The following is a 72089-nucleotide window of genomic DNA, read 5'->3' as shown; positions in this document are numbered from 1 at the left end:
CTGTCCTTCTCATAATGTGATTCCACAGAATCTTGAGTACAAGATACTTGTGACAGTATAACACGCATGAAGGATGTGTTAAAGTGGTCACCATGGAGAAGATCAAAACCACATGTGGCAAAGGTGAAAGCAGTGGTGAAAATGGCAGACCTCACAGATGCTGCTGGCATTCTACATTTCATGGGATTTTTCAATTATTTCACTCAATTCCTGCCCCATCTGACTGAAACCAGGAAAACTATCGAAAGACATAGGGACGACAACCAAGGGCAGCAAACCAACAAATCAGAGCTCATTGCAGCAGAACCAGTCCTATGTTGCTCCAAAGTGCTGAGAAAACTCAGCAGGTCCATAGCAGGCAAAAGGCAGCTACAGCTTCTTCCCTCCTCCATAACAGTTAAAGTGTGTGTTGTTGCGACTGTGCCTTTAACAAATCACTTCTTGTCTCAGAATGGAACTGTCTCAATCTGCATTCAGAAACTCTTCAGGTTCTAAGTTAATGCATATCTTTTTAAAATTTAGATTTGGAGATATAGCACGATAACAGGCCCTTCTGGCCTACGAGCCCATACTGCTCAATTAATCTCAAAAACCCATACATTTTTAGTAGATGGAGGGAAACTCACATGGGGAGATTGTATAAACTCCTTACAGTCAGTGCAGGATTCGAACCTGGGTCACAGTCCCTAAGTTTCTGGTTATAAACCATAGCAGGTTTCAAAGTTATTTTTGTCTGATTTTACATTTTATTGTGAGGGACCCATGTGGAATTACTTTTTAGAACAACAATGATTTTTTTTAGAGTTTCAAAACTGGATGAAATTCAACTTCGAGTTCTTTTGATTCGCCACTCATTATTTCCTTTTCAAACACTTGAACCTTCAGTCCTGCAGTCGGATGGTATTTTACAGAACTGGAAGATTTTATGGAAAGGGAATTATAGCTGTCACACAACACTCAGACACATGCAAACCCTCTGATACTCTTCCATATGCTGAATGTTGCAGGGAAAATTCATTGCCACGATCGCAGAATGGATTGTTCGGTTACATGCAGGTAAATAGTTGCTAAATATGAAACCTTAGACTGGAAAGGAACAGATCACTGAGACAGAGAACTCATCAGCGGAAATTTCTTTTCACTCTTGCCACCATTCACTCACGCAGTTAGCTCTGAATGTTACAATGACTCAGTTTGAATTAGTAGAATTTGTTCTCACTGAAACCTCGTCTGCCCGTTCATTACAGACAAGTAGTGTGCTGCCAGCTAAGACATCATGGAGACAGTTGCCCCATGTTATCTGACAGCTGAACAAAGCAAGCAGATACATGATGTGATGTTGTTTGACCAATGTAAAGAACTCTCACCATGGTTCACTCCAGGGTACAGTTTATTGGAGCAAATTTGAAGTCTCCCAGACATTGGACTTCTCATAATAGGGCTCGTGAAGGCAGAAGATGTTATTATTTTGTTGTTTACTGTTAATATTACTGCCCAAAATTTATCAAAATCGACATAAATCTTCAGTGATCGTGGTTAAAGAAAGATGATTTTGAATGAATTTGATTGGGATCCATTCAAGTTTTGAAACAATTAAGCCATTTTATTTTAATGGTTTCACATACTCATTTGAACCATGCCATAAGTTTATTTTGTTTATGACAATGACTGGCCATCTGTCTGCATTGGTCCATCTGTATATTGCACTTATATGACAATAAGCTCTCATTGCCTGCTTGGAAATTGTGGCCAAAGCAGAAGGTTTCATTTTAATTTTTCAACAACACTGGGACTAGTCACGCTGCTCTTTGGTGGCCCTGTCAATCTCAAACCCAGGGAACCGTGTAACATTCAACAGTGACAGGTGGCATTTACGTAACACCTTTTGTCCAGGAATCCATCCTAAGGTGTGTCATTTAATCAGATAAGACATACCATTGTTAGGAATCAGGGACTAGGATGGACAAATAAATTTGGTCAGAGGTTGCAATAAGGTCAAAAAAAGGAAGAGAAGTGAAACTTGAGGAAGATATTTCAGACCTTGATTTAGTTATTGGCACAACTGCTGAAACATTTAATATTTGAGATGAAAGAATTAGGGAAGCACTAAAGATAAGGGTAAAGGTAAAGGTTCCATTATAGTCACATAAGACTTCATTTAGAATGTAACATAAATGAACTTTGTCTACTGTAAGGAAGAGAGAGAATCAACATGACCTGGAGAGAGAGCACAGAAAGAAAAATCCATTCAGTTTCACACTAACCCAACCCTAATCCTCCCCAAAATCTCATTGACTTACTCATCACCACCAACCAACCCACTGCCCCCTCCCAAAAAAAAAGGCTTTTCTATTCACTTACACACTTGGGACAATTAACCCTACCAAACTGAATATTTTGGGAGAATTCGAAAGAAACTGGAGCCCCTGATTGAAACCCATGTTGTCACAGGGAAGAGTTGGAGAAATAAAGGGGCCTTGGGTTCAGAATCAAGACCCATTGAGCATAAAATGTAGGCTGCCGTTCAAGTGAAGGGAGAACCGTCAGATACACCGTCTTTCAGGTGAGACATTAAGCTCAGGCCTCACTTGTTCTCTCACTACTAAGAAGTGAACTGAGCCAACTCTTGGTATCCTGATCAATATATTGTCCTACCTTGGCATTACCAAAGTAGTACAGAGTATTGCGTGATCATTTTATTGCTGTTTGTGAGATGTTGCTGTGCAAAGCGTCAGCGGTTAAGTTGCAACGGTGGCTGCACTTCAAAAGTATATTGCTGGCTTTAAAGTCTGTTGATACATTCTGAGATTATGAAATGCATTCTTTCTTTCCAGAAACACAACGACGTTGGTAGTCATTATTATGTCTGGATGCAGAGAATGAACAGATATGGGTACAAGAGAAAGCTCATATTTTTTCTACGTGCTCCAGACTGCAGCAAAATAGACCTACAATCCTCAAAGCTGCAAGTTATAAGCTCATGTGGGCTATTGATTTGCAGCTGAAGCCTGCAAAGTGGAATCCTTGAGTACCTCCAACATTCTGGCTAACTGTGCTGGTGAATATTGTTCCTTCATCCACTCACACTCTCTCAAAACCTAGCACCTCAAAGGAAATAAGCATCTCCCAGGATCATATCAAGCTTTCTCATGATAACAATGTCAGCCATGCCCTTCTGGACTCACACATTTGATCTCTATATCAGTAATTTCTCCTCAATGTTGCTCACAGCAAATTACTAAAAAATTTCAAGTAAACACTTGAAAGATGGTCATATTTTACATGGAGAGTGGTGGGTGCCTGGAATGCATTGCCAGGGTGGTGGTGCAGGCTGGTACAATAGAGACATTTAAAAGACTCTTAGACAGGATGCAATAAAAATAGAGGGTTATGGGTGTGAGATAGGGAGGGTTTCATTTGTTGAGTAAGTTTGTATAGGTCGGCACAACATTGTGGGCCAAAGGGCCTGTACTGTGCTGTAATGGTCTATCTTCTGTTTCTGAAATGAATACATAAAACTGATGTGAAATCATGATGGATAATTTGAATGATAGAAAATAGAAACTTTCCGTAGTACATTGTGGTAATCAAGAACAAACAATTGGAAATGTGACAGTCAAACCAACAAACATGAAGCCAGATCACAGTTCTAAAGTTGTCATGTGTCTTAGTCATCTATCTTAAACAACAATCCGTATGTTCCACTCATAAGCCTTGACCATACTTATAAACCCATCGGAGTCCACCAGGCAGGTATCTTGATCTGTCCCTGATGGTATCGCAATAGAGAATCTTATCACCTACCCATATTTGCATAATTTGTGCTGTCAAAAGATCTCCAGTGCTTGCGAGTGAAGATCAGATTGAACAAGACTGGGGCTAGGACACAATCCTGCTTCACCCCATTAGAAATGGCAAATGCAGCTGATACTCCACCATTGCAGAGGACCCATCCTCTCATGGAGCAACTGCATAAATTTTACAGATTTCTTTGGGCATCTGTTTCATCTCAGGATGACCCAGAGATCCTCTTTGTTCACAGTGTCAAATGTCTTTGTCAGGTCAATGAAGATGCTGTGCTTGATGCACTTCTCCTGAACTTGTCTCACGGCAAATATCATGTCCACTGCACTCCGTTCTGGCTGAAAGGCACACTCTGCCTCCAGAAGGCTGCTTTCCGAGACAGTGTTGAGTCTGCTCAGAAAGAACTTTAACATAAAAGAAGAAAAAAAAATACAATCCTTAAATACATGACTATCTGCCATCCACTGGTCCCTGGATCACACCATTCATGACATCAATGAAGTCTTAGACCATCTAAGATAGAGTTAAGAAAGAATTTCTTCCCTCAGAATGCTGCAAGTTCTGCATGCTGAATCATTAAATATGTTCACTGTTGAGGCATAAAAATTATCGGGATAGAAATCAGGGATTACTTCAGTAAAATGGAGCAGAGATTAAAGATCCTATCAGTCGTGGCCTTGATAAATGATGGAACAGGCTCAAGGACCTAACCCTGCTTCTATTTCCTGAGCTCATATTCTTTCTTCAGTTCAACCTTTGGCTTCATCTTTAATTTCATTCTTTTCCAAACATTTCTGCCCATTTTCAAAATGATAATTAGTACAGCCTAAACTGCAGCAGTCAAGATTTTCATCTGTTGTATAATAGAGCTTTCATCAAGGGGAAATCAAATAAAAAAAGACTTAAAGCCTTAAAGATGGATAAATTAGATGTGACCAAATGCCCCATTATTTCAGTGGCCAGAGAGGTGCAAATAGGGAATTCCAGATAGCTGAATTAATTTGCTGTTAATGATACAGGGAAGCGATGGCAATATATCAAGGGGAGAATCAAGAGGACCTGAAAGTTTGAACAGCAAAAGGGTGTTGCATGGACAGGGAGCAGCAAGGGCTGACATTCCTTGAAATTTATCTCAGAGTTTAGATTCTTAGGGAGAGAGGGGAAGGATGTTGGTCAATGAAATTAAGAGTGATGAAATGCGGAACTTAATTATGCAAGGTGACAGGGGGCTTACTCTTTGAAGGCCTTAAGTTTGTGGCTTTAAATTAAAAGTTTGCCGATTAGGCAGAGAATAAGCTTCAAAGGTAGCTGATCTTTCAAGAAATCTTGCAACTTCATTCAACCTTAAACCTAAATAAACAGACTGGCGGACAATGTGGACGGAGCATGAGTAAGGAGCACCACGGAAAATGAAGATGGAACAGGAGTACGTGAAATAAATGCCCTGGAAAATCGTACAATGATGCAAAGAAACAGAAAATGGTGGGAATATTCAGCATGTCAAATAGTATCCAGTAGAAAGAAATAGCATTGTCCTTTCATTTCAATATCTTTCATCAGTATGTTTAATGTTTCATGACAAGATTACAAGGAAGGTGGCTGTTCATATCATTTTTCCCAGAGGATTGCAGAGCATTATAGTTGTGTATGGAGATGGCTAGCTTCAATGGACTATCAAATACCCCAAAGGCCTAGGCACATAAATTAGACAAGGCAACATTCCATGGTTAAGGTCGGGTGACTTGGTGTCTACGATTTCCCATGGTCAACATCAGAAGCAGTGAAGCAGGTATGCTTCAGTTAGGAATCCCCACTCATCACTGTACTGCATGCCAAAGTCAACCTCCTCTGCATCAACAGCTCAGCCACAACAGGTTCCCACTTGATCACATAGTTACCTCATCATATCCATTCCTCAGTACTCTTTGAAGATATTGTAAAGGTTAAAACTTTGTGTTTTTAATTTGTATTTACTTTTACGAGTATCCCTATCAGTAAGATTGTTGTTTGTAGTGTTACTAATGTGCGAACCCTAACCCTATGATGGCTTATGTCATAATATCCGGGCGTAAGGGAAGCTTGCTTTCATTCTTAGGTCAATGATAACAGTTGAGATACTTTTTGAATTCATCTTATTTTTTCCTTATTTCATTTTAATCATCTTAACTTTGGTTTTAACTGTTTAAAGAAGAATATTGTTATCATTATTCAGTATGCTTCATTTACTCAAGTTATGAAAATCTTGATGCGAAGTTATGAAAAATGTTTTATCAACCAATTGAAGCTACTTACAGCGGCAAATATGAAGTTTGATTTATTGGATTATTAAGATGGTAATTCAGATTATCGACACTTACATTTCTGTGAGGGATGACGTATTGAAATGGGGAAATACAAGAGATTGGAAAGTGTCGTCTATAGTCGTCATCTACAATTGATAAAATGGTTGCATTCATTTTCTCATGTCATCACTTCAAACACAAACCATTACATGAGGATATGTTCAGACTTGAAAACAATGGTCAGAAAACCATACCTGATGGCTTTCACATCTGATTCGCAACAGGAAGAAGCTAAGAAGAGCACAAATTCCTTGAAATTATTTAGGATCCACTTGGTGTGTGTGTGTGTGTGTGTGTGTGTGTGTGTGTGTGTGTGTGTGTGTGTGTGTGTGTGTGTGTGTGTGTGTGTGTGTGTGTGTGTGTGTGTGTGTGTGTGTGTGAGAGAGAGAGCAGGCGCATATGTGTGTGTGCTATTATAACGATGAATTACTATTTACGTGTGAGGTTGAAAGAACTGTATGTTTGCTCATCCAATATAACTGAACGACGAGCTCAGCTGTATCTGTTTTCACTTTCATGGAGTATCTCTCGCACATAATTCTCATCCTCTCATGGCAGTGTCAAGTCTCAAGAGATGATTCCACAAAGGCAAAGAGCCATCAATCACAAGCAGAACTGATGTTTTTATGCTGTGCCAGATCTACACATTAGTGCTGCATAACCACAAGTTTCACAGCTGGCTTCATATGCTCAATGGGAGTGAAGGTTAAAACTAGCATTCTTGCATCTACAGTACACTTTTCAATTAAATCATTCAACTTTGAGGTCTTTCATGGTAATCTCCAGGGAGAGTATCTGTGTAAAAATATGTAAAAACTGTGACTATACTGTGGTACCAGGCCTCTCACTCTCTCTCTCACACACACATTTACATGCTCCATGTGAAGGAGAGACAGAGAGTAACATGAAGAGGAGAAGGAAAAGGGTGGGGACAGAAGAAGCAGGAGAAGGATCGGAGAGGCAGCTGGGGAATGGAAACCCAGCGAGGGTTTCAATTTCAGTCAGGGGAGGGAGTGGAAAGTTGGAAAGCTTAGATTTAGGTGTGGGATGAGAAATACGGTTAGGTTATTGAGGTGGGGAAGATTCAGTGAAGGCCTGACTATTTTCACAACTGCTAGAGGATCCGAAGAATTCTATGCAATTTTGAATGAAAGGGATAAAGAGGGATCATGCATGATATGAGATTGTATATCAACCATGAAATCTTATTTTGGATTGTTAATGAACCACTAAGGTAAATAAACTCCACAAACAATGGTTATGTTTATAACCCTCATGGTTACTGTCTTGGTGTAATATGGTCCTTACAATATCACACTGGTTGCAATGCACAGTTCTTATAAGTTCCATTTTGTAAATAAATCAAATAACGGAATAGCTTGCACTAAAACGTCACCAGTACCAAGTAAAAGAATGATGCTGGAGAAACTCAGCGGGTCAAACAGTGTCTTTTATATAGCAAAGATACAGAACCGACATTTCGGGCTTGAGCCTTTCATCAAGGTAAGGAAAAATGTCAGCAGACGTCCAAACAAAATAGTAGGAGGGGAGGGGTGGTCGCAAAAGCTGGAGGGGATAGGTGGAGAAGGGAGGGAGGGGGCAAAACGTCTGATTTCCTTCCATCACCAGTACCAAATTGATTTCCAAAGAGCAAACTGCAAAGTTGGCTGTAAAGTGAGGTGCATCAGCTTTGATATGGCTTTCATCTAAAAGAATAGATTAATTGCAACTTGTACAATTCCCAAACGATTTCCACTTTGCTGAAAAATATTCAGAGAACCACGTCAGCCTTCAAAACCAGATTCCTTAAATTGTGTGGACAACAGCAATACACCAGTGTTACAATGGTTAAAAAAAAATTGGGTGGGGAGATCATGAAGAGAGACCTCCATGGCTCCCTGTCAAGAACATTGAAGTTCAAGTGAACAAGATTTGCACCAGGAAAGAGACTCTATATACAATAGACCAATGTTGGAAAATTATGATATCATTTGAGATGTCAGGTTTCCGAAGATTTATTGTCAGAGTGCATACATGACACCACATCCAACCATGAGATTCTTTTTCCTATAGGTGAGGCAGAATTATCACTTATTGGCAGTGCAAAAAAACCCCACATACACATGCAAACAAATAAAGAAATGTAAACAAACTGCAATACAGAGAGTATTTTAAAAAATCAATACACTGCAAGAATCCTTTAATAAGTCACTGATAGAGTTTGTTGTTGAGGAGTCTGAGGGTGGAGGGGTAGCAACTATTCCTGAACCTGGTAGTGTGGATCTTGTGGCACCTATATCACTTTCCTGATGATAGGAGTGAGTACAGCATGTATACACACACACACACACACACACACACACACACAACACACACTTAAACAATGCTCCATCTTTTAACTTCCTTCCTGTTAAACAGTTGCCCAGAACACCCACCCATCAATCAAGTCTATTAATGCGCAATAAACATTTAAAATTCTCCAGAAGCTGAAAGTCTGAAATAAAATTTAAAAATCACATTAAATTGAAGGTCAGGAAATATCTGTAGAAAGTGAGAGAAACATTTTAGGTTGATCAAAATGGAGTAAAAAGAAATCAAAACCTTACAAAGAACAGGGAAGAATGAAGATACTAAAAAGCTTGGACACAGGTGGTGGCGGCATTGGCTTAGAGAGGGTAGTGAATGCATGTAAATCGGTTCAGTGGAAGTGTGAATAAAAGGAGATAAATTGAAACAGAAGAGTTTAAAGGGAAATAAAGTGATAGTTAAATGCTAAAGCAGAACAGAAATAAAAACAGTATGTCCTCAAAACATATACCAGATCAGGCAAAGCCTGGGAGGATAAAATAGTTGATTTTTCATCTGAATTGCTTTGTAATCTTTCTTTTTAAAATACTTTTATTGCATTTAACAAAAACCCTTTCACTCAATGATAACATAAATCAAATCATATCATATACATATCATATCAATTTTAAGTTAGAAGCTTAACCATAATTATTACATAACTTATTTTGTTCGGGACATCAAATTGTATAATTGTAATAATTAGACAATTAAATTATAACTTGTACTATGTCCAAAAAATAATATTGAATACAAACATTATACAAATAATTCACGTAAAATCCCCTTATATAAGATATTTTATACTTCTCTAATGTGATCATGTTGTTTTGTGATCTGATCCGTGATCTGTAGTTAACCTTCCCCCCCCACCTCCCCCGGCCTTTACTTGTTTGTCTTAATAATTACAAGGAAAAAAAAATCTATCCCCTCCCTCTAAACAAGGCTACCTGTATATATTGTAAATATGAATCGAATAATGGCCCCCAGACACCAGACAGGGAATCCGCATAGCATCTGCACCACTTAAATCCTCAGATTTCGATAATAATCCTTGAATTGGCCCCCACATCTTATCAAATTCAGACTTTGCATCTTTAATATTGTATCAAACTTTTTTCCAAACGTAAAGACACAATATCATTTAACGATTGAATGTGACTGGGTAAAACATTACCTTTCCTCCTTGTCAAAATTGCTTATCTACCTATCAACAAAGCCAAGGCTAGGATTCTCTTCTGGGTTGACACCACACACATCCCTGAGATTCTTTTCTCTTCTAGAGAAAAAAAAACAAATAAAATAATCAAAGGGTTTAGTTCTAAGTTAGCCTTAAGAATCATTGATAAAGTTTGGAAAATATCTCTCCAAAAATGTTCTAAGTTCGGACACTCCCAAAATATATGGATCAACGAAGCCTTGCAAATTTTACACTTATCACATAATGGATCCCTATCAGGATAAAAAGCGGATAATTTAACTTTAGACTTATGTATTCTGTGCACCACCTTAAATTACAACAGACAACGTCGTGTACAATATGAAGACTCATTGATCAAATGAAGAGTTGTATCCCAATCCTAGCCCGAGAATACTCAATTCAAAACATGTTCCAAATTGTTCTTAATCCTTGCCATTGAGGTGATTCTTAAACCCATTAAATTGTTATAAATATTTTATATTAATCCTCCATGGGAAAATAGCAAGTAAAAAAATTCATCAGGAATATTTGTTTCAGAGATTTGAGGAAAATCAGAAAGTTTGGACTTAACAGAATGCCTAATTGATAAATATCTAAAAATTAGAAAGATTCAGCCTGGTAAATGCTAGTAAACTGAAAGTGTTAAATTTAATGCATAATAAAATCCTGATTTTCCACATATCTTTTGTTGAGGTAGAACTTGCCAGGAATAGGAAGGAAGTTGTCAAGACTGGAAGGGGTTCTTCTCAAGTGCTGTTCCTCACCAGCCTGGAGATAAGTGTCCTAATCTTTGCAAGAACACAAGAGCGTCCAACAAAATTCTGGCTGATCTATGCTGCTCTCAACTCCTCTCATCAAGTTCATTATCAACAAAACGTTTCTCTGAACCACAGTGCACGCACACACAGTACACAGAACATCTTTGGCTTGGCTTCGCGGACGAAGATTTATGGAGGGGGTAAAAAGTCCACGTCAGCTGCAGGCTCGTTTGTGGCTGACCAGTCCGATGCGGGACAGGCAGACACGATTGCAGCGGTTGCAAGGGAAAATTGGTTGGTTGGGGTTGGGTGTTGGGTTTTTCCTCCTTTGCCTTTTGTCAGTGAGGTGGGCTCTGCGGTCTTCTTCAAAGGAGGCTGCTGCCCGCCAAACTGTGAGGCGCCAAGATGCACGGTTTGAGGCGTTATCAGCCCACTGGCGGTGGTCAATGTGGCAGGCACCAAGAGATTTCTTTAGGCAGTCCTTGTACCTTTTCTTTGGTGCACCTCTGTCACGGTGGCCAGTGGAGAGCTCGCCATATAATACGATCTTGGGAAGGCGATGGTCCTCCATTCTGGAGACGTGACCCATCCAGCGCAGCTGGATCTTCAGCAGCGTGGACTCGATGCTGTCGACCTCTGCCATCTCGAGTACCTCGACGTTAGGGGTGTGAGCGCTCCAATGGATGTTGAGGATGGAGCGGAGACAACGCTGGTGGAAGCGTTCTAGGAGCCGTAGGTGGTGCCGGTAGAGGACCCATGATTCGGAGCCGAACAGGAGTGTGGGTATGACAACGGCTCTGTATACATAATAATTACATATATGCCAATACTTATATTTAAAATAAATACATATAAATATTTTGGGATTCTGGTGAAACCACATGTGTATGTAAATACCTTGACCCTGCTCTCACTGGCTGGTTCATGACACCTCCCCTTTATCCCCCATAAAGGGTGTCATGCCACAACCTTGCCCCCAGTTCGAGTCCAGGTCAGTGTGAGCCAGCAACTGACGGGATGATGTCCACCTCTAGCTAATAAAAGCCTTCAGTTCCAGTAACTTCAGTCTTTGAGTTAATCGATCGTGCATCAGGGATGATTTACTCAGTTACAGGATATTGTTCATCAATCTGACAGCTTGTGGGAAGAAGCTATTTCCCAGCCTGGCAGTCTTGATTTTGATGCTCCTGTATCTCCATCTTGATGGTAGTGGGTCAAAAATACTGAGGGCTGGATTCTCTGTAATTATTTGAGCCCTATTTAAGTAGCACTCCTGGTAAATGTCATCAATATTTACGGCCTCACCCGCTGAAAAAGAATCTCAGGGATGTGTGTGGTGTCAATCATGTACTCTGACAACAAATCGGAAATCTGATCAATAAGGGAAAGGGAGACTCCAGTGATCTCAATTCTCAATCAGCCATCCTTCATTCCTCAATATTTCAAATATGTAGCCAACTCCACCTTAAATACTGTATATGTATGATGTGGACTTTACCACTCGCTGAGGCAAAGAATTCCAGAGGTTCTCTGACCTCAGTGAATAACTTTCTACTCACCTCATTTGGAAAAAAAGAACAAACCTCAATTATATTGTTATCTCCCCTTCAGGGCTCCAGCAGGTGAAATGTCTCAACACCTGCCCTGTCAAGCCCTTTGTGGATCTTATGTTGAAATAAAGTCAACCTTCATTCTTCTAAACTCTAAAGAATACTGCCCCAAATTGTCTAGGAGACAACCCTCCAATCTAAAGAGTTAGCCTGATCCAAGGATCGACAATGAGATAGACAACAGACTCGCCAAGGCAAATAGCGCCTTTGGAAGACTACACAAAAGAGTCTGGAAAAACAACCAACTGAAAAACCTCACAAAGATAAGCGTATACAGAGCCGTTGTCATACCCACACTCCTGTTCGGCTCCGAATCATGGGTCCTCTACCGGCACCACCTACGGCTCCTAGAACGCTTCCACCAGCGTTGTCTCCGCTCCATCCTCAACATCCATTGGAGCGCTTACACCCCTAACGTCGAAGTACTCGAGATGGCAGAGGTCGACAGCATCGAGTCCACGCTGCTGAAGATCCAGCTGCGCTGGGTGGGTCACGTCTCCAGAATGGAGGACCATTGCCTTCCCAAGATCGTGTTATATGGCGAGCTCTCCACTGGCCACCGTGACAGAGGTGCACCAAAGAAAAGGTACAAGGACTGCCTAAAGAAATCTCTTGGTGCCTGCCACATTGACCACCGCCAGTGGGCTGATAACGCCTCAAACCGTGCATCTTGGCGCCTCACAGTTTGGCGGGCAGCAACCTCCTTTGAAGAAGACCGCAGAGCCCACCTCACTGACAAAAGGCAAAGGAGGAAAAACCCAACACCCAACCCCAACCAACCAATTTTCCCTTGCAACTGCTGCAATCGTGTCTGCCTGTCCCGCATCGGACTTGTCAGCCACAAACGAGCCTGCAGCTGACGTGGACTTTTTACCCCCTCCATAAATCTTCGTCCGCGAAGCCAAGCCAAAGAAGAAAGAAAGATCTCCAATCTGCAGATTAGATTAGAGCGCTAAACTATTTTTCTTCCTGGGCGGACGAGCTGAAGAAGTCTCTCCAACCAACTCTGATAACAGGGGCTTTCTTGTTGGTTTGAGCCCTGTCAGAGCACCCTGAGAGATGTGTTGGCTGTTCTACTGAGTGTTAGAGCTCCTTTTTGAATTGTCCCATTGTGAATCAAGGGGCCCTTTAAAAGAATAAAAATGTAGATCACAACTGTTGGTTCTGTTTGGTGTAGCATCAAAACAATAGTATTTTTCTAGAGTTAGGAGCTATAATTTATGTAAGGAACACTGCTAAAAAACCGTCATTGGGAAAACCTTGAATATAGAAGCATGGAATGTATATGGTGACCTTTCACTCAGAAATTAGTAGGATGGTGTAGAGCAGAGGAAAAGAGTTCAGGAAAGTTGAGCTTAATGTGGGGCTCAAACCACTGACCCTGAGATTAAGAGAGCCATGAAAAAATTGTGCTAACCATTTCTAGGCAAAGTATTTCCTATCCTAAACAAAGTTTATAGCTGGCATGTTCGACATTCATTCATTTCAGTCTAATATCTGAATAGAACATCCAATCAGATGGGAATAATGTGCTAAAGACTTTATCAATTAATCAAACTAAAGTTCCATGATTGGAGAAATGAGTTGAACCAGGTGCATATCAAATGCAAAGTGTTTGCAGTCAATTTATTTTACGGATGTCAAGCAAAAGTTATTGGTTCTGTGTTCTGCCCGTTGCTCAGTGGATTTGTTTCAGATAAAGTGTGTCTAAGGACCCAATAAATTTAAAACCCACCTTTGATGGACATCAAAGTTCAGCATGTCTGCCTAAGGGTTTATCAGATTTATCCAATGGCTGGATTAGGTCCACAATCTGTTCAGAATTATCTGATTTCAGACAGGACAAACAGGTGAAGAGCAATGCATGGTGTTAATAACTATAATGAAGTTAGAAGAAAATTGATAAAAAACTGTTGCTTTTTCCTTGGTAATCTGCATTCTGAAGGGCGAGATAATATTGTCCAACCTCCCTTCTTTTGTACGAGGTGATAAACCATTTATCTGTTAAGATTGATATCAAGGGAGGATAGATGTGATTATAGCTGTTATTGGCTAATGTTAGAATTTTCTGCCAACACTCATTTTCAGAAATCTAGCACGAGAAATGGCCATTGCAAAAGGGATGCTGGAAACTGTCTCTCATCAAGCCACACCTATAAAAGGGAAATGTGGTCAATATACACATGCACACACAGAAAGGACTCACAAACCAAGATTGAGTGAAGGACTAGAAAACAATTTCCCAGCTTTATTATCTGAGTAAATATCATTTGCTATAAATTTAATTTTTTAAATTAAAAATATATATAAACATACAGCACTGTAACAGGCCCTTTCGGCCCATGAGCCCAGGCTGCCCAATTTCACCTACCTCCGAATGTTTTGAAGGGTGGAAGGAAACTGGATCGCATGGAGGAAACCCAAGCAAACATGGGAAGAGCATACAAAACTCTTTACAGACAGCACTGGATTCGAACCCAAGTCACCGGTGCTGCAACAGCATTGCGCTATCCATTACGTTAACCACGCCGCAAAATAATTCTGAAAAGCAAACCATTCCGCAGAATGTATTATTCAAAGTAATTTCTTGCTTCATTTCAGTTTCTGCTCCGGAGAACTTTTCACCAGCTGTTCAAATTGATGGCTAATACAGAAATTTGTGCTGTTAATAATTACCCTTAATTACCCAAGTCATAATTTTAGCATGAAGGGTTCTATGGTCTGCTGAGGCCTTTTCAAAGTCAGCTAGCTTTAAACTTCTTTTCAAGTCTTAGTTTCATTTTCTCTGGTTCTATGGCTCTTGCCCTTTGGTACAAGTTGTTACTTTTGTATAATATTTTACTTTGCCTTGCCACAGCAGTGAACACAATCCAAAAATGGCATGCACCATTTATAATGTTTCCTTCCACAGTCTAAGGATTATATCTCAGCAGTTTCATTTCATTGCTAGTTGATAAAATTGATGAAAGTTAATTACAACTTTTAAATCTGTTCTAGTTAAGTACAGTTCTGGTCATTCCTTTAAGCGGAATTCACACACAATTGAATGAAACAAAGTCATATACTAAATGGCAGGGTAAAATGATAAAGAGCAGCAGAATTATCACAATGTTACTACAACACCCGCAACCTGGGTTCAAATCTGGCACTGCCTGTAAGGAGTTTGCACGTTCACCGTGCGGTCTGGTTTCCTCTCACCTTTCAAAAGCATAAGGGATTTGTCAGTTAATTAATGTATTTGGGTGACATGGGCTTGTGGGTTGGAAGGCCTATGTCTAAATTTAAAATGAGGTATAGAGCTAACTTGGAGCGTACACCCACATTCAGGGCAGGGAGATGTGATGACTAAGAAGGCAGATGGAATCTGCCCTTTCTTGGCCAAGGAATAAAATACGAAACTCAATGATTGAGCTGCAATAGAACATTAGTCAGGCTACAATTAGAAAACAGTCATGTGCCACATAATGTCCATTCAGGCAACATCCAAATAGGAGAATGGGACATAGTGAACGTATCTCTCGTAATTTAACTTGTTCAATTCACTCAGTCAGAGCCACTGTTGGTCATTATTACAAAATGCTTCTTCTCACATAAACTACTGCCACGAAACTGAAGGACCACTGGCATCCAGCAGAAGTGTTGCAGAAAATGAGTCCGAGCCCATGTTCCAGTACAAAATTAATGATGGTTGAAGCTGTGGCCTAGCAGGTGAAAATGTGCCACAACAGTTATTCTAATGAAGGAATACCACAGCACCAAATGCTGCTGTTACAGAATGGTTTAATTACCCTGGCACCCATGCCACTTCTAATCACCTGTCATTAGTATATAATATGGCGTTCACACAAATTCGAAATCGCGTAACGTCCTATTTCACAGAAAAATCGTGGATATTAAGGGACATTAAGTGACGCATGACCACTGAAAGAGTGGTGGAGAGCAAATCTTGCACCTTTGTAGAAAGTACCTGAATGATCACTTAAAACAAACTGAAGCCTGCAAGAGTCTAAATTAGCAGCTGGGAACTGCGATTAACCTAAAATAGCTCTTTTTCTAAATTGGCATAGTCAGAGTGGGCCAAAGGATTAAATTTCTATATTATTATTTGAGTTTGCATGCCTTCCATTTGGTATGACTATGTTTGCTTTTATAGGCAGTCACCCGGCATTGAAGGTAGATTCTGAGATGGCTATTGAGGCCAATATGGGGCCAGAAGCTCAATCATAGCCAGAGGAGGATAGGTTTGGAGATGATATGCTCATTCTACCATTAATTCAGGTCTTCTGTGTGCTCCTGGCACATTGACTTTAGGCCATCAAAGAGGTAGTGTGATTAAATTATCTCTCAATCCACAGATCTGCATTCAAATTCCACCATGAAAGTTGTGGAATTTGTCATGCCTTAGACAATAAAATCCCTGTACTGGCAACCTCAGTCAACCAGCAAAAAACTGTGGAAAATAAATGGGTAAATAAAACGAAAGTTTAAAACTGGCGTTCCTCGCCGTTAATTCTCCATTCACGCAACATCCAGTCTCAAGTAAGCAAAAATTTTAATTATCCGGCACATACCAATCCCCATAGGTGCCGGATACCAGGGGTTTTACTGCATTTTCTTACAACAGGTTGAGTCTATGCCAGCTCTCAGAACAGTGCCACCAATCCCATTTACTTCTCTTTTGCCTCTCATGTCCATCAACTTTTCTCACTCCCCAATTTTTCTGCCAGTAGCCAATTAACCCCATCAACACACTTTTGGGTTTAAGAAGAGACTGGGACATCAAGAGAAATCCCAGACATTTACAGAAAGAATCTATCAGCTCAACATAGATAACACCTGAGATCAGGATTGTACCCAGGTCACTGGAGTTCTGAGACAGAGCACAAAATTGATGCTGTCAATTTAAAATCTGTGAATAATTTGGAATTAATGATCAGAAAAACCATGAGGTTGGTCATCTGGTTTACATTTTTCATGGTTGGAAATATTCCCTTCTTACTTGTTATATCCTCTCTGTCTTGAAAGGCATATCCCAATTTTTTTTCTCTTAAAAATGCCCCTGAAGTGGCCTCTTATCAGCGTGAAGTTAGGGAAGGAAGGAGTGCTTGCATTTTGTGTAGCACTCAAATCTGACAGGCTGAAAGCAATTGTGTCTTAATCCTTTGATTGTGAGTGTCCAAGATCAAAATTTTTCTTTTTTTAAATTTAGACATACAACACAGTAACAGGCCATTTAGGCCCAGAAGTCCATGCTGCCCAAATTACACCCAATTAAACTACACCCCTGGTACATTTTGAATGTTGGGAGGAACCTGGACCCCTTGGAGAAAACCCATCCAGACTACGTACCAACTCCTCATAGAAACACAGGAGTTGAGCCCCGGTCCCGATCGCTGGTGCTGTAAAGGAAGAGAAAGGAATTATCTTCCTTCAATTTTTCTCCTGAAAACCTTCATTCACTGCTCTCAACCTTGACTCCTTATAAATCACTAAAGAAAGCCTTATCTCATTACATATTTAGTTGTATGCATTATTTATGTTGATTCATTATGATATGAAATGTGAAAGTAGTGAACAAAGCCACCAGAAAGTAGTTTCAACCACACATCAGATCTCAACTTGGTTGCCATCCTGACCTTGTGTCCTGTAACTGTTCAATGACTGCCTTGATGGTCTCCTTACTTGAGGAAGGGTATACTGGCTTTGGAGGTAGTCTGCAGAAGGTTCAGCAGGTTTGTTCCAGAAATGAGGGAGTTATCCTATGAGGAGAAATTGAAACGTCTGGGACTGTACACACAGGAATTTAGAAGAATGAGAGGGGTCCTTATAGAAACATAAAATTATGAAAGCCATAGATAAGGTAGAGGTAGATAAGTTGTTTCCATTGGTGGGAAGGACCATAACTGCTCTCCAGATTCAGGATGGTAGATCTGAGATGGAGATGAGAAACTGCTTTGCCCAGAGGGTGGTAAATCTGCAGAATTCGCTGCCCCTTGAAGCAGTGGAGGCTGCATCAGGAAGGTTGGATAGATCTTTACACAGAAGAGGAATTAAAGGATATGTTGAAAACGCAGGTAGGTGGAGATGAGCCATGATCAGATCAATCGTGATCTCATTGAATGGCGGAGCAGGCTTGATGGGCTGGATGGCCGACTCCTGCTCTTATTTCTTACTTCCATTCTTATGTTCTCATTTCACAATGTGGCAAAATGGCACTTTACAGAACATCCTTAAATTGAGATGCAAGTGACCATGTGGTTCCACAGTTTGTAATTTGTAATGGAAATGAACCACTGTTCACAATGTTAATTTTAGACATTGCTCCCCACAAAATGTTTCACTGCAAAACATGCTAGGCATGATTAATTTATACTTATAGGAATAATATAATAACTTTTTTAACAATATAGTCATTTCAGTGACACGTTTGAGTTAGTTTTGTTCATTTAGAGTCGGTGTTTATTCTGGAAGTTACTAAGTAAAAGTCCAGATAAAAGGTTTAACTGGAAGTGTATCATTCTGACTTGAGCAGGAAGGAACTCTCTGAGACTTTGCAATGGTATGAGTGGTGCCTTTATGTGAGGCTGGATGACAGCCATTGTGCTTGGCTGAATTTCTGCTGCTTGGATTTCTAATCACTTCGTCTTCTGCCAATGTTCAGAAGTACATTTGTTTAAATCCTTCAAAAGAACAATGCAAACGAGAAACTACAATTTCCAATGGGTCTGGTGTTCTGCATATCAATACATCGAAGTCTAAACAGTCAGCTTGCAAGAATGAGGACCTTCATGGTAACAAACTACTGTGGTATTGAAAGCAAACACATATTTCACTTTATAAGAAGAAATGTCTAGTAGATCAACAATTTAGAGAAAAAAAGAGGATGCTTAAAGGAGGAATTGTTACCCATAGCAAGGCATCTCTAGTAACAGCAAAGCCAAAGTGGAGAAGAGAATTCCTAGCCAGATCAATTGTAGAGGATAAGAATGAGCTGCCTGAGGGGTCGTTGTAATGTCTGTGCAGCTTAAGATGACTCCTCAGCTTGAGCAGAAGTGCAGACTCAACAATACCAGAGACAAAGGACGCTCCCACCGCTGTGGTGAATCAGCCACAGGTGCTTTGCATAACTATAAGAAAAGCAGATTGCCAACCTAATGCAGTTTTCTTTTCCATTTACGTCCCCTCTCTGAATTAATGAAATCTGATGATGACATGGGGAAGGATCACAGTCGAGAGTCCTTCCTTTACCAGACATTGAGGGATGAGACCAGAGGGAAAGCCCTTCAAACCACGGACAGGGAGTAAGTACAAGGGGCTGCAGGAGTGGTAACAGTGCTTCACAGCAAATTCGAGAACGAATGTAACACGATAGGGCTGTATAATGTGTGAATAAGACACTAAGGTTGCAAAAAGAATTTACCTGGTTTCTTCGTATACATACTTTTATTGCGAGAAAAAAAATTTTTGGAATAAAATTAAGATGGAGTTAACTACTTTGAATTTAAGACAGTGTTTCTGAGAAACTCATATATATCTGGATGAGAATTCATATTCCAACAAACTGCTATTAGTGCCAGGTCTATTAAAGCCTTTTAAGTCTTGTATTTGATGGGGATTTCACAGAATAATATGTGGAACCCATGGTTGATGCAGAGCAGATATTTTGATAAAGTGAAGTTTTCTGATATGATTAGCCAGTAGTTATCAAAGAGCTATTAGTTTCCCATTCCACTCTGCTCTCCCCCCTGTCGGAAAATTATATTCCAAAGCCACTGAGAAATAGAATACTAAAGGCTAAATGGACTTTGGCTGCTTCTGTTTAACAATGACATATTACTGAGTCTGTATTTTCATGGAGATCAAATTTTGTATTTCTGTCAAAAGTTTGCCTTTGGCTGTGAAAAATGTTTTACCAGTTGATATAGACGTAGAATAGAGACCATTAATTCAGTATGTGGACAGAATTATATTGACTCTGGTCAATGGGTTTGTGGGAGCGGTCAGAATATAGCTGATCGCAGGACACGCAAGCCCTGCAGTTAAGCCGACCAGCTGCACGTCATGGACACAAGAGACTGAGAAATGGAAACATATAGATTACTGTACTTCATTCCATCACAAGACTCTTTAAAAAAACCCAAATTAAATTAATAAAAAGATCAAATTAAAAATTAAATAACTGCAGATGCAGCATGAAGGAACATTAAGGAAACACAAAAGCTATAGATGTGGAATCTTGAAGGTACTCAGCAGATCAGATAGCATCCATGGGTACAGATGGTCAGTCAACATTCTGAGTCCTCTTGTAGGTAAAAATGGGGTGGTTATATTTATGAGGGGCCAAGGGAGCTGGGAATAGGCCAAAAAGTGTTAGTGCTTTGGAGAGATGTGGGAGAGACAGGAAGATGGAGAGAACATTGGGAGGGGGTGGGGTGAATTAGAGAGAAAAGTAAGAACAGCAGCAGGTAAGGTTACGGCGAGGAACAGTGGAACCTTATGGAGGTGGAGGTTACCTAAAATTAGAAAAAAATCAATTTGGTTAATTAAATTTCCAAGTTCTGCAACAGATACAAGAGTTGTATTTGTTGATGTAATGGACAAGAGTAAGATTGGAACAGGGTCTGTCCCACATACCCGACAAACAGGCAGGCAGAGCTGTGGACTGGAGAAAATGGGAGGTCTCTCTTTGCCTTACTAGATGTGAAAGGGTTAGTTTAAGGGTCCTTATAACTGCAAATGGGCAAGGATCAGTTGGTTGTAAGTCAAGTGAGTGACTCACATCCGTGAGTTTGAGGATTAAGATTTCCATAGCATCTCCCTGGTTATTTTTGCTCCTCAGGCTCACATGAATCTCCTTTAAACCCAAATCATGACTGCTTGAAGTGTCATCATGTTTGGAACAAAAAAAATTCTGGATCCCACAGTACGATATCAGATGCATTCTGAGACCTTGCCTGTATTCACATTATCTCAATTAGTACTTTTGCAGAGAATCAACAGCTTCACCATAAAATAACCCATTGCATATTTGCTCAGTTTAACGTCCCCTCTAATAACTTAAGACATCCTTTGAAAATGAACCACTTACTTGGTACCACATCAATGGTCGTCTTAGATTCTCAAGCCTCAAAATTGACTACCCTCCTCATTTGGTTTTACTTTTTATTGTCGACATCAGATGTTTATGTTCATTATAGTAATTAAGAACATTAAATTCAGCAGAAAAATTATGAGGTGAATGTTGATGGAATTTGATAGTGAAACCTCCCATCATGTCTTCCCTTGACCTCGCTGAGAAGTCACAGGTGGTGGGGGGAGGGGGGGGCCACCACAACTACAGATGAGGCCAAGGCAGCATCAGGAGGTGGTGACATTGGCTAAGCTGGGCACCACACTCAGTGGGTGCTGGCGTCAATGACTTCTGCGACTTGAGAGCCAGGTTGAGGAGGTGCCGTGAAAAGCAGGTAGCTGGATACGGGAGGCAGTGCAATCCTTGACCACTCACTGTTTGAGGAGGGGCTTTCATTTCTTTTTCTCCTTCCTTTGCTTTGCAAAATGACACCAAAGCAAGGGAACTTTTAACGGTTTGCCAAAGAAAGATTTCCACCATATTTGCCAACCCTCCTGCCATCACTTTGCAAGCCAAAGTTACCAATTTAGTCACACCAAACCAACTGTCAAGATATCCTTGGCCACTGTTCCAGGTGCCTTTCTTTCCATGTGATACTACACAATTCTATCCTCATGTTTGCAGTGAGGTCAGCAGATTCTAACTTTTAATGCAGGAGGTCACAAGTGGACTTGCAGGACTACTTTGACTTGCATGTTCTTAGCAAGGCAGCAAGCCCACGATTGGAAGAGTACAAGCAGAATTTCCAATGTGGGAGCATGACAGCTGAAACCACACAGGCTGCTGTTTTAGTCCCATGGTTCTACTGCCATTCCCCCCAGGCTAGTGCACAATCAGTTATAGTAACCTGTTGAATGATGCTATTGCTGTGAACCCCCCCACCACCGCCTTGGACAGTCTGCCAAACTGAACTTGTTCAAAACTCAGATCATAATGTGTACTCCTATAGAAGCCAAGGCAGTCAAGTCAACTGTCATCTGATTGCACAAATGCAACCTGACGAAACAGCGTCCTCCGTTCCTCAGCGAAAAGCATGCAGTCTTCAAGTAATCTGGTACTGTTCAAAATCCATATGAAAACAGAGTTCCTCACCTTCCCTCTGCACTAATCTCTGTTCATGGGCTGAACCAAGCCCCACCATTCATTGGCGATTTTCTATCTCAATTTAGTTTTCATTTTTAAACATCCAAATTCCTATTTCCCTCAATAATTCCCAAATAGTTATTGAAGTCTTGCATATACTCAAAAGAGTATCACCATTTAAGCCCCCTTACTTTATAAAAAAATCTTCTGATTTGAGCGTCCACGATCTTTTATTCAGTGGTGTAGAATAAACCCATGGGGAAAAGAGCCACACATGCCATTATTATATTAAAATAAATAATTCCAAGAACAGGATAGGATTGCAAATCAACTTTAGATTTTAATAAACTTTTGAAAGTAAAAAGGCCTTTTTAAAAAAAACTACAGCCCTTATTTATTTATACATAGATTCAGAAGTTCTCAATGTTTCCATTCATTGAATTTAGGACTCTGTTTTAAACAAATATTTACACTATGTACACTCAAACTAGCTGCAGATGCACAAAACCAAAGCCACTGTGGCAAATATTTTAAATGAGTAGAATTGCTAATACCATAATCCTATGGCACACAATTGAAAAGAAACATCAGGGGCACAGTAAAGATTTTGGCCCATTGTATTCACTTTGTTCATCCCATAGTAGGGGCTTAAGCAATAATTCAAACGTTGGCCCTTTCAAATATCATGTTAAAAGCTGTAGCTTTTGGTATTGCAGTGGGTCTTGTGTTCAATGGCAGCCTACTCTAAAACTCCATATATTTAAACAACATTGCATTTCTTTATATTTTTCCAAATGCCAAAAACAGAGCTGTGTCTTCACACCAAGGTGGAGTTCCTCCATTTTCCATTATCTTCAGTTTTTCTTAAGAAATGCCCTTGTATCCTGCTGGCTGGGAGCACCTTCATTGGAAGTGGTGGATTACTGTTTAATTCAAAGGTAACAACAGGTAATAAAAACAACATAAGGATTATAAACAGGACAATGAATAGGCTGAATCGTGGGTTGATAGTTTGAGAGCTGAGATGATGGGGTAATAAAGGAATTTGTCTATGAGAGTCTGTTTTCAACAGGAGCATCATGAGTAGCAACAGTAAATGCCATTGATTTCTGTTACCAATGCTCAGACATTCAGCATTTGGAATAAGCAAGACAATTTTTTTTGACTCTGGCCTCCTTCTAAAGATGCAGCAATTCAAATCATAAATAACAAGAATATACAAAGTAAACGTTCTCTTATTAAATGAGGAAACTTTGATCTGGTCTTCAAGTTCACCTCAACTGAATGACCCAGAATGTTCACCCAGGACTCATCATGTGATCAAGCATCCATCAGTGATCATGAACCCCCAATGAAGGCTGTTTAGTTTTGGTTAAAGATCTTCGCAAGCACCTAGATGGAGCTACGCAATTTGTACACCATCTGATATTTGTGGAACATTCTACTAGAATGCCAAACCGCTTTGTACCATTTATTTTGAAACTAATTTTATTGTGGAATACACCATTGTCTGCAACTAAGTGGTGTCCTGATATGAAACTATTTTACAGATTTATTCTTCAGGCAAAAAGGCCCTTCACAAAGTGAAAATGAGTGCATGTTCTTAATCGTTCACAAGGGGCAATAAATCACTGCCCTTCCCTTCCAAATGTCCTTCAGACACAAACTTGCTGTGTAACAACAGTTGTTGCATCGGGCAACAAGTCAATCCCAGAGTTCACTTGTACAATGAGGTTAGCACAGTCACAGTCGTTCCCATTGGATAATGAATCAATCCTCCAAAATCTTGTCAGGGATTCCTTCACAACATGATTCCACATGTACCGTATCACTGTAGTGGCGCATGTTTTACCATCCTTTTTTCTCAATAACCGCTATTTCAGTCAGATTCAATCTCACACTGATTCTCATGCGTTTCTTTGGCTGCTTCATAAATCCTCTTAAAATCTTTGTAGCGAGGAGCACACCCGAGCCAAGCCTCTCCAAAGTGGACGTGGCCCGTGAAAATGAAGCTTCCAACTCCTTGCTTCACACCACATTTCAAGAATGTCCTCACTTCCCCAAACGATTTTCCATACTTCCCTATTGGGTGAAAGAGCATGTACTTCTGCCTGTAAATCTTTGTGGTGCCCACATTTACAACAGATTCCTGCCGCTCTCTGTCGTGGATCACACTTCGAATGTGCCCTCGCACCACTGGAAAAGCAAACAAAAACATTTTAGTATTTTTGCAAACAGTGTGCACACACCTGTAAAAAAGAACAAGACAAAAGACCAGCACATGCATCTGGAGTGAGATTCAGTGGGGTAGATTAAATTCTTTGACAAATGAACAAGAGTCTCTCACTTTATCAGTCTATTTTATCCTTCTCCTAAATCAGTGGTTTTCAAACATTTTCTTTCCACTCACATACCACCTTAAGTAATTCCTATGCCACAGGTGCTCGTGATAGTAAATGATTGCTTAAGGTGGAACGTAAGTGGAAAGAAAAAGTTTGAAAACCACTGTTTTAATCGTACCTCATTGACTCGTTATGTGCATGATTTCGTAACTCCAAAGGAAATGGGCCAATGACAATTTTTCTCAAAGCAAAATATATCTGTAGTGATTGGGTCTTGCTTGGGCAGTGATTCTCAACCTTCCCTTCCCACTCAGATGCCACCTTAAGTAATCCCTTACTAATTACAGAGCACCAATGGCATAGGGATTACTTAAAGTGGCACGTGAGTGGAAAGAAAAAGTTTGAAAATCACTATCCTAAGTGAAGAAAATGAGAGAGGTGCATGAACCTGCTGACGGATACTTCATCAATTTGAGACCATTGAAGAGGTTTTAAAGTTTTTTGGGATCCCTTGACTTTTCTTTTTAAAACCACGAACCACGACCTGACAAAAATTAAATATGCATGCTGTGATAGAATGTTCTTCCATCCAAAGGGTATGGAATTCAGCAAAATATGACAGAACAGCAAACACTTCACACAATTTATCCCTTGTGTCTTTGAACAAATTTGGTAAACAACTATCTGATACAATATTGTACTAATCAGTAAATGCTTTAAAATAAGCTACAACTTAGAATGGAGGCATTTATTATGCCACAGAAAGATTATTTAGCTAACAATTTCAGATTATTTTTGTCTATTTTGAACTACAGATCCTTTATCTGGACACCTAAAATCCGGAAAGCTCCAAAACCTAGCAAGTGGGGACCGGCGGTTGGGGGAGAATGCCGGGTGGCCGTGGAACCCTGGTTGGGGGAGGCGGCCGAAGGACTGGCAGTTGGGGGAGGTGGCCGAGGGACCGACGGTTGGGGGAGATGGCTGGGCGGCCAAGGGACCGTGGTTGGGGGAGACCGCCAGGCGACTGCAAGGGGGGTGGAGGTAGATACTGCAGCACAATTCGGGTGGGCTTTTCGAAATCCGGAAAAATCCAAAATTCGGAACACACTGTCCCCCAAGGGTTCCAGATAAAGGATTGTGTATCTGTATTTTCTGAAGATACCTCTGTGCATAACGACAAGGCAAAAATCTCTGATCTGGTACTCTGGTACTCTGAGCAGGAAAAGGAACTCAGCTTCAGTAGGCTGAAGTGGGACAGGGAGAGGAGAAGGATGCAAGGCAATGTAAGTACATCCAATGGTGTAGTAGAAAGTGTACAGGCCAGCTGCATCACAGAATAGTCTCGGGGCACCAATACCTCTGCAAAAGGTAGCGGACACAGCTCCCACAGGCAAAACCCTCTCCTCCATTGGGAAAATCTACATGGAGCATTGATGTTGGAGAGCAGCAGCAATCATCAAGGATCCACACCACCCAGGCTATGCTCTATTCTTACTACTGCCACCAGGAAAGGTGCCTCAAGACTTGTACTGTCAGATTTAGTTACAATTGTTATCCCCCCACTATCAGACTCACAAACAAGAAATTCAACCACTAGTAGTCCATTATGGACACTTATTTAACAAATGATTAAATATCTATTTTCTGTATTGCAGTTTCTTTACATTTTTCTCTTTTGTATAGATATCTCATATATTGATCGGTAGTACACTAGTGCTGTTTGCACTACCAAGAAGCAGAAATTCTGTCTGACCCGTAGGAAAAAGAATCTCAGGGTTGTATGTGATGTCATGAATGGACTCTGACAATAAATCTGAATTTTGATGAAATATTATCCCCCAGAGTTCCCAAAACCCCGACATCTCTTGAAATGTCCCAATCACTGATCCAGATGTGATCTTCCAACTCTGGGCTGAATGAACATTAGGACTTCAGACCTTCAGGGCTCAAAACTTCAGCTTTAAATCAACCAAGTGGTTGGAGCAACTAAACCATGACACACATTGAATAACATTGTAAAACAATCCTGTTGAATTCCTGTGACTCAGAGAGAAAACACACTGCCAGGTACACTAAAGACAGGTACATTAAAGACCCAGCATTAATTTATGGCCAAAACTGAGAAAGCAGGGGCCTTGAGGGAGGCAATTCATCTCTGAGGAGATTTGAGAGATGACCCAGCACTGTGTGGAAGTACACTTCAGCAATAATGAAACTGCCTGCTGATATTCATTGTCTTAAACGTGAAGAATGACTCTTTGATCAAGCTACGGAGCTCACAGAGAAAGGGAAGAAACTTGGTGGGAAACAGTTAAGATTAGATTAGATTTCTGTAACAGCCTTATCTTGGATATATTTACATCTAACTTACTGAAAGACAAGTGTTTTAAATACAAGTGATACAATTAAATATTTTGGATATCAAACTAGAAAATTTGAAAAATAAAGGGCACAAATCAAGTTTGATATGTAATTGTCTGAAAGGCAGGGAATTAAATGTCAATTTTAATGTAAGCTGCTTTTAAGAGCTTATTTGTTAAGTACAATGAGAAATGGCAGAAATTGCTGATTAACTGTGATAAAAGTGTGTCTTCAGGGGGTGTGTGTGCATTGCATGTAGAGTGTGGAGCACGAATGAGTGTGTCTATTTGTGTGTTTGAATACGCGTGTGTGGAGTGAAATGGTGATTTTGCTGAGAGCTCACAGCCCCATAACTGAGTAAACTGTAGGTGGGTTTGCACTAGGTCACAGAGTGCTACAGGAATCCCATGGCAGTGCCAACATATTTAAACAGCATATTTATTCTAGATAAAAAGGAGCTGAACTTGCTATGAAAGTTAAACAAGTCACTGTAGTTTGCATAATAAGGAACACCTCAACTGCCATTGAGCTTAGAGATTCCTTATAATTCTGTCCTGCAACGAACAATGGAAACAAATACTTCCAGGAAATAGTATATGAAACATTCTAATGCAATGAACGAAGGTTAGCCCGACCATTCCCTTTTTATAATTACATTTGCATCCTAGATCTGCAAATCTTTCACCAAATCAACAAGGTTTTGATCTGAAGAGCCTTTGAGATTAATAATGGATGATAAGGACATTTTGATACTTTTAAATTGTTCACTGCTGTATTAACATGGTGATCAAACTCCAAACTGGAAACCTGATTAAACAATCCAAATGTTAGCCATTGAGTCCCACAGTAGCATTTTCCATTTAATATGACTAAGAGCATTGGATGCAACCTTTCTCCCCTTGCAGCTTACCTATTGGATTCATTATGGTTTCAAATCACAATCTCCCAGCAGTGTTAAGGCTTAACCTAGTACGAGAAACCATGGCAACTCCCTCATTGTGTTTTTCTGTCAGATTGCTCAAGGCAGCAACTTGTGGAGCAACTGTTTCTTTTTAAATGTGTGATTCTGTAAAGATTTAGTTCTTATATTTAAGACTGTTTTGAAGCAAATAATTAAATTATTGTCAAAAAGATGTCATATGATTTTGATTTTTCTCCTGTGAAGTCTAAAAACAGGATCAGAACTCCAGAAAACTAGCACATTGGAATGGGTGGTGTGGGCGGGCTAGGGGCAATATCCCCTTTGACCCGATGTACATTTAAGGCCTGCAAATCATGGAATTAGCCAACCATGCAAGCATAAATTGCTCACTGGCTATTTACTTTCAGCAGACCATGAGGTGCTTAAAGCAGAGCAGCAGAAGCTTGAGTTGCTAATTACACTTCACGCTAGATGTTCAGTCACTAATCTTTCACACTAGTTCCCAGCTTGTATGCAAGTTGTTATTAAACTATCCATAACCAGCAGCTAGTTTTAGCTAATGTGGCAATACCAAGCAAATGCTCTTTAATTACTTCCAGTCTTTCATAACGCTGTGTTTTTGGTAACTTTAGGTTTGAAGCATCATCCAATTTCCTCAGACTGTAGCTTTAAGAAATAGGGTTGCATGTAACTTGGCCAGTGGACGTTTGGACTAGGGTTTGGGGGAAGGAGTGCAGTCGGAGCGTGGCTAGCATGTGGTTAGCATCCCCAGGATTCATCCACCTCTCTTAACCTGCTAGGTTTCTGTCTCCTTCCTATGATTGTTAGGAACTGCCACCAGACCCATTATTTGCTCTTTTACCATTCTGCTCATCTCCAGTGGGATCTTTCATCTTCACCCAAGGAAACAGGCTGGATCTCACCAATGATCTGGCACCTTATAAACTGCACAGCTCCTCTACAGCACTGCCCCGGCTTATTAGCCTAGATTTTGTCCCCAACCTCTAACTCAGTGGGGTTGACCGAGCGAACCAGCCAACCAGCATCTCAAAATGTTGCAACTCCCTCAGCTTTAACATTTCACAATGTTTCATTAATTCATATGCTCTGAACAAGGCAGATTCTTGAGAAATATTGGATCAAAGTATTTCAAACTTTCTCTGCACTTTTTAAAAATTTAATTTTAAATTTAATCCCTTAATTGCTTTATTGGGGATTGTTGGAGAGTGACATAACTTTAATGGCATCTGAGCTGCATGTATTACTTTTATTTCTCTAATGGCGAGGTGGGTGGTGTTGCTCAGATGGAGGGACGTCACCCCGTCTAATCAATCTCAATGGCTACGTGACATCACGTCATGTTTAAACTTAGAGAAGATTCTCAATTTCTGATTTGAGTTCACATTTTCATACACTGTGGGGACCCTTTTTAATCTTTGATTTGTTATGATGGTAGAACAGGCTCTTCCCCTTGAGGGTAGGTGAGATTGGAATGAGGTCTTAAGTTAAGGGTTGGGGGCAACAGTTTAGAAGTAACATGAGAGGAAGCTTCTTCACTCAGAGAGTGGTGGCTGAATGGAATGACCTTCCGGAAGAAGTGGTTACAGCAGGGTTAGTTTTGTCGTTTAAGAGAAGGTTGGAAAGTGCATGGATGTGAGGAGATTGGACAGGGAGCAGGTAGGTGGGACTAGAGGAGATCACTTAAATCGGTGCAGATGAGAGGAGACAAGGTGGCCTGCTTCTGTGCTGTAATTGTTATATAGTTAACTGTTGACTAATGAGATAATTTATCATTGATAAGAATTCTGTCTTTTTTTTTGGCCAAACAGCCTCTTTCTTGGCAGTGGGTTTAGATTTTCATTTTTTATACTAATAAAAAATATCAATACAATATAATTTGTCTGATTAAAATGTGTGGTACCTTGGATGAAGTGTAAGGTACTTTCTTAACTTTTAACATGCACTGAGAGCTACTTTCGGGTTTAGGGGTAGGAGTGCAGTCAGAGCATGGATGATTTCAATGTTAATAAAATTACTGAAAAAGAATATTTCACAATACATTAATTGTTATCATTTACAGTGAACTTATAAGTCCTTATTGCAGAATGCCCTTTGCAAAAATAATCCCTTTAATGCAATTCAACTAGCCGATAAAATTTTGACTGCAAGGATTACAATAAGAACTCCAGTTTACTGGTTGTTACTACATCAGTCTGGTGACACAAAGAGGCATTAGGTGGGCACATGTACATTAAATGTTCCAGACAATCCCTCCTGGAGGTATAGTTCCACAAAAAAAGATAAAGAGAGGGTCTGCTTATGGACAAGCATTATTTACTTAGTACATTTAGCTGCCAGCACCATGTGTGGCATAAAAGGGATTTCAAATATAAGGGCCAGAAATGTCCCCGCATATTCTGGGAAAGAGCAAATGGGGATTAAGACCAGCTTGGAGACTCAGATGAATCACAATAAAACTTAAGGTCTCTAAATTATACACAGGAGGTTAACAGCTGTTAACCTGTTTAACTCCAGCTCGGTTAGCATAGCAATTAGTGCAACACTGATACAGCGGCAACGACCCAGGTTCGAATCTGGTGCCGGCTACAAGAAATTTGTACATTCTCCCCGAGTCTGTGTGGGTTTCCTCCAGGGGCTCCAATTTCCTCCCAGCCTTCAAAACGTGCAGGGGGTTGTAGCTTAATTGGGTGGCATAAACTTGTGGGCTGGTAGAGGTTACCGTGCTGTATATCAAAAAATATAAATAGAATTGGCTAGACAATTCATCCCTTAGATAATTATCAGGGACATTTAATATCAAGCCTTTTGATTTCTTAGAATAATTTATTAAAAAAGTATGCAATTCATACAATGGACTGGTACATCAGTTTTAAAATGAAGCATTTCAAGATTTATGATTCAAAAGATGATCTTCTACAGAAAGTCTGTTTCCTTGACATTCTGGGATGCACAACCAAGAGCAAGAACAGGTACGTTGCTCACAAGTTCCTTCCCAATCTGAAGGCAGCGAGGCGAGAGTGCCCAATGCCCTGTCCCGCATTTGTCTCATCAGAGGTTGGGTCAGTCTTTATGGAAGAGCATTAAACTGCAGATGTTGTAAATAGGAATTCAAAACAGAAAATGCTAGAAATATTCAATAGTTCAGGCAGAACCTATGGAAAGAAACACCAAGTACATCAGGTGAATGACCTTTCATTCATACCAGGTCTATCTCAACTTGTCTGATTGGGTGAATGACTTCCTGTGCTGTATCACTTCCCTGCATCATAGTGGAGCTAAATTTGTAACCAAGACAATTTTTGAAGAAATATGTTATGTTCAAATGTAAGTTATTTTTAAATGATCTTAAAATTCATAACCTAAATATAGATCTCCTGAAATAACAAATTAATTTTAATTTTTTTTTCATACTTATGAGATACAACCCCTCCAGCCCACGAGCCTGTGCCAGCCAAATGCCTACAAACCCCATATTTTGAAAGGCTGAAACCGGATTTCCTAGAGGAAGCTCAAGACAACATGAGGAGAATGTAAAAACTCCTTACAGATAACGCTGGGATCAAACCCAGGTCACTGGGGCTGTAACAGCGCTGTGCCAACTGTGCTGCCCTAACCATTAAAGCAACACTCCCAATGGAACCCAGCACCCGTTATGGAATGGGGAATGATGTTCTCATCAAGCTCTTTGACATTCTGGAACACACATCAGGCCTAGCACAACCAAGAGCAAGAACAGGTACGTTGCTCACAAGTTCCTCCATTGCTAAAAGTGGAATTGGTGCAAGGCATGAGCTGGGAAGCAGATTGACTGGGGCAGAGGAAGAAGTGTTGGAAACAAATATTGGAAGAAGAGTATTGGCCCAAGAGACAACTGTTAAATAATCAATGAATGGTGAGAATGATCAGTAACAAAAGCAAAACACTTTATGGAACTGTAAACAAATCAACGGATGCCTTGTACACTCCTCCAGGGGTCGTGATAAGATTGGGCCTCCAGGTGATTCTTGCAGAATAATTTTGCTCCAATGTTGCTCGAAGGTTTGATGTCACTAGTCACCCATTCACTTGCATAGAGGTGGAACAAAAGGTCCACAACAGGCAAGCTCAGTTTCCAAATGTGCTTAGCAATTATGTGTTCAATAAATTCTATCAGGTAGAAAATCCCAATATAGTCTGATTCTGGCCATTATCCATCTTAAATTGAAATGCTGCAGACAATTCTCAAGTTTCAATATAACAGAGGTTAGTTAGCCTACAGGTCTTTGGCACTTCCCTGCGCACAAACTGTTAAAGGATATTTCCATTCATGCAATTTCAATTGTTATAGGATATTGGTTTTAAATGTTTCATCCACAACAGCGTTTTTATGTGGCACCTTTAATTTTACAGGATCCTGAGGCATTAAATATTATAACACTTGACTCTGAACAACAGAAGGAAATATGGTGGGAGTGGCAGGGAGCTAAGTTTTTAGAAGCATCTTAAAGGAGACAGGGAGATAAAGCTCCTCAGAAGCCTTGAGTTAACGTAATATTTAATATTTTGGAGATAACAGGAGAAATATTCCAAAACCAAACCAAGTCCAGCAAGAAGTTATAGCAGGAGACAGGCATGCTAAGCAAAGCAGCAGTGTGTCATTAACCATGTGACCACTGCACACGTTGGTGCCCATGGCTGATGCTGAGGTGAGGAAAGGAGTGTTACGGGGAAGGGAAGTTTGGAAGATGCAACTCATGTAGTATCAGCAGTCAGGTTAAGGGTTGGGAAGTCCTGGCCTCCATAGGTGTGATCAAAAGGATTGGTCCACTGATTGGAGGGTTATCGGGCAGATCAGGGGTTTCAGGGTCTGAGAGGTTTTAAGGCCTGGACTGATCTTGGGTGGGAGGTGCGTAAAGGTGGATATCCTGGCAGTGACCAAAACGGATCATTTCCCTCCTAGTTTGATATACCACAAAGGTCCAATACACCACAATTAGATACAGGTCCAAAGCAATAATCATGTCAAACGCACTCATGTTAGGAAGCATCCAGTCAAATTTCCAGTTGGAATTGGTTGTCATCCTATTTCATTAAACCTGAAGTGCATTTCAACCATACTGAATGCCTTTATGAAGCGCTCTGCAACATTTGGGTTAATGGTGGTACAACCAATGGACTCTAGTGTCCTGGGGTGAATCCTGACCTCCAGAGCAGCCTGGACAGAGCCTGCATATTCTCTGTGACCACATGGGCTCCTTTCAGGTGCTCCAGTTTCTTCACACATCCCAAAAATATGCAGATTAGTTGCCACAAGATGTGCGAATAATTGATAAAATTTGGGGAGAATTGTGGTTGCTATAGGAAAATAATGGGATTGGTGTGAATGAGTGCTTGATACCAAAATGGACATAGTTGCATGAAGAGTCAGTTTCCAATGAACCAAATTATTTCATTCATACATTTGCAATGGAATCATTATTTTAAGTTTGTCAGCAAAGCCTAGAAACAGCAGCAAAAATTCCCAGATCATTCATTTTAGTGAAGCTCTGTCAAGGAATAAACATCAATACAACTTGTTTGCTGTTTGAAAACATGGGCTGTTTTACTTCTACCTGACAGAGCAGGGTAAATAACCAGCCAGATGTTTCTGGGGAGTGCACTGTTAATCTCTTTTCAAATAATTTACACCAAGACATAAGCCATCGAATCCTCAGAAACATCTGCCTGGTTATTCATCCAGTCGCTTCAGAGGCAATTAACTTTCAATAGTAGCGATTTTCCTGAGATGTTATGTCCAAATATGATGATTTTTTCTTCCAGAATCGTTTAAATTTTTAATTAAACTTACAAAATCTCCAAAAGGAAATCATGTCTTATTAATTGACATGCATCAGATTTAAGGATTGTTATTTCTGCTGTGGCAATAAAAAGTCAACATTCAGGTCATTTCTAATGGAGCAGGCAACATTTGTGGAAAGAACCCATCAATTCATTGACTTTAGTAAATTGTAGACCCTCCAGTCTTGAATCAACCAGCTTCACAGTAGAATGCACTGCCAAACCAGTAAGCAATGAAGCTGGAAACTGGACAGTGGCAGTAATTGAGAAAGAAAGTAAAAAATGGGCAAAATAAGACTTACCGAAATCACTTGTGCAGACAGCCATAAGAACTTCTGTATCATTGCATGGCCGACAGGCTTCTGGAACCAGAAGAAAATAGCACACTTAGTCTTTTGAACGTTTTAGTCATCCATTGGACATTAAAATGTAATGAACACCTCTCAATTGCCTTCAAGGAAAATTGTCACATATATCAGCAATAGACCATTTCATGTCAGGCCTGGAGGCCGGCTACAAGAGCGGATCGAAACTTAAAACTTACCTTTCAGCAAGCAGCCCTAAAAGACTGCTTCAGCGTCACATTCATATCGAGAGGCACCCCATAACGCTCTCCGGAGCCGATGGACGCGGGGCAACTGGTGCCATAACGCTACCCGTCATATATACGAGGCAGAGAAATGGCCATCTTCCCGACTCAAAATCCCCTATATAGCTGGAACCGCTCTGTGTTTCCCAGAACAGTTCTAGCTGCATGGGAGATTATCGGTCGGGAAGACAGCCATTGTGCTGTCACGTTTTGAGCTGCAGAGAGTGGCTCCGAATGCCAAAGGGGCCCGGTGAGTCTGTCACAGCCTGCGCCAACTGCCCCCTGACAGCTCCCACCAGTCCTCGCTGCCCCGCCGGCTCCTGCTGCTCAGATGGCCCCCACTGATGGCTGGCTCACACTGTCCTGCCGGCTCCCACTGCCCTGACAGCCCCTGCTACCCCAACGGTTCCCGCCCACCGTCCCTGCCTTGAGGGGGTCATGGAGGGAGAGGGGTGAGCAGGGAGATGGGTCACAAACTGATGGCATCATCAGCCCGCCGCTAACCATCTGCTGTGTGGCTGTACATTTGGGTGTGCTCCGCCGATTATCATTCCCCAAGAAGGGTTGGAATCGGTGCCTTGGAGCTGGCCATGACACATTCAGAAAGGTACACCTTTAGCCTTTACAGACGGGTGTTTTCCCTACTTGAAAGTGCCTAATGATGGCAGATCCCTGCTTTGTCCTTCTAGCTGTCCTGTATAAAACTGTTTGTTATCACCATTCATTTTTTGAAGGTGCTGACTTCTGCTGGGATGAAGTTCCACAGCATCCCTTCCAATGTACAACCTCGGACAATGTAAAATTGTCAACAGTGGAGAGATATGGATATGGTGTGATGCTTACAGATTCAGGCTGGAAGCAGGATTGCTACCCAGGTTTTCTCTTCCTTGATAATGAGGTGAGAACACATTTAGACCTTCCAAATTCCAACATAAATTAAAAAAAAGGTGTTAAATGGGCTGCCAACACCCCATCACCCACCTTTCACCCATCAACAAGAGTTAAATTATCTGCAAAGACTCTAATTAAGTCTTGAAAAGGCTGAAGTAACCAAAGCTTTAATTTGTCAGGTTTTTGGAAAGCACTTTATTGAAAACATGCAATGTACTTTTCAACTGAGAGGTTTATTTAATCATCTTTGATGAACAAAACATTGTAGTACAATAAAGCCTATTCACAACCACCCTAATTTCAAAATGCATGCTTAGCCCAAGTGGTATTTCTGTTCAAAAGCTTCCCTTATTCCCAGACCAGTAAACCACAGCTTGAAGCATTTCAGTGACAAGAGTTTCTGTATAATGCTTGAAGCAAAAATAGTTCAAACCCCATTGAATTACATAAAGTTACAATGTTGCAAAGCCACTAGAGAGGCAGTCAGTCCCGTTGGGGCAATCACTCTACCTTATGGAGAAATGTTTGGTCGAGAACGTTCAACGTTACCATAAAGAACAAAACACACAAGCATCAAATATGTAGCAGACAATGTCAAAACTGGGCCATATTGGAATATTTTGTCACGACGCAGCATGTAAACGTTATTATGTTCTTGTGAAAGTGGGAGCCTAGTTAGCTTTTAAGAATAATACCCACTGGGAATGTAATTACAGTAAGTTGGAGCCAGGCTAAATGTTGGGTGAAACAGCCGCATCAACCAATAGCTGCAGGATAATGATCTAGTTCTGGTAAACAATCTATTTACCACTGTAATTCAGAATACACTTATTCAGCTTGTCAATAGATTTTAAAAGAAACATTATCTACAAACACGTGCCCAGTAGAACAATATTCCCCATTTGTACCAGAGCAGTGTCCTTACAGGCAGAGTTGCCTGCTACATCCACCCTTAGAAAGGGCCAGATGAATGTCAGCTATTAAGTCACCTCCAAATGTAACCGTAATTGATCAACTTTGATTTCATCAACTAAAATCTGAATCCTCTGTAACTGCAATCATACTCATTATCTCCTAATTTAAAAGAGCAAGTTTGAGAGTTATAAATATGGACCGGAAGATCCCGGTTAGAAAAATTCGATGCTTTGATGACACCCATACCTTGACGAAGGGCTCAAGCTCGAAACGTTGGTGTATCTTTGCTATATCATGTACAGTGCTTGCTGAGTTTACCCAGCTTTATGGTTTTACTGGAAATTTCAACCCCGGTTATCCGCACTCAAGTTAGTTTTTTTAAACCTCGTTCAGAAATCATTTGGAGACAATTGTCATTGAGGGAATTTTAAAAAAAACACATTGAAGTGAAAATGGGAAATCCATTAAACATTCTAAAACATGTCAAGACAGTCAGTAAATTTTACTATCTTTTTAGGACACCGAGAGAAAAACATGTATCCATTCAAAGAAGATAAAATTCCATGTTGTGTAAGTCAGTATTCAGATGAACATTAATAGCTTCAAGGGACAAAGTTAACTTACCATGTAAGTTATCATAGAAAACAATTTTATATTAATTATTTTTAAATATTTTGAATCCTTCAAATGTCAGAGGCATTCAGAATTCACAAAGACTGCATTTGGATGCTGGAAATTGTAAGGTAAAACATCATGAGATGGGAATGTGTAGGGAGTTACCCTGTACAGGGCAGTAACAAGAAGGGGAGGTGTCCTTGTACTCCTGTTAGGTAAAACATCATGAGATGGGACCGGAGAAGGAGTCACCCAGTACTAAGGAGTAACAGAATGCATCCTTGTACTTACAAGATAAGAGAGACATTGATGGATTGAGAGGCAGGAAGCTAGCAGGGAAAGGATAGCAACAGTTTTAGTCATTGGACAAGTAATGATATGATGATGTTCTAAGCATGTATCCAAGGGTATAAAAAATCACCATTTTGCTGATAACGGCAGAATGCATTCTCCGACTAACAATGTTTAGTCGCAAGTGTTACAATCCGGTAATAAAGAACAAAGAACCCCGATTTCGACTCAGCCTGGTGTTTGTCTCACTCATTCATGAACAAAGCAGACCTAACAAAACCCAGGAGTAAAGGTTCCATTATTGGAATGTAACATACATGAAATTCTTTAGCTTTTGTCTCCCATACGGCAGACAGAGAGTTGCCACTGACCAGCACCCCTCACAGCGACCCACAGCACCTGGTGTTCCTCGGTAGTCTCCCCTCCAATTACTGACCAGGCCTGAGCCTGCTTAGCTTCCGAGATCAGACAATCCGAGGCATATTCAGGCTATTAGATGCTGTGAGTTGGATTTGGCTTTGCTGGATGTCAGTTTTTCTTTCCCCATCAGTGCTTGTTCCAGCCCTGTCTTGTACTCTGCAGATGTAAGGACATGAAATAACCATCACATAGGCTATTGTTGAACACATTCAACATTATTGGCTTTAAATCTGGCCAAGGCTGGGACACATCTGACCTCTGCACACAAATGCTTGCTGGTCCCATTAAACCAAAACTTAATAATTGCGGCACCTTCTAGATGAGTATAGTCCTTCATAATGTAAAATAATATGCCCAATGTATTTGCCAGGCCTGGAGATTTGGCAACTGGTTGAGCTACGAGCCTAGGCAGAAATCAGAGCTCAACTGTCAGTGATATCAAATATTCAAAAATATCTGAAAACTGAGAAGATAGAAAAAAAACAATTAAAAACTAAAATAATTTTTAAAAATTCAATGCATTTCAGTGCATTTGAAAAACCTGAATATTTCCTCGTCTTGAAGCCATTACGGCCCTTTGTACTGAAGTGCTCCAAAACCTGCATAGGTGTAATCAAACGCAGGCATTTTCCAGTGTAAAAGATGGCAAGATGCCAAGAGCATTGGGAAACTAAGGATGTGCGAAGATTTACTCAGTATATATCAGACTGTGAGAGGCATTGATCAGGGAGAGCAGCAAGTACCCTTTGCTCAAGATGATAATACCAAGTACCAGAGAACATCTGTTTAAGGTGAATGGAAGAAAGTTCCAGAGAGGTATGTTTTTTTTTTACTCAAGAGTGGTGGGTGCCTGGAGTGCATTCCCAGGGGAGGTGGCAGAGGCAGGTACAACAGGGAAATTCAAAAGACTCTTAGATAGGCACCTTGATGCAAGTACATTAGTGGGTTACAGGTGTGAGGTAAGGAAGGATTAGGTTGTTGTGAAGTAGGTTTAAATAGGTTGACACAACATGGGGGGGGAGGGGGAGAGAGCTGTTTTGCACTGTAATCCTTAATGTTGTATAAGTAGCAAGATGGTTTTCTCCTTACACTCCCTCAACCAATAGGTATGGGATATCCTTCCTTTGGGACCTCTTCTACCTACTCTCTTTGCCTACACCTATCCTGAGGCCTGAAAATTGTGCCGGAGTCAGACTAACAGTTGACACACCAGTTTCTATCCCTTCAAATATCTCTGCATGTGTTTAAGAAATATTTCAATCAGCAAGATGTAAACAAAAATGTCACGGCTATGCCTAGAACATCCCTGGAAACAAATGGCATAGGTCAGTGAGGAATATGAAAACTCTTTACAGCAATATGAACAATTCCCACCCCGTTTATATCTGTTGCATGGAGTTTTACCACTGAAAATTATAAAAGTGTTTATCCAAGTTGACCTTTGAGGTGCATTTTGTGCTCTTTATTGTTTACGTCCATCTCATGGTTAAATGTAAATTCTCAATGTTCAGTCTCCTATTTCAACTGATCACAAGAATAACAAGCTAGAAATGCATTTGTGGCAATTTACTCCAAGACATGGTGCTGTTTGTTAATTAATGGCTCATATCATATCTCAACAAAACAAGAATTCATTTTTCTTGATAATAAGCATATCTTGTTTGAAACACAGCTTACACTGAATCTTTAATGCTGTAAGAATGCACTGAAAGCTTAAGCAAAGCACAATGCCATAACAAATGGAAAGTACAGGTGTGCAAATCCTGGAAATTTCTTTCTCAAGGAAAACTACAGGTCAGGTCATCGATATGGTAGAAGGAATTTAAAGTTAAATTTTAAACAGACCTACAGCATGGTAACAGGCCATTTTACACCCCATTAGCCTGCACCACTGGTACGTTTTTGAATAATGGGAGGAAACCGGACGGAGCCCTCGGAAGCGGAAACAAGATCAGAATCTGAAGAATCAGAATTAGTATTGTCATGAGCAGGTCACAATATTTGTGGTTTTTTTTAAATAGAGCAAAAGAAGGTAAAGTGTCTGTGGTTCATTGTCCATTCAGAAATCTGATGGCAGAGGGGAAGAAGCTGTTTTTGTAGCTAGAAAGTACACAATCCAGGAGGACCATCATAGGTGTTTGAATGCATTAGGTTAGACTGGCCATCTTTTCACTCTACTGATCAGGACACATGTTGATCAAGAGAGTTTGCTCCTCCATGGACATCCCAAGCCATCCACAGGCCATGCATTTATGACTAAACTGTGCGGCTCTATGCATTTTGTCATATCTATTTGGAAGATCCAGGAGAATTTGCAAACCTGCCATCAAGATGCAACAAGTACCATTTATCAAGTTCTATTGCACAAGATAGTAAAAGTGGTAGGCTAAATGGTCGAATTTCTAGGCCACAGGCAGCATTCCTGGAGATCACACCATTCGAATTTTTCAAACCCTCTTCCTCCACACCTCCCCATTACTCCTATTCTTCCCCCCATTACGGTCAGTTGGGGCTTTCACTAGCCAGTGGGTAATTTCCAGAGACGGGACCCAAAATCTCGATGAACAATCTGTCTCAGTTAAGCTCAGCAATTGCAGAGTTCTGGGCCAAAGCATAGGGGCTATATCAGTAGGGTGCTGGTGAGAGGTGGGTTTCGCTGCACTGAACCCAAATAATGAGAATGAATGGACCACCTCTTAATTCAGTTGTAGAAGAAAGCAATGGAACCATTCTGATTTTCCAGTATGGCTGGAAGGAACACTGAACTAGTTGGAACAGCTTTGATTACAAGCATATATTTTCCTTTCTTCTAGAATTGCACAGACCACAATGAAAGGTTTAAAATGTCTCCTTTGTATTTAGACTCAGAGCAGCCTTAGCACTGGATACAGTTTCCTCATCAGGTTAAAGAAAGTCAAAGAAAGAAAAGGAAGTTGGGGGGGGGTGAAAAATCAGATGATGAGTTTAGGGTACTGCATCCAGTTAATCAGACCCAGTAGAGCATTAGAGTCTAACAAACGGGAAAATATGGTGCAGGCACGCAATCCTTTATCCGGACTTCTAAAATCCGGAAAGCTCCAAAATCCGGCAAATGGGGAGCGAGACGGCAGTGCGAGTCGAGCGGGCGAAGTGGTGAGGGGGGGATATGGCAACGCAACCGGAAGGTGGTGGAGGTGGATATGGCAGCACATTTCGGGTGGGCTTATATCTGGCTTTCCGAAATCCAAAAAAATCAAAACACACTGTCCCCCAAGGGTTCAGGATAAAGTATTGTGTACCTGTATTCTTTCTGCCAAAACCACTTTACTTCTGCTATGCAGAATTGCACACCTAAAATAATATACCCCGAGTGAGAGTCTGCTTCCGGGGAGAGGACATTGCTCTGTCACAAGCCCAACTAAAACAGAAGTTGGTGGAAGAAGTTGTCGAAGTGCATAGTGTAATGTTTAATATTTTAAAAATAAGGTGTGCAGGCAAAATAAATTTCAGCCTCAGGAACTTGCCTGGTTATTGTTTTAATGGTTAAATGTGTTTGAATTTAAACAGAGTTTATCCTTCAAGGCCTAATAGCCACAAATAGTTTGTGAGGGTCGGAGAAGTGTAAACACATTCAATCTCCCAGGCGTCATCAGACATCTCCAGCTTGGCCTCCAGCTGTGCTTTATGACCTCACCTTAACTGCTGAGCCCTACAATTTGATAAATGACTGTGCAAGGTTGATTGAACCTAGGGGGGTGGGGGGTAGGGGGGTCACTTAAACTTTAGTCAAGATATGTGTTTCTAATACAATACTTTCAGGAGACCAAGGTAACATGAAACACAAAAGTCTACAAATGCTGTGACTGTAGTAAAAACACAGAAATGCTGGAGGACACAGCGTCCATAGGAGCCAAAGAGTTTCACTCCTCAACGTATGAATCTCAGCATCCATAAGAGGTAAAGATATACCCGAGCCCGAAACATCAATTATATATCTTTATCTCCTCTGGATGCTGCAAGACCTGCTGAGTTCCTCCAGCATTTCTGCGATTTTACCTTAAGGCTAAGAAATGATCATACTGAAAACAGCTATGCATCGCAGGCCCTGGACATCACTGGAGAGGACCAGCAATCATCAACGATCCACACCACAATTGTGCTTCCAATTTATTCTATCCAAACATCTCCATTTTATGCACCTCAATTAACTCCCACATCTCCATAGTCATAATTTTCTAGTCCTGGGAACATATTCAAATACAGTATGCAGACTCAAATCCAAGCAATCTCCCCTGCAGTGGTGGATGAACCAAATTTGATCTTGACTGTTTTCTGCCCTAATGAACTGCAATACAAAGCCTTCGTCCCTCATCATCCTTCAACTATCTGGTCAATTTGTATATCATCAGGAAAATCTCCAAGGATCAAGATCTGTCAGCTTACTAAGTGTTTAAATGAACGTTCATGGAAATATTTTCATCGTTTAATTTAGCAAAACTTTAAAACTAAATTTTCACATTTTAATTAGGATGTGGAGTTCCTCTAATTTATAAGCGAGTTATTCTATGGATTTTTTTCATTTATTTTTAAATCCAGGCCCTTCTGGCCCATGAGCCCCCGCTGCCCAAATATACCAATTAAATGACAAGCCCCACGTTTCTGGAGGATGGGAGGAAACCAGAGCAAACTGGAGGAAGCCCACTCAGACATAGGGAGGACATAAAACTCCTTACGGACGGTGCTGGATTCGAACCCAAGTCGCTGGTGCTGTGATAGTGTTGTGCTATCTGCCTTCATGCAAACCTTGCCACCTCAAAGATTAAAATACATCCGATTCAGTGCAGTAGCAACAGCAAAACAACAAATAATGCCTGTACTTCCGAATAATGTTAAAATAACAATTCCAGCCACACCAAGTCTACGGAGCTCATTGGAAGCAGGGGGGTATAGGTGGAGCATATTGTACGGCACTAGAGTCAATGGAAGAGCTGCAGTTGAGAGCTTGCTGATCACTTCTGGTCATAATCATTAAATGTGTTGTATGGAAATGGAAATAGTCATACAGTGTGGAAACAGACCGTTTGGCCCAATGTGCCTCTGCCGACCAAAATGCCCAAGCCACAATAGTCCCATCTATCTGAGTTTGACCAAACCTCTTCAATCCATGCATCCATCCAAATGTTTCTTGAACGTCATAATAGCACCTGCCCCAATGACCTTCTCTGGCAGCTTGTGCCATACCCCCACCACCCCCAGGTTCCTGGGTAGCACACCTAGTGCAACGTCATTGCAGGGCCAGCGATGAGGGTTCGAATCTGGCACTGTCTGTAAGGAGGTTGTACGTTCTCCCCGTGACTGTGTGGATTTCTTTTGTGTGCTCTGGTTTCCTCTCAACCCTTCAAAATGTATGGGTATTGCAGGTTAATTGGGGGATTTGAGTGGCACAGGCTCATGAACTGGCAGGGCCTGTTACCACGTTGTGTGTTAAATTAAATCTCTCCCTCCTCACCTTAAACCTACGTCTTCTGGTTCTCAATCCCCCTACTCTGGGCAAAAGACTTTCTGCGTTCACCTGATCTATTCCTCTCAGGAATAGTTCAGAGATCATCAGTGGTGGATTAATGTATTGCAGGGCCCTGTAGCAAATATTTTAAAGGGGCCCTAAATAGTGCCAGCTGGCACATGCGCGGTGAGGGGTGGAAGCACCTACACTGAAATTACTCCCCTCCCCTCGACGGGGGTCAGGGACCTCTCCCTGCCCAGCAGGATAGAGGACGGGACTGGGGGAACGCAACCTCTCCCTGCCCCCCGGGACGGGGGACAGGGCCGGTGGATGCAGCTTCTCTCTGTTAAAACAAAGCTCATGATGGCGACGGTGGCAGCTGGCAGCATGCGGGATCTATGTCCATCTTGGTAACCTGTAATCCCCCACACAGCTGGAACCATCCTGTTTCCCTAGCGCTGACACTAACAGAGCGGTTCCAGCTGCCTGGGGGGTGGGATTATGGGTAACAAAGACGGCCATTGCTCCCCACCCATTGAGCTGTTGGGCGAGCTGCTGGGGATAGTCTGTGTTAATAACCCCGGTTAAATTTTAAGGTTAGCGATTTTAGCCCAATTATTACCTTTAAATGGAGTTATTAATGCAGCCTATTAGTGGAATCTCCTACCCACTGCACAAAGATGAAACCAAAAATATTTCTCATGGTCAATAAACGCGGGGGCCCTTGAAAATCCGGGGCCCGCAGCATCTGCTACTCTCACTACTACGTTAATCTGACCCTGGAGATCACCTCTCATCCTAACTCGACTGTGATGCCTGAAAATGGTATTGTAAATGGAATGACACACAAAATGCTGGAAAACTCAGCATCAATGAAAGGCAAGAGATAGACAATGTTTCAGGTTGAAACCCTTCATCGGGACTGGCAAGAAAGTGGACAGAGAAATAAAATTAGAAATGGAATTCTGAAGCAGATAAAACAGTGGAGGCAAAGTTAATGTGTTAATATCTGCGGGTGAATTTCCAAACACTCATTGTTAATGTGGTGTGCTGTTAGCCAGAATCAAACACACACAAGGTAAAGATTGTGCAATAGGCTTTAATCCACAAAGACTTCCACAGAGCCAGGCTGGCTGAGTGAGGCCTCGGGATGCCGGCGCAGGCTTATATCCCGGAGGGTGATTGACACCCGATCGGGTGGGGCTTGATCCCTTCAGGCCGACTGATTGACAGCTGGCCAGGTGTTATCCTGTCCCCTTACACTCCTGCAGGTACAGAGGTTTCCCCCTGCAGTAGGCCGGTGGTGTACCACCACAGTTAGTATCATATCAAACATATTTAATTGATCACTCAATTTCTCTGACCTTGAGAAACAATGAAACTTGGCTAGATACCAAGACCACAGGTCCATCATATTTCTGCCACACCCAATGGATTGTAGAAGCTGTATTTCTATCAATGTTTAAAAACAAATAACAAGATCGACCACCGACACGACAAGAAGTTATGGTTTGTTAAATAGGTAGGGGTGGAGGGGAAATAGAAAAGGTGGTGAGGAAAATATTTCCTGCTGCAGTGGGATAAAACGTATGACGTGAGGTACATTCCCAGTAGTACTGAACTCAAATTAGCTATGATTACAGTCATAAAATGTACAAATGCTGCAATCTTGAGTAAACAAAGAGAGGCTGGAGGAACACAGCAGGTCAAGCTACGTCCATTGATAGGTAGGGCCAGTCAACAATTTGGTTCTGGATCTCCTGGTCTGCCTACACTCGGCTCGTGCAAGCATCACACGCTACTGCCCTTAATAATGAGGGTAGTATACCAAGTTATACAAGTATATTAGAGAATAATTGGGACCCACACTACCCAACAGTAGGTGCCTATGGAGGCAAATTTTCCAGCTCTTGTGCAATGGTCAGTGGTTCCACATTATATTGTTTTTAAATGGTTTTTTTCAATGAGCACATTGAATGCAAGGATCTGGTTGTTGGCTTCAGGAAGGGAAAACCGGAGGTTTTCGATCCAGTGATCATTGGGGGGGGGATCAGAGGTGGAGATGGTGAGCACTATTTTGGAGGATCTTTCCTGGACCCACCACACTAATGGCATCATAACGGAAGTATGTCAGCGCCTCTACTTCCTCAGGAGTTTGTGACGGTTTGGTAGGACACGAGAATCCCTGGCAAATTTCAACAGGTAACTGGTGGAAAGTGTGATGACCGGCTGCATCGTGGTCTGGTATGAGGACACCAATACCCCTGAGCGGAAAGTCTTCCAAAAGGTAGTGGTCACAGCCCAGGACATCCCAGGCAAAACCTTCCCCACTTTCGAGAACATCAACGGGGAACGTTGGTGTCGGAGAGCAGCAGCAATCATCAAAGATCCCACACCACCCTGCACATGCTCTGTTCTCACTGCTGCTCTCAAGAAAGAAGTACAGGTGCCACAAGATTCACACCACCAGGTTCAGGAACAACTGCCCCCCCTCCACCATCAGAATCCTCAACCACAAACTCAATGAGGGACTCATTTAATGGGTCTTAATTTTGCATTGTATTGATTTTTTTCTAGTTCTATGTTGCAATAAGTTTATTTACAATTCTGTATTTGTTTACATGTGTACACATGATGTCATGTTTGTGCTCTGACAATAAATCTGAATTTGGGTCAATGAAGAAAAAACTTTGGCCAGACCTGGTGCTCTTTGCTGAAGTAGTCTTCATAGATCAAGAGCTACAAATTTTAATGCTGTGGATTAAATCAAAGTTCCAGCTGCATGAGTGATGATTTGTAGGGAAGGCCGCCACTGCTATGCCGCATTTTGAGCCCAGCGTAGAGCCGCCAGCCGGGCTATGACAGCCTGCACCCCCCCCCCCCCACGGCCGCCTCTGCTGACCTCTCCTCCCCCGTGGGGCAGGGGACATCAGGTAGCAGGGCGGGGGGCTGTCAGGCAGCAGGGAGTTGGGTCGAGGGCTGATAGAGTCATAAGCCCGCCCCCAGACAGATGTTTACAGCAGCTGCACATTCAGGTGCGTTGGCGGAGCGCAGCACTCCGCCAATTATCCCTCCCCGAGGAGGGTCGGCATCAGCACCTCAAAAGCACTTCTGCTGTATTCAGGTGAGTATGTCTTAAACCGCAAGGGGGGAGATTATGCAGCTTTACAAGGGGGGTGTTCAGGGCCCCCACCTGAAAGGGCCTAACACCCTGGATGTAAAATGGCTTGGAGTGTAACACCTGCACTGGCTGAACAACCAGGTAAATGGCCAATTAACTGATTAGCATAGTAGTGAAAATTGGGTGGGGACCTGTAAAACTTGACAATGCAAACAAAATTACTGTTATTAGTAAATAAACAAAACCAGATTTGCACAGAAAAAAACACATTTAACTTCTATTCATGAAGTAGCTTAGAGGGATAAGCTATTAAGCAGAGAGGACAGTATGAGCAAGAGAATAAGGTTGAAATGACCTCAATGTTTTATTGACCAAAATCTTTGTTCCAAAAATGATGGGGTTTTTATAAGCTTTCAGGTGGCCAAAATATCCTGATGCAAAGCTGCATATTCTACCCGACTGGAGGAGTCCTCACCCAACCCTCCTCGGGAAGGAATAATCTCTGCATCTGAGCAGTCCCTGAGGCACCTGAAAGCAACAGCTTAGCTGCTGTGGGGGCGGCTGATGTCAACCAGCCGGCGACCCCCCTCCCTGCTGCCCGACAGTCTCCCTGCTGCCTCACAGTCCCCCTCACCACTGCCCCTGCCCCCTGGCGTGGGACGTCAGGGTGGGGTGGCCAGCGCAGGACTTCGGGGCGGGGCGGCCGGCGTGGGATGTCGGGGCAGGGGCGGCATCAGGTCTGGAGTGGCTAGCGTGGAACTTTGGGGCAGAGGTGGCCCGCGCGGGCCGCCCCTGCCACGTAGTCTCACGCTGACCGGCCCAGCCCTGACAGCGGGCGAGACTACGGCCACAGTCGACAGGAGCCGGTTTTGCTCCGCGGCGCCTCTCCCCGCTGCGGACCTTTCAGGTACCAGAACAGCGCCAGCGCTGCCACCTGAATGTCGCTTCACACACACCCGCATTCTCCCAGCTCTTCCGCCTGAAAGCGGCTAATGTAATAATTCAGGTTTTCAACTTTATTGAAACATTTGCCTTACAAAAATAATAGGCTACATCATTTAGCTTTAATTTCTTTCATACCATTGGGAATTTAAATCCAAAACTAATTGTATTTGCACTGTTGACAGCTACAAAGCAGGTTTGAATAAGTGGGCGAATTTTGTTGGGTTAAAAATAACCAAATGGTGAGATCTCACAGGGGTCTAGGCTTTGGTTACATTACGTAATAAGTTGGAAATGGGGACACAAATATAATATTTTGAAGTTCGCTGAGAAGAGACTTTAAAATGTCTGTGATTAAGCAAGTAACTAAAACAGTAAAGTAAAATTATCCATTTCAGTAATAGAAGATCCTGTTAGACTGGGAACTGATGTTCAAAGAGATTTGGGTGTTCTTGTGTACCACTGCCTGAAAGCAAACACACAGATGTAATAGGCAGTTAAATCAAAAGTGGTACATGGTCTTTACAATAAGTTTTTGGAGCAAGGATGAGAGTTCCTCTAATAGTATATAGTGTAGGCCCAGTCCACACCTGGAGTATGACATGCAAACTTTGTTGACCTTACCCAAGAAATGTAATAAATGCACTCCCTTTATGGCTAGTACGGTTCACCAGACTGACCCCTGGGATGATGATTCTGCTGTACGAAGTGAGATTAAGTTAACTCGGTTTGTATGAATTTGGAACAATTAGGAGAGATCTGATTGAAATTTACAACATTTTGACAGGTCTAGACACACTGGATGCAGGGAGGATCCTTCCCCAGGCTTGAGGTCTGAAAAGAGAGGTCACAGTCTCAGGTTAAAGGGCAAGAGCTTTAAGATTATTAAGAGGAGGTGAAATTTCTTCACTTATCAGGTGGTGATCAAGTGGAATTCAATACTACAGAGAGCTGAAGAGGACGAAGTTCTTCATTGTACGTAAGGCATGAAGCGATCTAGGATAGAGGGATATTGCTTGGTAATGATAGTACGAGTTCACAGTAGATTTGAAGGGGTGAAAGGCCTACTGTCATTTATGTGTCTAACTAAAAATAAACAACTGCAAAACAATGGCAGATGAATCACCAGAAACTGGATAGAAGCACATGTGGAAAAGGAAATGTCATCTTTCTTCTTGTCCTTCCTCAACAATTATTGCACAGAAACACACCTTGGAAGAGCTATTCCAGCAGTGTATTCTCTGAGCACAGGAAGAGTTGATGGCTGAACGATCTTGGCAGTTTTGGGCAGAATTTGAGACAAACTTAAAACGAGGGCCTCCAAGAACATTACTCTTGTGCAAGACATCTTCCTTCTGCAGATTCAGACTGTGCCAAAATTTTTAGCATACATAATTTATGGAAAGCAAAATTTCAGCACAAATGATAGAAGACAATCCTGGTTGGAGTGAACAAATATGATACATCTCTCACCATAGGCTATAGCGCAGAAACAGATACTTTGGCCCATCTCGTCCATGGGGGGAAAGAAAAAGTTAAAAATTTGCTTTAATTAAGGTGAAATTATAAACTTCATCATCGCTTCAATGTAATTATAAAGTTAACTGAAAGCAGAACTATTTATTCTGCCTAATCTGCACCTGGGCCATAGCCCTCCATACCCTTCATATCCATATATCTATCCTATCTTGTCTTACATTTGTAGCCCCTTTTAAACAGTCACTTCAAGGTGGGAATATTGTACCTTTATTACACCATGCCTTCCATCAAAAAGGTACAGACATGGAATGAAGGGGGGGTGGGGGTCATTGTAGTCCCACCTTTAAGCCTGTAGAGGAGGTAGTCACAGCGCTGAATCGCCAGGACCAGACCAGGAAAGGATGTGTATGTGTATGTTATACATCACACTTGTTCCTGAAATGCTGGCTTTACTATGTAAAATGAGCCACCGGCCCAGCATTATGCCCGATGATTTTTGGTTCAGTGTAAACAAGCAAAGCCGGCTTAATGATGGGTCTTCTTCACGGCAGTACTGCAGGATCTCTATGTAAAAAGGGCTTGTGTTGCACCAAATGTTGAGGGGATTCGATATTCATGTGACCTTACTATTCACCAAAGTACTTTAGCGCATGGAATTTTGCCATTTCTCCCCTCTTATCACCAACGCACCAATTTAGACTGAATCACGTAGGATGGAATCAGACCATTCTGCCTGTTTAACTGTTCTCCAAAACGAACCCAGTATTTGTGATCCATTAGTCTTTTAACATTCAACTGAAGAAATGCAAAATGATTAAAGCAATTGCTGCTCTCCGTCTAACTTAGACATCCTTATGTCAGCAAAATTCACTCTGTGGATTTCTCCCTCCACTAGGGGCTGTCTTTTACATCTATCCAGACAAATTAATCAGAAGAAACATTTAAGCAGAATCTCAACATTTCCAAAGTGACTTATCTGCAGACCAAACCACAGCAGCCATGTGTTGTAAATTGCTTCTGTGTTCCACATACTCTGCATATGACAGGGTCACATGTCGAGTATAGTTTCCAGCTGTACTGAAATACAACTCTGCCAAGTAACAATATACAGGTGGTTTAAATCTAACTCTTTTGTCCCATGCTTTGATGTTGTTCCTTTCAAAGTACACATCTCAGCTTCACCAACTCATAGATGTGCAAACAAGAACCCACAGTTCTTTTCTTCACTAAGTATGACACTTAACTAACATTAAAAGATACAATGAATGTTTTGTTGAGATTGTCAATCAAATGAGCCCCCACATCCCCCTCCCCTCCACGAGAAAGGACCTTGATTTAAAATAGTCTCAAAAGAGATATGGGCCAGGACTAAAAGTTCTACTCTTAGTTAAATTCTAACTACATTGAAGCGATATAGATTTTATAATGCCACTTAAATTAAAACACGTGTTTAGCTTTTTCTTTCCCTGAATCCAGACTGCACCATATGGAGTGCTAAAAGGTCTATTCTTGCATAACAATAGCAGCAAACTAAAACTTCATAACCAAAAGGGTCTAGCTTTCCTTCTGAAAGAAATTACTTCTATAAATCTACATAACAGATTGCTTGACCAAACAACAAATCTGTTCTTTGCAAGCTCATTTTCTTTAAAAGACAAGCTGCATTAACAGAATAGGTTGAGATAACAGCATAGTCTTGTGGTTTTCCAAAGTTATTAAAATGATACAGTTTTAGAAATTGTACTTCCTCATTTCTACATTTAATAAAGTATCTCAACATGAATTGAATTTTATTGCCCCTCAGCCTGCTGAAGGGGAAAAGAAACAAAAGGAAGAATTTGGATGCGACACATGCTTAGCATTGTTAAAGACAAATGAACCATATGCTAAAGGTTAACCTTGCCCCCACTAGAGTGAACTGGAAACTTTTTTTTCCATATACAAAAACTTGAGGTGAAAAGGAACGCTATTGAAGAAATGAACTGAAGGATGCAGAGGTTTTACATTTGAAACACAAAAGCTCCTTTCATTATTGGACAAATGTGTGGATTGGTTATACAAGCAGCAGTTTAAAATATAGTCAGGAAAGATGCATTGCCCAAGCCTATTTCACAAGGGCCATACAATTATGTAACTCAGGAATCACGATCTAAAGGCAAAACTGACTTATGTACAAATGAACAAATCTCCAAAAGCAAAGAGGGGCACAATTTCTGTTAATGATTGTTACACCCTGAAGGAGAGAACATCAATTTCTACAGTGGTCAGAACATTTGCTTCTGAAGGCTGCCAACTATTTTTGGATGAAATATTATATTATCTTTCTTCGTAATAAAGTACCTTGTCACTTGTCTCTAGCCAGAGTGATGGCACCCAAAGTTTACCACCTTGGTTGCACAATACTTGATATTTATTCCTCATGAAAGGCTCAGCCCAAAATGTCAATGGCTTTTTACTTCCCATGTCCTGCCAAGATTCTCCAGCATTTTTGTGCATTGTGCTTGACCCCATCATCACAGATTTTCTCGTTTAACTCAAAATTTAGCTTCTCCCAGTGTTAAATAATGTTGGATTCTCCTAACCCAGAAAATCTTCCAGAATGAGGCAATCATTACCAAACAATTGGGTGCAATTACAGGACATCTCCTTGACCACATATATCACTGACCACTGTTGCATTAAAAGGGAAACCATGCAAATAGGTCTGCATACAATTCAAGGAGAAGCTGATTGGCTGCCTAGCTTTCTACACGTAGAGTAATAACCTACCTTGCTGAACAACGTATCAAACTAGGCCTATAAGGAGCTGCCAGGGTCCCCTCACATTCATTATATTTACCCCTTTGTTGAATAATTAGCAAAATTCAAACAAATCGGGGAAAAAAAAATCTGTGATGCTAACATTTAATCTTGTCTATGCAAGACCTGCCAGACAGACATGGATTTCCTGTCAAAGATATAAAAATGGTTTTCTCATAAAACAATTAGTAAACTGTTATAGCAGAGCCTCAATTAGCAATCAACACGTTTCATTCTGATAATTAATTTATTAACCAATGTAACGAGGGAATATAATTCTCAAATTACTGCAATAAAGATCATTCTTAACTGGATTAGTTTCAGGATTGAGGGTAATTCTAAGCTTTATTTTATGATGCAAAATTTACTGAAAATATTCTATTCCTCATTAAGGAGTCAAATGCTTCATGATGCATGAATTACTCTTCTACTTTTACCACAAAATGACTCATAAAGAAATGAAGAATTATAATGCATGGAGTCACATTTCCTTGAATGACAAATTTCTTTTGTCAAATTGACCAGAAAATACAAGCCCATGTGAAACACTTTTAGTCCAATAAATTCACACTTAATCCAGATTTATTCGACCCAAACTCAACACTTGAAACAATATTCCCGTTCTCTCACAAGCCAAATCACAGCATTCCTTGGCAAATTAGCATTCTCCATAAATCCTTCAGGTGAAGCTGATCACCCATTTTTGGATTCCATTTCAAATCCAGTTGGAACTCTAGGTTGAAAAAGGGTCTCTTTTTGGCTAAGTACTGAAGGAGTGTACCACATTTTGAACGCAAGCATATGTGCATATCTATTTGTGATATCCAAAACATGGATTTGGCTGAGACTCCAGTATTCCTTCAAGTGAAGGATCTGAGGAATGGCCTGATGGAGTTGGTATATGAAGCGAGCTGCCAGAGGAAGTGATAGCGGTGGGTGCAATCTAATTTTTAAAAGACATTTAAACTGGTACATGGATAGGAAAAGTTTAGAGATATGGGCCAAATGCAGGCAAATGGGACTAACTCAGGTAGATACCTTGGTCAGAATTGGCCAGTTGGGCCAAAGGAGTGTTTCCAAGCTGTACAGGTATATCTATGAATCTACTGACCTCAAATGCACTATTTCTAGATTTCTATGGTGAATATATCCTTTCTTGTACAAGTAGTGGTCTCATAGTACTTTGTATAATTGCACCAGTACTCAAAACCTCTTGGAATAAAAGCCAACATAACATTTGCTTTTGTAACAGCTTGCACCATCTGCATATTTTCTTTCAGTGACTGTGAGGACACCCAGATCTCTTTGAATCTCAACCATCCTAAAATATGGAACTATTCAAATCCACACCCTCACCCCTGTCTTCTCTATCAGAATGTATAACTTCACACATCCATCTATTTAACCAGTAGTTCAATTTGTGAAACATGCTTTCATGTCATTGGAAAATGTTCATATTCCGTTCTCTTCCCATATTATGATAACTGGTGCCCACGCCTCTATCCCAGTTATTGCTTACAGTACTACAAAGGACCATTGATTCCTGCATTGGTTGTCAGCCCCATCCCATGTGCCCACCAATCTCTTGCGAGATTTATTTAAGGGCCTTGTGAAAACCCAAATATATCGCATCCACCAATTCTCTTTTATTCTATCATTTATTTCCTCAAGACACTTCAGTAGGTAAGTCAAACAATTTTACTTTCATAAATCCATATTGACTGATATTTGTTAATCTTTAACAAAGTAGAAAATGCTGGGAAAATTCAAGTCAGGCAAGATTTGTGAAAAGGGGAACATTGTGCTGTGAGGGTAAGAACTCTTCTGCCATTTCTACATTTTCCATTATTAATCCTCCTTATTCAGACTGTGGTGAATCTATATTTGTCTGAACCGATACTTTCTATTTTAACAGACTTGTAGAATCTTTTGTATTTCTTGCATGTTCACTCTCATCCTCTACTTATGTTTTATTAACTTTCCGCAGATACTGCTTAGCCTGCTATTTCCATTAGTCTGTTTATATTTATGTTTAGCCTAGTTGTGGTTTTTTTTCTGTACACATATTTAACTGATAAAATCAGTTTCAAATATTTCCATGCCATTGATAAGCAAAGGGCCAGCCAATTTGCTGCATTAATCGATTAATCAGGTAATCTTACTCTCGAGCAAGGACAGTTGAAAGATCAGAATCAGAATTTATTGTCATGAACAAATCATGAAATTCGCTGTTTTGTGGCAACATCACAGGGCAAACATTCCTACTATAACCATCTTACAACATTACTATAAAAAAGTGAAAATAATAGTGGACAAAAAGTCAGGCCGTGTCTTTGGTTCATTGATTATTCAGGAATCTGATGGCAGCGGGGAAGAAGCTGTCCTTGTGCCGCTGAGTGCTCGTCTTTAGGCTCCTGTACCTTTTACCCGATGGCCTGGGTGGTGGGGGTCTTTGAGGATAGAGACTGCTTTTTTTAAAGATACCACCTCATGTAGATGTCCTCAATGGAGTGAAGTCTGGTGCCTGTGATATCGCAGACCGAGTTAACAATACTCTGGAGTTTATTCTTATCCGGAGAGTTGGCACCTCCATATCAGACAGTGATGCCACCAGCCAGAATGTTCTCCACAGTACACCTGTGGAAGTTTACGAGAGTGTTTGGTGACATACCGAATCTCCCCAGACATCTCACAAAGTATAGCTGCTGGCAAGCCTTCTTTGTGATTGCATCAACATGGAGGCTCCATGACAGATCCTCAGAGATGTTGACACCCAGGAATTTGAAGTTCTTGACCCTCTCCACTACTGAGCCCTCGATGAGGAATAGATTATTCTCCATTTCCCACTCACCCTTTTCATGTAGGATGTTGCAATACTGCTTTGCTCTATGGAGGTAGCATATCCATTATCCTTTCCTACATCCCCTCTCTTCACTTTGGGCTCTGAATAAGAGGAGACTATATTAACAGTGGGACACAACGCTAGTTGAAACCTTTCGTGCATCCATGCAGCCCTGTTTAAAGATTTTCACAAACTGTGGGCAAAACAATCATTGATTGAACATAGTCTGTGCTGTTAGTTATTTTCCAACAATTCTTTTTATGGATTTTGGATGCCAGAAAGCATTAGGAGGGAAAATACTCAAAAAATAATTATTTGGAAGTAATCTGGATTTTTCAATGAGACTTATTTTCCCATCAGAACCCATTTCCCCCATCATTCACTACTTTGTGATGTAGCCATGATGCCTCACTTAGCACCTGTGCTCGACCAGATCTGCTGTTGAGGCTAAAGTGCAACATGAAGCTGCTGGTGTAGATGGATATCTGTCAAGAAAAATGAAAACAAAGAAGAGGTAGTCTCATATGATTTTATCTTTATAATCCCCGGCGTCTCCATTGAGATCAGGCAAGTGTGAAACGGGCAATTGTATTGCAGACACTTTCTATTAAAGGTAGAACAGACCAAACGCCAGGGATAAACCCTTGCGAGTGTGAAAGTGTTCAGTGTCCCGGTTAGGAGTGGTCTAGTGTGAAAGGCCAAACCCCATTCCCATCCTGGGACACTGAACGGCTGATTTACTGGGATGCAACTGTAAAAGGGGCTTAATGTACATAACGCATTTTTTATTCTCCATTGGAATTAGTTCAGGAATGGAAAGCCATACCAACCATCTCCTGCAAGTCCTTCGCAAGTTATTGCAGCTGGCCAGAAAGTGGATCCAGGTAAAGAATTTTCAAGTTGGTTTACAAGCAATAAATATGTTTACAACTTGGATCTTAAACAACCAGAATAGATATCTTGGGCAAGAAGAATGCCTAGGATGGGAAAGAAATTCGACAGGTCCATTTTCAGTAATGTTGCTTCCCTTTCTTCTGGTTTAAAGGGCTATAAACAATAAAGTTCTCTGAGGATAATTTCTTGACAGTAGTTCCCCAATAGCCTTCATCGGAGAAGATGGAAACAGAAAGATCATAAAGGATTTAAATTAGATATTTAGAGAAAAGTTATTTCCTTCAGTAGACAAATTGAGAACAAAGATTCGAACTAATGTGCCAAAGGTGATCTGGGTAGAGGCAAGTAGAGAATTTTATGTACAGAGCAGTTTTGTTCCGGAACTCACCACCAACAGAATCACCTTTCAACAGGAAAAGATAGGCTTGAGAAAACAATTTGCAAAACCACAGGGAAAGTTTTCAGATGCTTTAGGAGCCAACAAGAACTGGATGGTATGACTGGCCTTTTTGTACCATAACATTTGATCGTCATTCAAAATTTTAAAGGCAATATTTAATCTTACATAATGCAATGTATTAACAATGGGAATGATGTCATCAGCATGTTATGTAAAATACACATAAACACATAAAGGCTGAGTTTACAGATTTTACAAAGTTATCCTTAATATTGAATGGGATAATTTAAAAATCTTTCCCTTTGTATCTCAAGAATGAAGCTTTCAAAACTTTGTGACGTTAAAATGGTTTTTTGAATTTTGTATTTCAATTGACACAGACCTCTTAATATTTTGTTTGGTTCAAGTTTCCAAAACAACTTGGAATTTAAAGGAAATTGCTCATCGGGCATTTTGAACTTTAAGGTACTTTGATAAAGGTTTCATATTAACTATTCCATAAATCTCATTCTACCTTCATCTTTCGAAACTCAAAAGTCCACAAGGTTATTGGAGGCAGACGATTAAAAAAAAACTAATCAAGGCAACATGAAGAAATACTTCACCATGACAACAGACCTAATCCTTAATCTTTCTTGCATCCGAATAAAAGACCGTTTTTTTTTCTGGGCTCAACACACTGGGCTTTTGTTTGCACCACCACAAAGGTGCTATTGGGGCTTACAAGCATAAGAACATTCTTGACCCTCTCAATGCACTTGCTGCATTTTCTTCCTTCCATGAACTTGTTCTTAGGAAATGGGGGGGAATTCTGTGTGTGAGCCATGCAAAGCCAAACTGCGGTGGGATTTAAACATCACGATTCATTTTCAAGTTGGTGTCCAGATGAACCTAGTTGAACCCATTGGACTTCAGAGAACATTACAAGATTAAGGCCCAATTAAACAGAAAACAAATAAAGTAACCCAGGCCCTAAAACTATTGCTGCTAAGTCATGTTCAATCCACAAAGAATTTTTTTTATATCAAAGACCCTTAAAGGTCTCAACCTTATGAAACAAAAACTATCATAATTCTCAAGTGAACACATAGGCAAAGCATTGTACCATTGTACTAGCATGGAAGATGTAAGTAATGAAAGACATAATTAAAGTCTCTATATACTTTCTTTGGGTAAACTGGAGTTTGTTCCTTATACTTTCAATTATCCCTATCGACATTGCAATGGTTTCTTTGCTTACAAAAACAGCTCAGCCAAGAGTTTTTAATCTTTTTGACCTGAGGAGTTTAAATTTCAAGTAAAAAATAGAAAATAATAGTAAAACTCAGATCAGTCCAAATCTGTGATGAGAAACAGAGTTGATAACAGAAACCTGCCTGTGTGATTTACTGAGCTTTCCCAGCTCTTTTTGTTTCTATTTCACATTTCCCAGCTTCAGGTTTTTGCTGTCCCATTCCACAGAAAATCAACTCAACTCATTTAGAAGTATGCCAGATTAAAAGCAATGGGGCAAAGACTTTATGTCACAGGGAAAAACAGAAATTGTTTTCTTTCTTCCTGATGATGAACAAAATTGCTTTTCAATTCAATCTCTCCTCTGCACCTGTATAGCTCTGCCTTACAACTCCTCTCTTCCCCACCATCCCCATTCCTCAGTCTCACAGCATGTATTGGGGGGGGGGGGGGGGGGGGGATTTATCCGAAACTCAATTTTGTGAACATTTTAAGGAACCTCTTACTTTAATATATTGATCTGACAAATTCCCCTGACTTCTCCAGAAATGACAGCACGAATACTGATGAATACAGTTTCTTTATTGAATGTAATATTACATGAAATTGCCTTCTCCGGCCATAAGAGAGTTACTGAGTGTCCATGATTCACCTCCAGAGCTCCCGCAGCCTTCAGAGTTACTGAGTGTCCATGATTCACCTCCAGAGCTCCCGCCGCCTTCACAGCTGCACATATTCCTGTTCGATTCATCACCAATCCGAGCTCCAGATCCAAAATGCTGACGTGATCAGGAAGCCTCCAGTGTCCAGGGCCTTCAGGAGCCCTTCTTGCCCTCAGCAACTTCTCAAAACCCAGCTCTGATACCCGGTTCCCATGAGTCAGTCTCCAAGAACCGCAGCCCACACGCATCCCCTGGCCACAAGTTGCCCACGGCTGTTGAGCCCCTCGCTGGTACGCTGCTGTGGTCACCATCCTGCAGTGTCATCTGCTTCTCTATGGGGGTGGGGGGTTCTTCCCATTTCTGATGCTCTGCGCTGGTCCACTGCTCCCCAGAGTCTGCATCCCCTCTTGGCCACTGCAGAGCATCTTGGGCACTTGACCCTGCAGTTGCAGGATTTTATTTACAAACTCCTTTAACAGGGCATTTAAAGCCTGTACAGATATGCTGGCATTAAGACCTTGGAGCAGAGCTGTGTCTCTGAAATCTGCTCATTTCAGATGCTGTTGAATACTTCCAGCATTCTCTGCTCTGATGAGAGATGGTCAACCTCAAGTAATATATTGTTGATGTGATTTTTATAAAAGCAGAGCCAACCATCTAACTTAATTTTTAACAGTACTTTTGCTTTCCATTGCTCTTTAAACAGTGGCCCCTTAGAAGTGAAGACTGAGAAGAAAATAAATTTGAACGATTCTAATCAATTTGGAATTAGCACTATTACACAGATGACATTAAAAACAGCCTAAAAATAATATTCAAAGGGATAAATGGAGGGAAAATCAAAACTGGAGGGAGAAACAAAACAATCTCCATCACTGAACAAAAAGTACCAAGCAAAAGAATGATGTTAAAGACCAACCAGTCCCCCGGACCTGTTTACATGCATCATAGGGTGTTAAAGGAAGGGACTGCAAGATAGTGGTAGGTTGATGGTCATTTCCAAAATCCCTTGGATTCTGGAGGCCCCTGGGAATTGAAAAACTAAACGTGTAATTAAAAACACACAGTAAATGCTGGATGAACTCAGCCGGTCTCACAGCGTCCATAAGAGGCAAAGATATATTACTGACATTTCGAGCCTGAGCCCTTCTTCAAGGTATACCTTGGCATAGCTTGAAGAAGGGCTCAGGGCCTGAAACGTTAGTAATATATCTTTACCTCCTATGGGCACGGCAAGACTGGGTGAGTTCATCCAGCATTTATTGTGTGTTTTTACTACAATTACAGCATCTGCAGACTTCTGTCTTTCACTCCTTAACTGAAAATGTGAAACCTTTGTTTAAGAGTAGAGCAAATCATAAAACAGGAAACTATAGGAAAGTCAAACATATGTCAATGGAAAATACTAGAAGCATTATTAAAGAGATAATAGCAGGATGTTTACAAAAATCAGAAGACAATCAAGAATTGATTGATCGATCAGTGTGATTTTATAAACAGGAAGCAATGATTTCAGTCTACTCATTGGAGAGCAAATCAATGTGAAGCATTTGCATTTGATAAGGTACCCCCAGAAAAGGTAACCATACAAGTGAGCAATGGGTTAGGGAGAACATTTTGGTATCAGTCACAGAAAACAGCGTCAGAATAATGGCACAGGTGCCTTTGTGAAAGGATCGGTAAGGCAGCCTCAACTATTCATATTCTATTATTAATGACTTAAATGAAGAAGTGAATGAAGTATAGAGTTTGTGATAATACCAAAGTATGTTGAGAGAAGAGAGCAATGGGCCTGCAATGGGATATAAATAGGCACAGTGAGTTGGCAGATGGTGTTTAATGTAGAAAATGTGAGTTTATCTACTTTAAAATGAAAATTGTTATTTAAGTAACTACAAAATACTGTGCATTTTTTATTGGACTATCTATCTTTCGTATTTATCATCATGTTTTAATTTAATTTAGTTTAATGTATTCAAACTAAGTACCATTCAGCTGCAGCCAGTAGTAATTTTGGTGCATATGCATATTGCACAATGTATATTAGAATAAACTCATTAATCATTATTGTAAATGTATCGAGTCTCTCAGTGCATGAAATAAAATATCAGTATTAATGCACAACATGCAAGGTAATACAAGGAAGATAATAGATTGTTGAACGTTATTGCAAAGACTATAGAATATAAAAGCATGCGCAAGTTTGGGTACAGCTTTACAAGCTGCAATGCAACCATACCTGGAGTACTGCATACAATTTATTCTCCATGTTAAGGAATAATATGATTGCATTGAAGACAAAACTGAAAAGGTTCAGTTGGATGATTCCAGTGATGAAAGGCAGAGCCTTTCCTGATTAAGTTCACATTAGAAATGGTGTGTGTGTATATGGGTGTGTGTGTGTGTGTGTGTGTGTGTGTGTGTGTGTGTGTGTGTGTGTGTGTGTGTGTGTGTGTGTGTGTGTGTGTGTGTGTGTGTGGGTGTATGGGTGTGGGGGTGGGCTTATGCGTGTGTATGGGCATGGTGTGTCTGGGGGAGCATGTGCGTGTAGTGTGTGGGTGCAGGTGTGAGGGGTGTGTGTGTGTGTGTGTGTGTAATGGGGGAAAGAGTTTATATGATTAATGCCGAGAGTTCTTCCCTTAGTGGGAGTATTGAGAAGTTGGAAGAATTGTTTCAGAATAAAGGGGGTCATCATTTAAAACAAATCAATGGAATTTCACTGAGGGTTATAAATCTCTGAAATCCTCTACCCCAGACAGCTGTGGAGGCTGATTGATTGAATACATTCAAGGGGGTGATCAACAGATTAAACTACAAGTATGTCAAGGGGAATGGGAACATGCTGTTGGAGACAGGCTGGATTATCCTCAACTTTAGTGAATGCCTTGTGCTGACTAGTTTACCACATGTCCCTGTAATATATAGTACAAAAATCCAAAATTGGGGATCTCCTGAGAGTGCCAACCTCATTATAGACATGTCTGTCTCAAGTTCCCTTACTACATTGTGATGGATGTTGGAGGTGGAGAAGAGTGGAAATTAAGCTCACACTATAATTCAGAAAATGCCCCTTCCTAGAAACGGGTCAGCAGCTCACCACTGGACTCTGAGCATTGGCTGGAGTTGTTGACAGTTTTATAGATAAGTGTGGAGTGATTTAATTCCCTGCCTCCTTAGGAAATGACAAGAGGCCTGCGAGGTAAAAAGATAAGCCCCAGCTTTAACAAGTGACCAAAATGCCCTCTGTGACTGGGATCAAAGCAAGGCTCCTTACTTTCCACCTGCTGAGGGTGCAGGGCTCCGGAGCTCCAGTCCCCGCGGATGTCGTACTTAAAGGCAGCAATCCGGCGGCTGATGTCCCGGTGCAGTGTGGATTGGACGAAGAGCGTTACCCTTTCGCCGGCCAAGCGACTGAAGCAGTGTACTTTGGGCTCGGTGCTCTCCTCCTCTTCCTCCTCCAACGCTGCTTCTCCTCCCGGGCGATCTCGCACCAGCAGCTGCAGCTCTGTTCCCTGCTCCAGGTAGATCTGCGCCCCGCGAAAGTTGTCGGCCGGTTTGATGCACGCTGTGAGGCGACCTAGGTTTCCCCGGGGAGCCGACGAGGCGGTCCGCGACGGGAGCCTGGGAGCCAGGCTAAGTCGCAAGGCTCCCACTGGATACAACCACTCCACATCCCCTTCAGCGCAGTTGAGGAAGATCTGCTCCACGTTACCGGGCTCCTGGGATAGACCACTGCGGCGGGAAGACAGACACGTTAGTGACAAAATGCACACATCTCCAACACCTTCGAACATCGAGGCATCTAGGACCATGAATTGGAAAGTCCAATAAACGAATCCCTAAAACAGGCAAAACCACTCGAGACGGTGCTAACCCTGTCCTTATTTCCTTGCCTGCCTGGCAGGTACCGTGTCCAGCGCTCACAGGTTTGCTGCGATTCGTTTAATCTGATGTCGCCTGCATTTCTTTCCACTCGAGAGTCGCCATAGAAAATGTGGAGAGAACGGGGGAGAGGGAGGGGAGGACAGTGGATACTCAGTGCCGGGACTGCGACCTTTTTTTCATACCCCTTTCCTCCCATCTTTGGCCGAAATTGTATTTCTCGATCCTGATGGGAACAGCTTTCCCTCCCCCACCGAGCACTGGGAGAACAGAGTGGTCCCAGTGTGTGTATTATAAAACATGGAATCACTGCGCTAATCAAGCGCTTGGTGAAATGACCTTGATCCTCGGCAACACGGGGACACAAGTGAGGGAATCTACTGTTCCAAACTCAAATTGGAGTACAACTTTCTTTTCTGGTCAACAGACTGTTAGAAAGTTGCGATAGTGCAAGCCAATCAGGAAAAAAAAAATTAGAACTGGTGCAGGAAAAAGGGGAGTTCAGCTGTCGTGTTAAATCGGAGATATTGGGATCTCCTCGCTCTCTCCGTGGAGAAAGGATTGAGGGCATTTGACAGGTGCACACGATTCTGTGCGCCCGAGAGACCGGGGGGGGGGGGCTGTTTCCATCAGGACCCAGAAATACAATTTCGGGCAAATATGGGAGGAAAGGGGTTTTCTTCGGTCCCCGAGATTCCCAATTCGTTATCTGCAGGGATGATGTTTAGTGAAGCGGGGCTTTCCAAACGGGTAACTTGCAGGGTGATGGGGAAAGAGGCGGGAATGTTTGTTGGGATAGAAAGGATGGGCGGAATGGCCTCTGCTGTAATAACTCCTGACTTTACACCCGAATGGACGAGGTGATCATCTGCTGGAAGACCTAATGAATCCTTTCATTGGAACAAATCTCGACTCCACCTGCCATCAACACACCTTCAGGTCTCGCTCAGTGCGCCAGCTTCTTTCGCAGTCTTCCACCTTTGGAAACAAGTTTTACACGTCGACTTTTGACCAACGAAAACACGGGCAACTCCAGCCCTAGCAGTGAAACGTCGCTGTGTGGACCCAACCTCCCCTCGGGGGGTGGGGGGGGGGGGTTCATCTTTGTCACCGCTCTAATTAATTCAATTCCCAAATGTCGCATCCCCACCCCTAAAAGATATTTTCCAAACAAAATAACTTTAAAACAGGTGAAGTGGGGACTGGGTCCCACGCTCGGGAGATTCCAAGAGATTCCGCCGCTGTCCAGCGCATCGCTGCACTTCATGGAAAGACAATTGTAACACTAAGAGTGCGCGCCAAATATAACAAAGGGGGTCCATTTTAATACCATGATGAATCTACCGCAAATGATCGATAACAATAATCCCATCATGGGAAACAAAATCGACTTCAGGCCCCTTGCTTTTGTGTACAGTTCTCGATACGAATTAAAATAAACTCCATCGGTTCAAAGATATGGGGACACATACAGGCAAGGTAGGCGTGGGGAGAGGGGGGGCAAGCGCTCGTTTGATGGGAGCCAAGCTGCTTTCAGCCACAAACCAGACAGACATTCCTGACACAATTCATCGGAACGGCCAACGCGAAACATTAAGAAAGTGGCTCCTTGCTGCTATTTTCGAACACAGCCAATCCAACCCCCCCCCCAAAAAAAAACCTCTCGAGGTGATCCCTGCCCTTTCTCGGAGATCATTCATTTTCTTTTCGCCCAAAGAAAACGGCGACAAACTTATTTCTATTCACTGGAGGCTGCGCAAACATCGACGAGGAGTTTAGCGTGCAGGGCAGGGGGCGTAATTTCGAAAGAACTTTAAAGCGACTTTGTCCCGTTCCCGACAGTGAACGATGAATCCCAATAAAGTTCATGGATATTATGGTAGATTAATAAAACAGCCCCATACCTTCCTTTCCAATTGCATTGATCTACAGAGTAATTGGAATATCCCGCTTTCACCAGGAGGAGTAGAAAAATCCAAAGTGCAAAAGGAGTGATCAAAGGCATCTTCAAACGTAATCCTGGTTTAAACAACTGGAAAACGTATTGCAAATGATAACCAGGGAGAAATGTGGGAGGTAAAGTCCGCAACAAAGCGTGGGCATCCTCAGTGTTCCGCGGGCTCTCTGCCCGTCCCGACCTGACCCTTCACTTGTTCCCTCGGCTTCAAATCTCTTAGCCTGACACTGAGCAGGACTGCGCCTCCTGCAAACTTTTGTTCCGCACTCCGGATCTCCCTGGCCAATCAATCCACAAAGGTGGCAGTTCTTTTTTTTCTGCCGACAGCCAATTAGCGGGCGAAGTCGATTTTGCCAAAATCACGCCTCTGCACATGACGTCTTGCCGGCGGCACAAGTAGGGATTGATTTTAAAAGGGCAATGCCGGTGACCGAACTCGCCCCTTGGGACCCGTTTCTCTCGCAGGCACTTGCCTCGATACCGAATTTTAAACAAGACCATTTTGATGCCGTGAGGGCAGAATATCGAACAAACCCTAGTGTCCCAGATTCCAGCGTCTGAGTTCTCGGCTTCACCCACTTCGAAGATCTACAATTTTGGAGGAAGAGTCTAGGTGACTCTTCGGGATATTTACATTCCCTGGGGACTCGATATTAGCAAGAACGCAGTGTCTTTGTGGTCACTTTAAAAAGCCACCAATAAAATTCGTGTTAACTATTCTCTCCTCGGAATTTATATGATAATGAAGTGTCCTGGGCTTATTTATAAATCAATCTAACTTTATTCACAGTTAAGAATGTATCACATTCCAAGGCTCAATAGGCTGAATCTATTCCCCCCCCCCCTCCCCCAGAAGTCATTTGGCAATATATTTTCCCCTGATTATCCTGTGACTTAATTGCAATGGACCTTTATGGAAAAGCGCTTTCCATGCTAACGTTGTTTAAAGAAGCCAGTTTAGTGCCAAGTTTTATTGATCATATATACTAATTATTTTCCGAACGCACCGCAGTCGTCGCTTCAGTAGATTTGCGGAACAACGTCCATAACATTTTAGTTCTAATGCAGATTTATGTACTAGAGAAGCTTGGAATGCACAGCTTTTATTTATTGAAACATAAAAGTTACATCGATAACTTCGTGGACATTATTTGCTCCAAATTCTAGCATCTGTAAACTTTTTTTGGGGGGTGGGGGGATTTGTAGTCTCTTGTGTCTGATTATCTGTGGAAGATTATCGTGAGTCACTGAATATTTCAGCAAACAGCTTTTTAAAAAAAAAGTCTGCGGGAGGAACTCAGCGGGTCAAGCTGAGTGGGGTGAGGTGGGAGGTGGGGGGTGGGGGGGAAGAAGAGCTGACGACGTTTTGGGCCAAGACCGTGCATCAGGACAGTAAGAAATGGGTTCCAGCACAACACTTGAACTCGAACGTGCAACTGAATCTCGGATCCCAACGAGAGATTTCGGCTTAAAAAGAATATTCCCTGATATAACTAATAGTGGCGAACACTTCCAGTTTCAAAGTTCCATTACATTACATATTCATCGCGGAAAGAGCGTTTTTTTCCTGGTCACACATTTGAGAAAATGAAGGCAGGTTATCCAGCAAATCTCCGCTGGTGGAATGTTAATGCTCTTTATCCGCCTTGTTGAGTTACATTCCTTTTCCATACGAACATTCACCTAATCCGGCCAGTACTTTAATCAATTGAGGTGTGCATTGTGGTTTGAAAGGAAATAAAACTCTTGCAAGGATTATGGTTTAATCGCCCGCCAAAAGTTTTGAACCAGAGAGCTGAATTCAACTGCGAGAAGGCTGACGGAGATCGATGGAGAAAATGACCAGAGACATCATTCAGGGGCGATGGAACCTCAGCAACACTTCTCCGACTGTTCCACGGGGATCCACTGAAAGCCACGCATTCCCCAATCATTTATATCGTCTGATGTGTGCAGGCGATGGGTTGAAATCTGCTGTGCAACCTCATGTTTGGGGCACGTTCACCCTCCAGGACACCGCAGCTCATCCCTTTAAACATTATGTTTATATTATTTCAGCTCCTGTGTTCCGACGACAACTCCCACAGCAATAATAACATCGATATTTTAAGCAACTCCCCTAAAGTGGCAACGTACTGCAACTCTTAATCTGCAGTGGGTTGTATTTTCTTTCCTCTGTTGAGTTCAAGGTGTTGAAGAACAAGCATCTTCATTAGTTTTCCGCCCCCCCCCCCCCCCCCCCCCACACACACACACACACAATCGCGGCAATTCTTCGTGGGTCTGAATTATGACAATTCAGTCGGACACCCGAGGGTGGGGTGGAGTGGAGGTTTAGCCTGTGATGTTTGCCAAGCGCCAGATTTCAAGCAGTGACCCCCCCCCCCCCCCCCCCTCCCTTAACATATCCCGCCCGGTCCATCGAGAGGAATGGGTAAGAATAGCTCTATCCATTGTCTAATGGCACCAGAAATCTGTCCTGCTTTTTGCATGGAAACATTTCCAGATAAGTGAAAAGGGGCATTACTTGTCTGACTGGGGTGGTTACAGTGGACAGAATAAATACTCCAAATCTCGCTGTGGTCCAAGAAGCGTGGTTCAGTATGCAGGGCACGGCGCTCCGGCGCCAGTCGCCGCGCTCATCCTTAAACTGCAACATTCATCGGACTGGGCAAAGGGCTCCTGCTATTCTCGCTTTCAATCTTACCGGTTAACCCACCAAACCTTGCATGACACGGCATACGCTGTAACAGTTGGTCAACCCAGTACTATATAAATTAAAACACCATCTGACATGTGGAGGTAAGGAACTTCGGTTTCCTTTCCACTTCCTGGAGAAGTGGGGCGGTTTGGACAAGTCATGGCATTAAAAAATAAACCCAGAAAGATAAGGCAGCAACATTCTAATCTCTCCTTCCCAACCTTTCTCCAGGAGGCCACCGTATCATTGATCCGAATTTACAAGGGGTGCAGTATAACTAACGCAGTGGAACGCCGCATTTCAAAAGTGCCCAGGCAGTTTGATGGGTCTCCCGGCGCCTTATTAAACTTGCCTTTGAATGTTTTTATTGTTAGTAGATAGCAGATGTTTCGGCCCTGCTACCAACGTTATAAAAGCTAAACATCCTGTGATTGGTTACCAAGGATACCTCGGGAGGGAGCGAGAGTGGTGAAGGCGCATTCTGTAATTGGGGATGGCAAACGGGCTGAAGGTCTGGATCAGGCATTCAAGATAATGGGATAACATCAAAAGGCTAGGGATGGATGTCCCTCCATCCTGATCAAAATTCTCCCAGGGGATGAAACAATGAAGGGAAAGGCAGCATAGATTTGGGAATGGGGAGTCTGGTTGCCTGATTAGATTGGTTTTTGAGAGCATCTCAATGACTGCAGCAAAGGGAATGGTTAAAATGTACATGTGAATTTTTCAGTGAGTACACCATGGAAACAAAGGTATGTGACACTTATCTAGACTGTACTGTGGATGCAGATTTTTCTGTTTGCTCATGCCCTGGACGTGTCCCGAGTGCAGCCAATGGAAATAGGTGAATTAATTCAACAACAGGATTTATGAGCAAAGACCCACAATTTAGTTGGGTGTAGTTATGGCTCTTCATTTCTCATTCCTCCTGCCTGTTCCTGAAGGAGTTTATGCCAAAACAATCAGCTTATCGACTGTGGGTACAAACGTATGGTGAATTTCAGTTAGTATATTCAAGATTCCTTTGTGTAATAGTGCAGACCAAGTAATAGTACACAAAATTGCCTTCTGCCTGCCATAAGGCAGACCAACAGGCGCCATTAGTGTCGCCCGGTCGGTGTCCCTTACAATATGAAAGAAAGAGAAGCAAAAGAGAGACACTGTGGTTATTGATTTGCCTCCAGCCTCTGCAGATGCACAGATTCACGTTCAACTTGAGCTCTAGATCAAAACCTCCTCCACGGTCAGGAAGCCTTCAATGCCCAAGGCCCTTTGGGAACCTTTCTTCCCCTCAGCACCCTCTCCAATTCTGGCTCCGACACTTGGTTCCCAGGAGCCAGCCAGCTTCCAGCAGGTCCCCTGTGGGTCCCCTGGCCACAAGTCGCCCACAGCCCGTGTGGGCTCCTCAGCTGCTGAGTACATTGCTGGTGCACTGACATAGTCACTGTACCTGTATGGTGCTTTTCCTTCTCAACGGGGTGGGTGCGGGGAGGCATTGTACTCCCCTTTTTTGGTTCCCTGCTCCCCAGAGCATGCTTGGTCACAGACCAGTGGTTGCAAGATTTCCATTCAAAAACACATTTGGCTCTTCTAACACGTTGTTTACTGCCTTCACGGTTGCCAGCATTTGGATCATACGGTTGAACCCTTTGGAGCAGTGGTGCACCTTCATTCTCCCAGGTCCATACCAACAGCAGCAATGCTGTAATTGAAGCGTATGTTTCACTGGTTAATTTTTACTTCTGTGGGACACATATTTAAACATTCTTCATCCTGGTGAATCTTAATATAACCAGCCTGTTCATATTATGTGTTCCATCTAAAACTGTAAAACAATATTTAATAGTCTGCCAGATGACATCTGATGAGAACCATCATCAAAAAATAAGGGACAAGAAATCAGAGATAACATTGGATATGAGTGGGTTTCTGCCTGTGGTTAGTAGTTGAGAAGAAGGATACTAAGGAAAGTCTTCTATTACATGGTATGCAGAAAATTATGTTTTCCTGAGAGCGACATGGGTGCCTCAAATTTTCACCATATTTAATAATAACAGATGAAGGAGTAAAGAGGTGAACGTCGATGTTTGAAGATGACACTAAGTTTAGAGGATTGGACCAGGAAATTACAAACAGGCTCTGGTCCAGAGGCAAAGCTCCTGCCTGTTCCTGAAGGAGTTTAATGTAAGAAGTTTATAGCCATATATTTTTGATCTGCACATTAAAAATGGATATTTGTATATGGTCAGAGATGAAGACCTGAAAAGAACTTTGAACCTTGCACATTGAACTAATGTATTGGGGTTATATTTTTAAAAAGTAAAGGAATTCATTGGAACAAATTCATTAACACTGGAGAAGCCCAGAACAAAGAGACATTTTCCTAATCTGGTCCATTTAATAATGAAATCAGAAAGCCCCTCTGCACAGAAAAGGGAGTGGAAATCTAGAAAATATGCTGATGTTCAGCATTTCAAAACTGAATTGGATAAATTTTGTCCAGCAAGTGAACCAAATGATAAAGACCACAGGAGGTCAAAGAGCAGGCGTTCAGAGAAACCATTGTGTGCAAACTGAGCACTGGGATTGGTTTAGGGGACTGAAAGACCTCCTTCTTCTCTGTTTTCCTACTGGAGTCAATTACAGAAGAACAAGATCGTTTGAAGTACTAAATGTAATTTAAGGGCACTTTCACAATGCTAATGGAGGACCATCCCCTTCCCAAGATTGTGTTCTATGGCGAGCTCTCCACTGGCCACCAAGACAGAGGTGCACCAAAGAAGAGGTACAAGGACTGCTGAAAGAAATCTCTTGGTGCCTGCCACATTGACCCCCACCAGTGGGCTGATCTCGCCTCCAACCGTGCATCTTGGTGCCTCACAGTTCGGTGGGCAGCAACCTCCTTGGAAGAAGACCACGGAGCCCACCTCACTGACGAAAGACAAAGGAGGAAAAACCCAACACCCAACCCCAACCCACCAATTTTCCCTTGCAACCGCTGCAACCGTGTCTGCCTGTCCCGCCTCGGACTTGTCAGCCACAAACGAGCCTCCAGCAGACATGGACATTACCCCTCCATAAATCTTTGTCCGTGAAGCCAAGCCAAAGAAAGAGAAGAGGAAAGAGAATCAATGTCAAAAAGATAATTTTAGTGTAGCAACATAAAATGGTGAATCAACATTGCAAACAAATTAAATTTTAGAAAGATAGAAGGCAGGTCACGATGTGCCAGAAATGCACAATTTATCAACCTCATACTTGCTCTTCTTAAGACCCAGGATATTTTTCTTGCAGACAATGACTGATTTGTTTTGCCTTTTGTGTTTTTAAAAATTTCACTTCAAATACCCAGAATGTAAATTTCTTTGGACTTAATAGTGCTACAAAATGTATTGCTTCCAAAACATCTTTCAACTTTTATTAAGGTTACCAGGGTAATCTTCAAGTTAAACTCTGTCAATATGAAGCCATTTAACACCAGTTACACCTAACATTAAGTTCATTGACAACAATAAGTTCTTTGGTAAGTTTGAATTGACAAAACTATTTTGCTATTTTTCTTGCATAGTACAGGAAATATTAGTTACGATTTCAGTATTAAGGTGTAGTAGACACTGCAGAAGGAAGCTTTACTGACAATATAATTAATTTTCAATTAATAATTTAAAAATTAATGATTTTTGTACAATAGCTTCAAGAAAATCATGGCCACTTTAAAGGCCCAACTAGAAAAACATGTCAATTGCATGAATTCTGTTTATTTCCTAATGTGCTCAAAGGCCAAAACATGTTCACACACACATGGCACAGGGTAGCTCATGTTGTTGCATTGTTTAAAAAAGGCTCCAAAAGTAAACCAGGAAATTACAGTCTGGTGAGACTGACATCAGTAGCAGGTAAATTATTGGAGGGTGTTCTGAGAGATGAGGTATACAAGTATTTGGACTTATTAAGGCCTTGTGCATGGTAGGTCATGTTTAATGAATCTTATAGAGTTTTTCGAGGAGGTTACCAAGAAAGTAGATGTAGGAAAGTCTGTGGATGTTGTCTACATGGACAAGGCCTTTGACAAGGTCTCAAATGGGAGGTTAGTTCAATGGTTCAGACATTAGGTATCCATGGAGAGGATGTAAAATGGATTGGAAATTGGCTGAATGTGAGAAGACAGAGAGAGGAAGTGGATGATTGCTTCTCAGACTGGAGGTCTGATTAGTGGTGTGCCTCAGGGATTAGTACTGGAACCATTCCTCTTTGTTGTCTAGATAAATGATCTAGATGATAATGTGGTAAATTGGATCAGCAAGTTGGTTGATGATACTAAGATTGGAGGAGTTGTGGGCAACAAAGAAGGCTTTCGAAGCTTGCAGAGGGATCTGGACCAACTGGAAAAATAGGCCAATGCAGATAAGTGTGAAATGTTGCATTTTGGAAGGACTAAATAAGGTAGGACATATGGTAGGGCACTGAGAAGTGCAGACGAATACAGATATGTAATTCTCTGAAAGTTGCATCACATGTAGGCAAGGTTGTAAAGAAAGCTTTCGGCATCTTGGCCTTCAAAAATCAACAGGAGTACAGGAGTTGGGATATTATATAAGACATTGGTGAGGCCATATTTGGAGTATTATGTGCAGTTCTGGTCACCAAACTATAGGAAGGATATCAGTAAGATCCAAAGAGTGCAAAGAAGATATACTAGGATGTTGCCGGGTCTTCAGAAGTTGAGTTACAGGGAAAAATTAAACAGGTTGGGATTTTATTCCTTAGAGCGTAGAAGAATGAGGGGAAATTTGATAGAGGTTTCCAAAATTGAGAGGGGAATAGACAGGATAAATGTGAGTAGGCTCTTTCCACTTAGATTGGGAGAGATAAATAAGAGAGGACATGGCTTTAGGATGAAAGGAGAAATGCTTGGGGGGAACATTAGGGTAAACTTTTTCACTCAGAGAGTAGTCGGAGTTTGGACGAGCTTCCATCTGACTCAATCTTAGGTTTTAAGAATAAATTGGATAAATACATGGATGGGAGTGGTCTTGAGGGTTATGGAATGGGTGCAGGTTAAAGATTCAACACATTCTAGAAGGGCCGAATAGCCTGTTTTCTGTGCTGTAGTTTTCTATGGTTCTATGTTTTCACTCTCCTTACCAATACACTTGTGTTTTAATCTTTATTAATCCTGCTGATCCATTCTTCACAAATGTCTAAAGGTACTATGATCTATTTATAGATTAGTGATACAGAAATGCTAACATTTTAAAGATAGACTTACCAAAAGATTTACATTGTTATTTTGTGACGTTTTCCATTTTGAATTGATCACATAAAAACATCTTTTATTTCATGGGCATTTGTTCAAACTTATTTTATCAATATTACCTATCCATGCATCAACCAAAGTTGATTAATTAATTCAGAAATGTAAATGTATGCCTGCATACTTTGCATTGTCCATGTGAAGCCCTTCATGTGTGAAGAATACCCACATGATGGCACATCGCCATGCTGCCAACGCCATTCCTCCTGTTTGTAAACACTATGAGATGTTGCAATCGGTTTTGCCAATAGGGTCAACAGTATCTTATTTCCAATCATTACCCAGTGATTCTTGTTAAAAACAAATTTCTTTATTTGCATTAGTGTGTATGGTTGGTGGTGGGGTGGGGGGGGGGGGGTGGCCAGGAAGGGAGGGTGCGGGTGGGAGACTTCAATGTTAAACCAACATCATGCAAAATTCAGAATTAACCCACATACAGCGCGATAAGCACAAATTAAGCAACAGTGGATTTACGTAGCACCTGTCATTCCCCTTTCAGGACATCCCAAACCACTTGCTCAGTAATGAAGAACTTTTGATGTATAGTGCTTTCATAATGCAGAAGCAGCAGGGAATTTTCACAAACTATACTCCCATTCATTGGAATGTAATCTATTCTTTAGCGTCATCAAGTAAGGGATAGACATTACCCAGTGCACTGGGAATATTTTACTAGCCTTTCTTCAAACCAGTACACCAAAAGGGCTGGTAATGGCTTAATGCTTTGTACCTAAGCTGATCCCATTTGCTTGTGTTTGCCCCACATCCCTTGAAATGTTTCTGCTCCATGTTCCTCCCTAAATATCTCGTAAACATTATACGTTTTACCCAGATAATGGTGCAGGCTGTTTATAGATTTTGTTTATTGCACAGTTGGCTTCAGCTCACACTGTTGGAGACATTTTTGGGAACCTTCATCAGTG

The 72089-nt window shown here is 41.5% G+C and overlaps 1 protein-coding gene and 1 long non-coding RNA gene across 3 annotated transcripts; one reads left to right on the top strand and one right to left on the bottom strand.

Annotated features, from left to right (window-relative positions):
• Positions 1–22643: 22643 nt before the first annotated feature.
• metrn (meteorin, glial cell differentiation regulator) lies at positions 22644–63423 on the bottom strand. Its single transcript, XM_069904823.1, has 4 exons — positions 63099–63423; positions 60587–61044; positions 34040–34099; positions 22644–24470 (listed from the first exon to the last, which is right to left on the bottom strand). Exons 1-4 carry the CDS (start codon positions 63197–63199, stop codon positions 24154–24156), a joined length of 936 nt encoding a protein of 311 aa, XP_069760924.1. The 5' UTR covers positions 63200–63423; the 3' UTR covers positions 22644–24153.
• Positions 54576–61146, top strand: LOC138746553 (uncharacterized). Of its 2 annotated transcripts, none has more exons than XR_011347023.1 (3): positions 54576–54637; positions 54929–55007; positions 60490–61146. It is a non-coding gene; the product is annotated as an uncharacterized lncRNA (long non-coding RNA). The 2 variants fall into 2 exon arrangements; XR_011347024.1 differs by lacking the exon at positions 60490–61146 and adding an exon at positions 58019–58158.
• Positions 63424–72089: the final 8666 nt, after the last annotated feature.

This window comes from Narcine bancroftii, chromosome 12, assembly GCF_036971445.1.
Source record: "Narcine bancroftii isolate sNarBan1 chromosome 12, sNarBan1.hap1, whole genome shotgun sequence".
Lineage (NCBI taxonomy): Eukaryota > Metazoa > Chordata > Chondrichthyes > Torpediniformes > Narcinidae > Narcine > Narcine bancroftii.
The sequence above is the reverse complement of the archived record's forward strand: the minus strand, read 5'-3'. Positions and strand labels throughout refer to the sequence as shown.

What these genes read in the sequence shown, in the direction of transcription:
- metrn (XM_069904823.1), bottom strand. Translation starts at nt 63,199, where the DNA reads ATGCCTTTGATCACTCCTTTTGCACTTTGGATTTTTCTACTCCTCCTG. An exon ending in CAATGCAATTGGAAAGGAAG is followed by an intron (nt 61,045 to 63,098) that starts GTATGGGGCTGT and finishes TTCCCGCCGCAG; the next exon opens with TGGTCTATCCCAGGAGCCCG. An exon ending in GCACCCTCAGCAGGTGGAAA is followed by an intron (nt 34,100 to 60,586) that starts GTAAGGAGCCTT and finishes TTCTGGTTCCAG; the next exon opens with AAGCCTGTCGGCCATGCAAT.